At 50.6% G+C, this 68415-nt stretch overlaps 4 protein-coding genes and 1 non-coding gene across 11 annotated transcripts; 3 read left to right on the top strand and 2 right to left on the bottom strand.

Moving 5' to 3' along the window:
• The first annotated feature begins 2844 nt into the window (after nt 1-2844).
• GSDMA (gasdermin A) lies at nt 2845-14393 on the top strand. The gene is made up of 12 exons (XM_040245463.1): nt 2845-2979; nt 4854-5072; nt 5255-5435; nt 7668-7833; nt 8996-9092; nt 9710-9757; nt 10149-10175; nt 10703-10723; nt 11628-11782; nt 12228-12342; nt 13211-13284; nt 13804-14393. Exons 2-12 carry the CDS (start codon nt 4859-4861, stop codon nt 14044-14046), a joined length of 1341 nt encoding a protein of 446 aa, XP_040101397.1. The 5' UTR covers nt 2845-2979; nt 4854-4858; the 3' UTR covers nt 14047-14393.
• Nucleotides 14394-20487: 6094 nt separating this feature from the next.
• PSMD3 (proteasome 26S subunit, non-ATPase 3) lies at nt 20488-33597 on the top strand. Its single transcript, XM_040245462.1, has 12 exons — nt 20488-20886; nt 22772-22962; nt 24551-24688; nt 25949-26085; nt 26947-27137; nt 27299-27402; nt 30814-30928; nt 31032-31151; nt 31488-31591; nt 31821-31976; nt 32904-32954; nt 33135-33597. Exons 1-12 carry the CDS (start codon nt 20667-20669, stop codon nt 33210-33212), a joined length of 1605 nt encoding a protein of 534 aa, XP_040101396.1. The 5' UTR covers nt 20488-20666; the 3' UTR covers nt 33213-33597.
• A 6517-nt stretch (nt 33598-40114) lies between these two features.
• Nucleotides 40115-42984, top strand: CSF3 (colony stimulating factor 3). Of its 2 annotated transcripts, XM_040245461.1 has the most exons (5): nt 40115-40734; nt 40837-40991; nt 41383-41490; nt 41635-41781; nt 42010-42984. In XM_040245461.1, the coding sequence occupies exons 1-5, from the start codon at nt 40722-40724 to the stop codon at nt 42172-42174; spliced, it is 588 nt and encodes a 195-aa protein (XP_040101395.1). In that variant the 5' UTR covers nt 40115-40721; the 3' UTR covers nt 42175-42984. The 2 variants fall into 2 exon arrangements, with proteins under 2 accessions (XP_040101395.1, XP_040101394.1); XM_040245460.1 differs by having other exon boundaries at nt 40115-40991.
• Nucleotides 42985-44226: 1242 nt separating this feature from the next.
• MED24 (mediator complex subunit 24) lies at nt 44227-68182 on the bottom strand. 6 transcript variants are annotated; one of them, XM_040245453.1, is made up of 27 exons: nt 68132-68182; nt 67513-67701; nt 67343-67425; nt 58555-58593; nt 58129-58202; nt 57531-57763; nt 57331-57387; nt 55771-55882; nt 55492-55642; nt 55074-55187; nt 54561-54608; nt 53872-53954; nt 53479-53565; nt 53079-53190; nt 52460-52602; nt 51909-51946; nt 51383-51465; nt 50875-51053; nt 50652-50751; nt 50177-50352; nt 47438-47702; nt 47006-47187; nt 46749-46839; nt 46350-46449; nt 45359-45439; nt 44941-45089; nt 44227-44787 (listed from the first exon to the last, which is right to left on the bottom strand). In XM_040245453.1, the coding sequence occupies exons 2-27, from the start codon at nt 67640-67642 to the stop codon at nt 44671-44673; spliced, it is 3027 nt and encodes a 1008-aa protein (XP_040101387.1). In that variant the 5' UTR covers nt 67643-67701; nt 68132-68182; the 3' UTR covers nt 44227-44670. The 6 variants fall into 6 exon arrangements, 5 of the variants coding, with proteins under 5 accessions (XP_040101387.1, XP_040101391.1, XP_040101390.1 ...); XM_040245457.1 differs by having other exon boundaries at nt 67513-67651; nt 68132-68169; XM_040245456.1 differs by lacking the exon at nt 68132-68182 and adding an exon at nt 67886-68123.
• Nucleotides 51549-51652, bottom strand: LOC120867489. Its single transcript, XR_005721917.1, has one exon. It is a non-coding gene; the product is annotated as a small nucleolar RNA SNORD124 (small nucleolar RNA).
• Nucleotides 68183-68415: the final 233 nt, after the last annotated feature.

Genomic DNA, 68415 nt, shown 5'->3' with positions numbered 1-68415 from the left:
AGACGGGATATCTTGGGTGGATGGGAGGAGTAGTATAGGGACGAGCTAACAGAAATGTTTTTACGCCAAAAGCACAAGACATTCAACCGGCTAGCCTCACAAACCCTTATTTCTTCTCTGTGCCTTGAACCCTCAAAGGCTCCTGCTTGCAAAACCATCAGGCAGTGTGGGGAATGGAGCAATAGGATGGAGGTCGGTGGGAGCAAGCCTGGCAGAGTTCAGAATGAGAGAAGGATGGCATGAGAAATAAAGGAGCAATATTGCTAGGCCGGAGGAGAGAAAGCGGGCTAAATGGATTTGGGGGGTCCTCGGGAAGAGCAGATACAGGCGTGACTGTTTTTTTGGCCACGCTGCACAGCATATGGATCTTAGTTCCCCAACCAGGAATCGAACCTGTGCCCCCTGCAGTAGAAGTGTGAGATTCTTGACCATTGGACCTCCACGGAAGTCCCCAGGCATGACTTCTTGAAACCACTATTCTCCAAATCTCTGGAGAACGAGCTGAACTGGAAACCTTGACTTACAGTCAGTGGGAGGAAGATAGACACCAGGAAGAAACTCCCCAAAGTCTGGCCAAGGCAATGGTGGGCTGGGAAGAAGGTGGGGAGTGGGGCCACCTACTCTGGGACTTATTAAGGGATGGGAGACTGCACAGCCCAGGACCACATGCTGGTTGCTATGGAATCACATCCATGTGCTGAATAAGAGCTATAGAGAGGAAAAGATGAAAATCCAGGAAGAACCAGGAAATGAAACATGGAGAGGATATTACAGACACACATTTCTGCATACACATGCACTCATGATGGGAACTGTATGACTAATGACAGCCATCCCACACACTCCAGCTCCTAGCTTTTCTTCTCCTAAGGAAAGGATGTTTGCTTAAGGTGATGGTTAGAGCTGTTGAAGGAGGATGTATTAGATAGCTACACAAGATGAGAGTGGGTAGGTAGAAAAGGAGGTGAACCAAAAGACAGAGGCAGGGGACATCCCTGATGGTCCAGTGGTTAAGACATCACCCTCCAACACAGGGGGTCTGGGTTGGATCCCTGGTCAGGGAACTAAGATTCCCACATGCTGCAGGTTGCAGCCAAAAAGTTTTTTAAAAACAAGGTTAGGAGCTTCCTTTGTGGTCCAGTGGTTAAGAATCCACCTGCAAAAACAGGGGACACAGGTTAGATCCCTGGGCCAGAAAGACCCCTCATGTTGGGAGGCAACTAAGCCTGTGCACAGCAACTCCTGAGCCCCACACCCCTGAGAGCCGGTGCACTGCAACAAGAGAAACCACCGCCATGAGAAGCCCATGCATCACAACTTGAGAAAGCCTGCATGCAGCAGCAAAGACCCAGTACAGCCGAAAAATTTTTAAATAATTAAAAAAAAAAATGAAATTGTATTCATACAAAGTCAATACATAAAAATCAATTTTAAAAAGAAAGATAGGAGGCAGGAACCAGAGGCCCAGCAAGGGCAAGGTCTTGTCTTGTTTCAGGACCCAGAGGAGAGAGATTTGGGAGCAGCTGACATACTAACTGAGACTCTCGGGATAAAGGTAGGTAGTTAAGTTTTTAAAACCTTGGCTGAGGGTGATGTGATCTAATCTCTCCCATTCACCACCAACCCCTCAAGAAAACCTCCAGTAAAGACCTAACTTACTCTTCATGGCCTTCAAGGTCACATTTCGGTGTTGGTGGGTGATATTGAGGAGAGCCAACAGGTGAGGGCATGAAGATTTATGTGTGGATGGACAGTCACAGATCCCAACAGCATAGGAGCTTTGCTTGCAAGTGTCTTGATTTGTCATCTAGGGACCTGTTACGTGTGTGAAGTCTCCTTCACAATTCCTTCCAGGCAGAGATTTAAGATGAGAGCAAGACTTTGATGGGGAGGGATAAATTAGGAGTTTGGGGTTAGCAGATACAAACTACTACATATAAAACAGACAAACAAGGTCCTACTGTATAGCACAGGGAACTATATTGAGGATCCTATAGTACACTATAATGGGAAAGACTATGAAAAAGAATAGGCACATATATGTATGACTGAATCACTTTGCTGTAACCTGAAGCTAGCTCAACATTGTCAATCAACTATACAATGAAATTTTCAAAAACGATACTTCAATTAAAAGAAGATAAGAGCAAGATCTGAGTAACCAATGGTGAGGAGTCTGAATTCCCACAGCAAATACACACTGTGGGCTCTTCCATTAACGCCACCGGGCCTCTGCCTACGCATATGTGTACATACAATACTACGTGAGGTACAGAGATGCTGAACAGGAAGCAACGCAGAGAAATGTTTGGTGTATCTCTGTCTCCCCCTGCACAGACATAAGCTGCTAGCAGTGCCGTAGTTAGGTCCCTGTTTGACAAACAGGGCAGAGGACAGTTTTTCAGCTGCTCTGCTTGTTGTTGGAATCTGAAGACACACCGGGTTTCTTATCCCCTCATCACACCCACAAGGCCTCATCATGAACCCTAGATGCTTCCTGATGACCATGATGATAAAACAGACATGCCTGTCCCACATCACACCCATGCACGTGAACACACACACACACACACACACACCTGCCTGTCCCCACTGCCTCTCTCTGCAGCCCCCTCCAAGGCACCTTCCTTCCTTTCTTCTCAGCTCATCAAGCCAAACTTCAGTCGCCACCTCTCCCCCACCCACGCTGGCACCTGCCTGGCAGCACCTCACCCCTCCCCTCAGCCCTCAGGAGGCCAGGGCCCGGGGCAGGGAGCACGTGGAACAGGTTGATGCTGTTCTCCCGGAAGTGGAGCAGCTGAGGGGTGGGGTCACTGAGGCAGGCGGGGTCCCTGGAAGCCTGCATCCTTGTCTCCACAGAGGCATAAAGCCACAGCCTGACCTGGTAAGGGACAGTCATTCTCTCAGCCCACAGACCCAGAGGGCTCCTGACCTTCACCCAAGACCCAGCTGCCAGACAGGACCCAGCACTGCTCCCTGGTAAGAACTTGATGACACCAGGGGGTAGGGGGCAGGGGGGTCCTAGGGGTGAACAAGAACATGGGTGGGACGGGAAGGGCCCAGGAGTCCCATAGGGAGGGTGGGGTAGAAATATTTTTTTTAGTATTTATGTATTTATTTGGCTGCACTGGGTCTGGCTACATCTTTTAGTTGCAGCATGTGGGATCTAGTTCCCTGACCAAGGGTCGAACCTGGGGTCCCCTGCATTGGGAGCAGGGAGTCTTAGCCACTGGACCACCAGGGAAGTCCGTGGGGTAGGACTCTTGACTGGCCTTGGGGAGGGAAGGGAGAGGTGGCCCCATGAGCACTTCTCTGGTGAGGAGGAGACAGCAGTCACCCAAGACTTTCCTGGCTGGCCAGGTTGCCTGTCCCACCTGAGCCCTCCAAGGAATGAGGGATTAAAAAAGCACGTTGGAGCATGGTTGTATGGTTGGCAGAATGGCCCTGTGTACCTGTGAGTGTGTGCCCCCGGCCTCCCTGACTCTGTGAGGTGCCCACAGGGGGTGTGAGGTGGTTTCCAGCCAGCCGGTATGTCCTCTTCCACCCCTGGGGATAATTCAGCTGGGCCAGCTGCCTGACCAGCTAAAACACCTGGACTTGAACCTCAAAGGCAGAGACCAGAGGCCATGAACCTCTGGAGGCCATGAACCTAATGCAGGCCCCGCACTCTCCAGGGCCCTCTGATCCTAGCTTATGTCTCCCAGTGTTAGTTGCTTCAGTGGTGTCTGACTCTGCAATGCTATGGACTGTAGCCCACCAGGCTCCTCTGTCCATGGGATTTTCCCAGCAAGAATCCTGCAGTGGGTTGCCAGGCCCTCCTCCAGAGGATCTTCCCGAGCCAGGGATCAAACCCACGTCTCCTGCATTGCAGGCAAATTCTTTACCATCTGAGCCACAGGGCTGCATTTCTTCATTCACCTCTTCATTCATTCTTTGCATACACATTTGTCAAGCTCCGCGTCTGTACTGGGCGCTGTGCTTGGAGCTGAGGCCACAGAGATGACTAAGACCCACTTCCTGGCCTCAGGGAGGTCACGGTCAAATAGGTGAGGGTCAAGTAAACAGATCACAGCCACATGAGGTGCCAGGTGTTTCAGAAGGGCATGTACACAGTGCCTTGGGGACATGGGGTAGAGTCACCGGCTGCTGGAAGTGGGGAAGGAAGGGGTCACAGAGGAGTGACCTAAAGTAACCCAAAGTGAGTCTTAAAGGACGAACTGGGATTCCAGAGGGGAGAGGAGGTATTACAAGCAGATGAGGCAAAAGCAAAGAGCAGCAAGATGTCTGGATTTGTTGAGTGGTACCCGGAGGGAAGTGGGTCTACCCACAGCTGTGAGCCAGGAGCAGGGCACGAGCGACATTAAGATACAGGGAAGTGACTCCCACCCCAAGAAAGAGCAACTAGGTGAGCAGCACCGTCCCCTGGGTCCTCCCGGGCACAAGCGGTGGCTGCCTCCCTCCCCCAGATTCCCCAGGTGGTGGTTTTCACGGTTCACTGGTGGGGAGACAAGGTGGGCGTAGCTGAGTGAAAGGAGCTTTCCTTCCACGTTAATGAGATGTGCCAGTCAGGCTCCAAGTCCATGAAGAAAGTGAGCAGGGAGTGAGCAAAGAGCCCTTCATAAAGAGAGGGGAGGGCTGCCCCCTCTAGCCAGCCTTGCAGCCGGGCAAGTTGTTTCAGCTCTCAGGGCCTCATTTCCTCACCATAAAACGAAGACTCCTCTGGTCCCTTTCAGCTCTGACATCCTGAGGATTCAGGCGTCTTTAAGGGCATACGCTACCCCAGAGCCCATGGACCTGTCTCGGTGGAAGATGTCACCCTTCCTCCCAACTTGTCACTTTCCCTCCCCGTGCAGAGACAATGACCATGTTTGAAAATGTCACCCGGGCCCTGACCAGACAACTAAACCCTCGAGGGGACCTGACACCCGTGGACAGCCTCATAGACTTCCAGCGCTTCCATCCCTTCTGCCTGGTCCTGAGGAAGCGGAAGAGCACCCTCTTCTGGGGTGCCCGGTACGTCCGCACCGACTACACCTTCCTGGACATTCTCGAACCTGGCAGCTCTCCTTCAGGTCAGCCTTGGCCACGGACTTGGGGACTGAGGGAGGGGCTGCAGCCGGCCAACCAGGAGGACCTGAAGCTGTCTCTGCCCAGGGGACAGGGGTGGGAATCCTCGAGCCAGAAAGTTCTCGAAGGAGGCAGGGAGGAGGGAGCGCCTCTCAGCCCAGCCCCCTTCATCTTCTCCCTCCTGCAGACCCAACAGATTCGGGGAACTTTGGCTTTAAGAATATGCTGGACGCCCGAGTGGAGGGAGAGGTGGACGTGCCAAAGACGGTCAAGGTGAAGGGGACGGCCGGCCTGTCCCAGAACAGCACCCTGGAGGTCCAGACCCTCAGTGTGGCACCCAAGGCTCTGGAGACCCTGCACCAGGAGCGGTGAGACTCGGGGCAAAGCTGTGCGGTGAAAGGGTGCTCTGGGCCTGAGTCAAAGGGCAGGGCCCTCACACTGAACTTTCACCTACAGTCACCCCAGGGGAGCTCTTGAAGATGACCCTTCAGCCTGTGGGTGCTTCCAGGCCATTTCCTAACCACTCCCCTCAACCCCACCCCCATCCTTCCACCACCTCCCCACTATCACGAACACCCGAGGATGAGTGTTTTCACACTAATGAGTTGTGTGGCCTTGGAAAAGTCACTTCGCTTCAGCTTTCTCTCCTGAAAAGTGATGTGTTCGATGAAATCCTCTAGGGTTTTTTTCCCTGCCATAAGACTATGAAAATACACTAAAAAGGGAAGAAACCTTAAAAGCTCCCTACTGCGACTTGAGCACAGCATTCTCCTTGTGTAAACAAAGCCCCCCACCCAGCCCCAGCCCGCAGGGAGCAGCCCTCAGGAACGCTGCCCCAGCAGCACAAGGGGTGTGGCAGTTGCCAAGTCTGCGGGTTTCCTCAGATGTTTGACTTGACAAGGGAACTGACTTTTTAAGTAGTTAAGTGGTGGTTGAAAGGAGGTGAGGGCTGGGGAGGCAAGAAGAAAGGGCTGAGGTGCTTGGGGAATCATGAGTAAACTCAGCCCGCCTAAGTACAAAGCACTCTGTTAGGTGCTGGACTGCACTAGAATACCTTTGCCTTGCGATTTCAGAGTGGCGGGAAGTGTACAACAGTAACTCTAATCCAAGGCTAGAAATGTAAGTGCCAGAGGAAGTCTTTGCCTGAGTTTTGTGGCAGGTCAGAGGGACTTCTTGCTGGGGAAATGAGAACAGACTTCACAGAGGAGGCAGCCCACAACCTAGGCCTTGAAAGTGTGAAAGTGTTAGTCACTCAATCATGTCCACCAGGCTCCTCTTCCATGGAATTTTCCAGGCAAAAATACTGGAGTGGGTAGCCATTCCCTTCTCCATTCCCTTCTCCAGGGGGTTTTCCCAACTCAGGGATGGAACCCGGGTCTCCTGCATTGCAGGTGGATTCTTTACCATCTGAGCCAGCAGGGAAGCCCTAGGGAAGGCCTTGAAAGATGAGCAGAAATTGGACCTGCAGGGCTTGGGAGAATGGCATTACAAAGGCACACAGGTGAGAAATCTCAAAACCTATAGCGACAGGACTTCCCTGATGATCCAGTGGTTAAGACTCCAAGCTTCCAGTGCAGGGGGTGTGGATTCCATCCATAGTCAGGGAACTAAGATCCCACATGCTACACAGCGTGGCCAAAATAAATAAATAAATGCAATCCACCCATTAAAAAAAATTGTTTTAACCTATAGGGGCCATGAATAGCCAGTTTGGCAGAAGCAGGTAAGAGTAAAACACGGGAGAAATGCAGGGAGAGCCAAGACCATGGAGGACCCAGGTCAAGGACACATCTATGCTGTACCATGTACAGGAAGACTTGACGATGCTCTGATGTGCCCTGATTAATCTGGCCAGACGGAGGAAGTGTGTCAGAGGATAAAGAACAGGGAAGGCAGGCAGATCAGGCAAGACTGTGTTCCACTGCCCATCAGAGAGAGAAACTCAGTAGGGAGGAGCAGACAGAAAGAAAAGGGCTGAATGGACGCAAAGTCTCGAGGACAAACAGAGTGGATGGACTTGGCAGGGTGAGGGAGAGGATTTTGTCAAAGTGCACCTGGGAGAGATCTAATGTGCTGCCTGGCCGTGTTAATACTTCTATATTGCAGGAAATTCCCTGGTGGTCCAGTAGGTAGGACTCCAAATCTTCATTGGCGGGAACCCGAGTTCAAGCCCTGGTCAGGGAGCTAAGATTCCACAAGCCAAAAAAAAAAAGTGGAGAGAAAGAAAGGACACCCCCCAGGAGAGATGTACAGAACTAAGAACAGAGAGGAAAAGGAGGGGAATCCAAGGGAGAAAGAAACAACCACGAGACCCCATTCTAGGCCAGGTGCTGTGCCCGAGGGTTCCCCAGTCTCTCTCTCTCTCTTTCTCCCCGGAGGTAGGTGTCATTATCCTCGTTTTATAGATGAGGCAACCCAGACTCAGAGAAGCTGCCCTGCCAGGAGCTGGGAGAGCTGGGTTCCAGCCTGTCTTGCTCCAGAGTCCTCACGCTTCTTGACACCCTTGTGCCTCACTCCTGGGAATGACAGAAGAAAAGAGAAGGGCAGGGCCCAGATGGGGAAAATCTCTGCACAGGTCCCTTCTGTTTCTCCTGTCACAGGAAGCTGCTGGCAGAGCACCCATTCCTGGAGGAGATGCGAAGTCGAGGAGAGAACCTGTACGTGGTGATGGAAGTAGTGGAGGCCGTGCAGGAGGTGACCCTGGAGAGAGCTGGCAGGGCCGAAGGCTGCTTCTCCCTCCCATTCTTTGCCCCGTTGGGGTTACAGGTTTGCTTCACACACACTTACATTGACTTTACCCTCAGAGGCTGCATTGCTTTGCCCAATCAGCACCGCCCCCCGCCCTGGGATACTGAAAAGGACCCACTCCCTCCCCTTGCTCTTCAACATCCAGACACCAGTTGGCCAGGAAACAATCATCTCTATGGTCAAGGTGCCCAATTGGGTAGATTCCTGTGCCAGCTGCCACAGGGAGCTACTAGGGAAGGGAAAACTCACAGCCACCAGTTTTCCCTTAGAGTGCTCCCAATCTTAGGAAAGACGTCCTTGCTGCCAGAAAGGTCTCAGTCTTATGAAGGAGACACAGAGGTGAAAGGCCAGAGAACGCAGGCTTGGAAAATTCAATGTAAATAAGTAGTCTTTACTTACCTATATCTATACTATGTAAGTACAGATCCAAAAAAAAGCAAGGAGATTAAACCAGTCAATCCTAAAGTAAATCCCTGAGTATTCATTGGAAGGACTGATGCTAAAGCTGAAGCTCCAATACTTTGGCTACCTGATACAAAGAGCTGACTCATTGGAAAAGACTCTGATGCTGGGAAAGACTGAAGGCTTTTGAAGGAGGTGGTAGAGGATGAGATGGTTAGATAGCATCACCAACTCAATGGACGTGAATTTGAACGAATTCTGGGAGATAGTAGAGGAGAGAGGAGCCTGGCATGTTTCAGTCCATGGGGTCACAAAGAGACAGTCATGATTTAGCAACTGAACAACATACTGTGTAAATATTCAAGGGCTGAGTTGGAACCAGGAGTAAGGATTAATCATGGAAGGCTTCCTGAAGAAGGTGATCATGGGACACATGGCAAAGAGGAAGAAGGAACCAGGGCCTGGATGGACGCTCTAAAGTGGGACAGGGATGCACAGGCAGGTGATGAACAGGTCTGCCCAGTTCCTTCATGTGTCTGAACCCGGAAGACAGAAAGAGGTCATTAAAGGGGTGATCAGCAGAAATGAGCAGAAGAGCTCGGAAGCTCATTCCACACTGGATAGAAAGGTGATCAGGGACACCACTGAAGGGTTCCTAACTTCTTATCTCCCCAAAGGCTTTTGGGCCTGGCCTTCCACTTGCCCTTTACCCCCTCACTCCCAACATCTCACATGTAGGATTTCTGCAGACTCACAAATCCTCATTGTCTACTCCTAGGGATCCGTAAACCACAAGGAGGCTGTCACCATCCCCAAGGGCTGCGTCCTGGCATTTCGAGTGAGACAGCTGATCGTCAAAGGCAAAGATGAGTGGGGTGAGCATGTTTTCCCCTGCAGACAAGAGTTACCCACACACTCCTAAGGCATCCTGCTCCCCTCTTGTGGCAACACTGGGGAAGGAGTAAAGGAGTATAATTGTATTGTGGTCCAACCTCCACTGTAGGGGCTGCCCTGGGAGTGAGGAACCCTGGATTCTGAGCAACTCCTGAGTGCTAGCTAGGCAGGGAGAAGGGAGTACAGAGATGAACAAGCACAGCCTCTGCTCTCAAGAATTCTGGGGCCAGGAGTTTCCTGGTGGTCTAGCAGTTAACTCTCTGTACTTCCACTGAAGGGGCCTTGGGTTTGATCCCTACACAGGGAACTAGGATCTGGCATGCCACGTGGCCAAAAAAATAGAAGTCTGGTTCTGATGGAGGAAACAGACACAGATACCAGTACTAGAATGCAAAGTAGAAAATAGTGATATCATACGGAAAGATTTACAGAGGAAGAAAAGATTACTTCCAGCCATAGAGACAGATCGAGGATAATGTTGAGGTATTCAAAGATAGGTTCTTAGCCTTTAGCAGAGTCCATAGGCTTGAGGCCAGAGAAAGAAAGTTGGGGCAGCTGTTAAAAGTCCTTCTGCTCTCCCCACTCTTGGTCCTTACAGATATCCCACACATCTACAATGATAACATGTACACCTTCCCTCCCGGAGGTAAGTAAAAATTGCTTCCTGGCTCCCCATGTGTTCCTCCCTACCCCTGACATTATCTGCTGACATCCTGCACCCTCTAATAGGGTATACCAGAAGCCCCCAAAGAGCCCCCTGGTTTTATTTCCCAAGGCTCTAAAAATATCCATCTTCAGCTTTAAGAAAGGCAGATAGAGGCATAGAAATGTGCCCAAGAGAGACAGAGAAACAGAAAGAGACCGGAAGGCACCATCAGAAGCAGCAATACTGGAGACAGTGTGTGTTCCCAAAATTGCAGAGGCGGATGAGCTCTGTTTTTATAATGATCATTGATAAAGCTGCCTTGACAACTGCTCTAGATAAAAAGGCACAAAGAGGTTTTATGCTGACATAAGTGTGTTGTTTCTGTCTTCAGAAAAGCCAGAAGACGAGAAGTTCACCCGTAAGTGTTTCCTGTCATTTCACTGCTACTTTCTTGATAGGATTTTTAAACTCTAATGTTTTTCTTCCCTTCTGTCTGGGACTGAAAACGAATGTGGCAGAGCAGATCTCAGAAAAACTATTGTCTCTGAAACATGGCAGGAATTCCAATAGCCTGGGAAAAAGCAGTGGAAGGGGAAAAGTCTTTGGACAAGACTCCCAGGTGGTCAGATGCCTCCGACCTCTGTCCTCAAGGCCTTAGTAATAACGACCTGTCACGTGCATCTGCGTCTCTGCTGCCCAGCACCTGGGGCAGCAGCCACTGAGTCACAGTGATGCCAACTCAATCCAAGTGCCCCGTTTCACAATGCCTTAGCTTCTCTGCTGCCTCATTTCTGCCTCCCACAAATGGAACAAGAGTATCCTTAAGACAGCTGGGACATCCCAGGAGACAGGATGTATTTCCTAACCTCCATTCATGTCCTACTCCCTGGGTATGGCTACTGTTTGGGAGGATTGCCTTCTAATTGGATTTTTTTTTTCCTGCAGTTATCCAGGCATCTGATATTGGTAAGGAAATTTGTGTTTCTCCCTAGACGTTGGCAGGAAGACAGTGGAAGTAACCTTGGGGTGAAGGGAGAGGAAGACAAGTGCTGAGTCCCTGGTGGTGGGGCTTGGAGCCACTTCCAGGAAGCCCACTCTTTCCAAAGCAGGCTGGATGTGTTCCTAGGATGCCAGGCCCCTAAAGGGGCAGGCCAAGGTTTGAGCTATCCCTAGCCGGCCCATGTCCCTGGATTTAGACCCACTACTCTTGGGGCTTTCCAGGTGCTGCTAGTGCTAAAGAATCTGCTTGCCAGTGTAGGACACATAAGACACGCAAGTCCAGTCCCTGGGTTGGGAAGATTCCCTGGAGGAGGGCATGGTAATCCACTCCAGTATTCTTGCCTGGAGAATCCATGGACAGAGGAGCCTGGCAAGCTACAGTCCATAGGGCTGCAAAGAGTTGGACGTGACTGAAGCGACTTGGTATGCAGCACGCACACTTCTGAGCAGTCCCCTCCTGGTCTTCACCCAGTCACCAAAATCACTTTGTCAACTGACTCTTAAGAAGGGAAAATAGACCTTCCTTCTCAACTCTTAGGTGGTGGCCCTAGAGAAAGGGAAGTCCGTTGTCTACTGATCTGGGATGGAGCCTAGAATCTCAGGGGGAATGAACGCCTGGTTTAGATGGTACTGTGGGTCCTGGCCCACCCCTCGATTCCCCATCTCCCCATTCAACACCTTAAGTCAAGTCTGAGGAATAACTTTATAACTGTAAACCTTGGTCAAGCAAAAAAAGAAGCCAGGCTCTTGCCGAGAGCAGAGCTCAGGGGCAGCCGAGCCTGGGGGCCTAAGCAGGGCTGAGTGAAGGAGACCCGCCAGGAGAACATATACTGAGCTGAAGAAGAGGATGCCGTATCTGCTGTTGCCACAGGGGCGGTACACGAGGACTTCAGGACCCTAAAAGAAGAGGTTCAGAGGGAGACCCGGGAAGTGGAGGAACTGAGCCCGGAAGGGAAGAGCTCCCTGCTCAGCTGCCTCAGCAAACTCCTAGGGAAGAAAAAGGAGCTACAAGACCTAGAGCTGACGGTGAGGACCCAAGGGAAAGACAGGAGACGCAGGGGAGCATGGAGGTGGGGGAGCTGGTGGGGAATCCCACGGACCTGGCAGATGGCCAGCGGCCAGAGGAGTCGCCAGTGGATGCCTTCTCCAAGGCTGGTCAAGTGCCCCCCCTCAGGCTGCCAGGGTTGCCACCGCGCCCTGCGTCTCTTTGGAGATGGGCAAATAGTGCAGGTTCCCAGGCTGGGCAGCAGGCCAGCAGAACCTTCTTTTGGAAGGGGGCTCGACCTTTCTTTTCCAGAGTCCAAGACTCAGGGACCAAGGAACCCAAGAGTCTAATACTTTTCAGGATTTGATATCTTGAAAAAGAAACAAGGAAATGGAGAGAATTAACACACCTCAAGGGACCGTCATGCGCCAGGCACTGGGAGCTCTACCCATGTTCTCCTAAATAGTTACCCAGCTTTCCCCACAGCTTGAAGGAGCTCTAGGCAAAGGACATGAAGAGACCCTGGAGGCACTCCCAAAGAATGTCCTGCAATCAAAGGGGGCTATGGACGCCATCCTCTATTTCCTTGGAGCCCTAGCAGGTAAGTGGGGAGGGAGGTCTTTATTTATACACCTATTCAGTAGTAGAAATGAGTCACTAAACGAATTCTTAAATGAATGAATGAGAAAATAAATGCCAGGCAAATTATACTGCAGTTAAGTAGTTTATATCTACATTCTAAAAAATTGGTTTCATTCCTTACGATTCACATGGTCACCATACTCTAGTCTTGCTAACAGAGGTTGGAAAATAATCCTAGTTTTATCAGCCATATATTTAAAACTTCTGCATATCGCTAAGCTCATCATTTTCATTTCAATATCTGATAGCTTTAATCTGAGGATAACATCTTCTGATCTTACCCATGAATTCTTTTTCCCTCTGCAAGAAATATTGTCCCACTTTGAAAAACACTCTGATCCTTCACATGTAAGCTGAGATGTTTGTTCCTTCAAGAAGGCTGCCCCTAGGAGCTTCCCTGGTGGTGGCTAAGACTCCATGCTCCCAATTCAGGGGGTCCAGGTTTGATCCCTGGTCAGGGAACTAGATTCCACATGCCTCGACTAAGACCCAGCACAGACAGATTAATTAATTAATTTAAAAAAAAAAAGAAGAAGCAGCCTGCCCTCAAACACCAAGACCAAGGTAGATCCTCACTATGGCTCCTGTCACAGCCTACATTGTAATTACACGTTATTTTGTCTTCTCAGCTACAATGCGGAGAAGTTCCCTGAGTGAGCATGATTTTTACCTAACACACCCAGCAAAGGTGCTTGGCCTAGAACAGGCATTCCACCGTGGGTGAACATATAAATCAGTGAATGCTGCAGTTCTGGAAATACACCCATTTGGAACTTGTAGTTCCCTTTGCACCAACACACATCTCTTCCTCTGCTTTTTTTCTCCAGAGCTAAGTGAAGCCCAACAGAAGCTGCTGGTAAAATCCGTGGAGAAAAAGATCCTACCAGTGCAGCTAAAGCTGGTAAGAAAAAAATGGCAGATGTTAGGGAGACTTTGGAAGGGAGTCAGCTATAAGTGGTGGAAAGATACGATCTAACCTAATGACAGAACCATCCTACAGGGCCTCTGTCTTATCCTAAGAGATCATGCCTACTTCTCATTTCTCTCCATGTTTCTTCCTGTTTGCTATTTCACAGCTAGAGGTAGAGGAGTGCATTTCTGGGCAACTATCTGCGTTTTTCAGTCTGATCCTGGGAAAAGAGATAGAAAACTCTAGCTTGGTTTATTCCTATCCAAGTGATGTGAGTCAATCTTAATGTCTCTGAGTCTGCCTCAATTCACTCCTCCGTAAAATGGGTCTAAAAATAAATGTGCTGCCCATCCTACAAGGCTGTTAAAAAGCCCAGGCAGAGTTGTCATGTAGTGTAATGTAAGGGATTATAGTGAGAGAAAGTTAGCCCTCTTTGTGGATTTTGTGAGTTGGGAGAAAGGAATAGAGGTTTCCAGTTCTTTCTTTTCACGCTACTTTGCTTCCTTCCAGGTGGAGAGCACAATGGAACAGAATTTCCTCCAGGATAAAGAGGGTGTATTCCCCCTGCCACCTGAGCTGCTTTCCTCCCTTGGGGAAGAGGAACTGACCATCACAGAGGCCCTAGTGGGGCTGAGTGGCCTGGAAGTGCAGAGATCTAGCCCCCAGTACGCGTGGGACCCAGACACCCTCCCCCGCCTCTGCGCCCTATACGCTGGCCTCTCCCTCCTGCAGCTACTGACCAAGGCCTCCTAACTTGCCTCTTCGATTCAACTCCTGCTTCCTTAATGCCTTCCCTACCTCACTGTACCCTGTGTGAACACCCAAGGGCATTTCAGAACCACCAGGCTAAGGATAATGGAAACTGTAGCTGATCTCTCAATTCTCACTTGTCCAACTCTGTACATCCCCCATCCCTACTGCTCCACAGATGCTTATATTCTCTAATAATAGTGTAAACACTCAAGTTGAAAAACTATGAACCATTTCAGCAAATCCCAAATTAATTAATTAACTTCCTATCCCAACCCCTCCCACTTATGATTCCAAAAATCAAACTTTACTGGAATTGATGAAAAAAACATTATTTCACTTTGAGTGAAACGTCTTTTGGTGTTTTTCCTTAAAGAATCTATCCTAAGGAAATTCTTAATTTGTGCCAGAAAAAGACAAAGACATTATCATACTCTATACAGATTATATGTACATGAACACTGTTATGATGTCCTCAGACTGGCTAGAAAATGCTGAGAAGAACTATGAAGGTGTAGAATGTGGACTCTAGACTCTAGAATCAGAAGATCATCAAAGCAATTTGTCTTCCAAGAGGAGCCTTTGAGGTTCTCTGGACTTGGGTTGAGGGACTGGGAAAGGTGAAGACCTAGAGATATGTGGTACAAGCACAAGAGTAAGACAACTTCCAAGTTTATTGAACAGAAAACGCAGGGGAATTCCCTGGCTCTCCAGTTGTCAGGACTCTTAAGTTTCCAATGCCAGGTGGCCAGGTTTTATCCTCAGTCTGGGAACTAAGATACCACAAGCCATGCAGCCATATATATATATATATAAAAAATATATATTATATATATATATATAAATATATATATTTAATGCAGATAAGTAAAAAATAAATGGTACCCCAAGAATACTGGGTGGCTTCCTAGGTGGTACTAGTGGTAAAGAATCCACCTGCTAATGCAGGAGATGCAAGAGACTTGGGTTTGATCCAAGTCAGGAAGATCAGGAAGATCCCTTGGAGTAGGAAATGGCACTCCACCCCAATAGTCTTGCCTGGAAAATACCACAGGCAGAGGAGCCTGGTGGGATACAGTCCATGGGGCCGCAAAGAGTCAGACAGGACGGAGCATACAAAAGAATAAGACTGATTCAAAAATTTTAAAAAGAAAATATAATATTATCTTCTCATTCCACCTTTCCTTCTTCTGCCCTCAATTAGGGTGGTTGCAGGAGGAAGTGAGGTGGATAGAATTGGCATGTGGACGGGTTAACATACACATTCAGTCTCGTAAAACTGCTAGGTTTATACCAGCCTCCTCTGCCTAAAGCTGGGTTTTAACATCTTTCACTGATCTCTTTTAACATAGTTTTATGGATGGAATAATTTCTCCAAGGTTTTTGGCCCCAGGAGTCAGACTCTTCCCCGTCTTAGCCACCCCTCTCCAGGCTGGTTCCCTCACTCACAAAGAATTCAAGACCAACTGCCAAAAACTTTGTGTTAAGCCATCCTCCCCCATGCTGGGGCGTTTTCCAAGGCCTGGATATATTGCTCAAGGACATACTAGGTAGTTTTCTGCTGACTTGATTGTTTTTCCCTTGTGATGTAAACTTAATAATGAAGTGAGCTAACACTCTAACTATCCAGAAGGGTAAGCTCATAAAGATGAACAACAAAGCCCATCTGTTTTCTTCCTTTGCCATTCTCATCTACCTACAGTTACAGATATGGTGTTATAAAGAACACGGTTTAGGGACTTCCCTGGTGGTCCAATGGCTAGCACTCCAAGCTCCCAATGCTGGGGGGCCGGGTTTCATCCCTGGTCAGGGAACTAGATCCAGCATGCTTCAACTAAGACCCAGCATGGCCAAATAAATAGATTAAAAAAAAAAAAAGAAGAACACATTTTAATGAGTTTACTCTAGTGATGATTCAAAAGTCCTATTATCCAATCTCCCAGCCCTAGAGCGCAGGGGTACACTTCAGGAAGAATTGATCATTTTCACTAAAACTGGAGAACACAATTTTCCATTTAGGAAGTCACTACTTAGTACAAGGAGCTAGCTATTCATTGCAATAGTATAAAAGGAGGGATACAAAGAATATCCTCTCTCTGTAAAAATATAAAGGAGAATATGGTCAAAACATTCTCTGCCCTCTAGGACCTTACAGCAGGGCTAGGTTGCCTTGCAGGGTCTGACCTGGTCTAAACGCAAAGCTTCCATTTACGGGAGAGATAAAAGTTCCAAGATAGGAAAGGAGTTTTTTGCTTTTTGTGTCTTAGGAAACTGGAATCTGTATACTCCTGCAGAATCACCGGAGGAGCCTCTTGAAGGAGTAGATGAGGTTTCAGGTTCAGTTTCCCAAGGGGACTCTTGCTGCTAAGTTGCTTCAGTCGTTTCTGACTCTGTGCGACCCCATAGACAGCAGCCCACCAGGCTCCCCCGTCCCTGGGATTCTCCAGGCAAGAACACTTAGGTGCACCTTAAGTGCACTAGTACTCTGTTCCCCATTTCACTACAGTGTCTGTCTGGATGCATATTATCTCCCCAAAGGACCCCTGAAGCCTCTCTGTTTCCTCCAGCCTCACAATACACCACAGCCCAGAGCAGAGCTTCCAGCATACCACATTCTGAAGCTGATTTTTTACCACCCCATCCCCTAAATATGCTATCCCTGGGTCTCATAGAGACCAGACTCCTAAATTTTATTACACTGAAGTAATTACACCCAAATACACTCTCCCCGAAGAAAAGTCCGAGATGAAATGCAGTACTTGGATGCAATCTCAAAAATGACAGAATGATCTCTGTTCATTTCCAAGGCAAACCATTCAATATCACAGTAATCCAAGTCTATGCCCTGACCAGTAATGCTGAAGAAGCTGAAGTTGAACGGTTCTATGAAGACCTACAAGACCTTCTAGAACTAACACCCAAAAAGATGTCCTTTCCATTATAGGGGATTGGAATGCAAAAGTAGGAAGTCAAGAAATACCTGGAGTAACAGGCAAATTTGGCCTTGGAGTACAGAATGAAGCAGAACAAAGGCTAATAGAGTTTTGCCAAGAGAACACACTGGTCATAGCAAACACCCTCTTCCAACAACACAAGAGAAGACTCTACACATGGACATCACAAGATGGTCAGTACCAAAATCAGATTGGTTATATTCTTTGCAGCCAAAGATGGAGAAGCTCTATACAGTCAGCAAAAACAAGACTGGGAGCTGACTGTGGCTCAGATCATGAACTCCTTATTGCCAAATTCAGACTTAAATTTTAAAAAGTAGAGAAAAACACTAGACCACTCAGGTATGACCTAAATCAAATCCCTTAAAATCATACAGTGGAAGTGAGAAATGGATTCAAGGGATTAGATCTGATAGGCAGAGTGCCTAAAGAAGTATGGATGGATGTTCATGACATTGTACAGGAGGAAAACAAATGCAAAAAGGCAAAATGGTTGTCTGAGGAGGCCTTACAAATAGCTGTGAAAAGAAGAGGAGCGAAAGGCAAAGGAGAAAAGGAAAGATATACCCATTTGAATGCAGAGTTCCAAAAAAATAACAAGGAGAGATAAGAAAGCCTTCCTCAGTGATCAATGCAAAGAAATAAAGGAAAAAAATAGAATGGGAAAGACTAGAGTTCTCTTCAAGAAAATTAGAGATACCAAGGGAACACTTCATGCAAAGATGGGCACAACGAAGGACAGAAATGGTATGGACCTCACAGAATCAGAAGATATTAAGAAGAGGTGGCAAGAATACACAGAAGAACTATACAAAAGAGATCTTCACGACCCAGATAATCACGATGGTGTGATCACTCATCTAGAGCCAGACATCCTGGAATGTGAAGTCAAGTGGGGCTTAGGAAGCATCACTACAAACAAAGCTAGTGGAGGTGATGGAATTCCAGCTGAGCTATTTCAAATCCTAAAAGATGATGCTGTGAAAGTGCTGCATTCAATATGCTGGAAAATTTGGTAAACTCACCAGTGGCCACAGGGCTGGAAAAGGTTAGTTTTTATTCTAATCCCAAAGAAAGGCAATGCCAAAGAATACTCAAACTACCACACAATTGCATTCCTCTCACACACTAGCAAAGTAATGCTCAAAATTCTCCAAGCCAGGCTTCAACAGCACATGAACCATGAACTTCCAGGTGGTCAAGCTGGATTTAGAAAAGGTAGAGGAACCAGAGATCAAATTGCCAACATCTGTTGGATCATCAAAAAATCAAGAGAGGTCCAGAAAAACACCTACTTCTGCTTTATTGACTATGCCAAAGCCTTTGACTGTGTGGATCACAACAAACTGTGGAAAATTCTTAAAGAGATGGGAATACCAGACCACCTGATCTACCTCCTGAGAAATCTGTATGTGCAGGTCAAGAAGCAATAGTTAGAACTGGACATGGAACAACAGACTGGTTCCAAATCGGGAAAGGAGTATGTCAAGGCTGTATATTGTCACCCTGCTTATTTAATTTATACGCAGAGTACACCATGAAAAACGCTGGGCTGGATGAAGCAAAAGCTGGAATCAAGATTGCAGGGAGAAATATCAATAACCTCAGATATGCAGATGACACCACCCTTATGGCAGAAAATGAAGAAGAACTAAAGAGCCTCTTGATGAAAGTGAAAGAGGAGAGTGAAAAAGTTGGCTTAAAACTAAACATTCAGAAAACTAAGATCATGGCATCTGGTCCCATCACTTTATGGCAAATAGATGGGGAAGCAATGGAAACAGTGACAGACTTTATTTTGAGGGGCTCCAAAATCACTGCAGATGGTGACTGCAGCCATGAAATTAAAAGACACTTGCTCCTTGGAAGAAAAGTTATGACCAACCTAAATAGCATATTAAAAAGCAGAGACATTACTTTGCCAGCAAAGGTCCGTCTAGTCAAAGCTATGGTTTTTCCAGTGGTCATGTATGAATGTGAGAGTTGGACTATAAAGAAAGCTGAGAGTGGAAGAATTGATGCTTTTGAACTGTGGTGTTGGAGAAGTCTCTTGAGAGTCCCCTGGACTGCAAGGAGATCCAACCAGTCCATCCTAAAGGAAATCAGTCCTGAATATTCATTGGAAACTCCAATACTTTGGTCCCTGATGTGAAAAAGCGACTCATTTGAAAAGACCCTAATGTTGGGAAAGATTGAAGGTGGGAGGAGAAGGGGACACGACAGAGGATGAGATGGCTGGATGACATCACTGACTCAATGGACATGAGTTTGAGTAAATTCCGGGAGTTAGTGATGGACAGGGAGGCCTGGTGTGCTGCAGTCCATGTGGTCAAAAGGAGTCGGACACGACTGAGCAACTGAACTGATCGACACTCCCCTATCCGCATTCCTCCGCTGCGGATTTTATGCTTTATTTTCAGCACTAGCTAAACACAGATGGGTTTGCCTTTGGCTCAGCTGATAAAGAATCCACCTGCAATGCAGCAGGAAACCTGGATTCGACCCCTGGGTTGGGAAGATCCCCTGGAGAAGGGAAAGGCTACCCAATCCAGTGACTTTCACTTTTACTTTTCAAACTTTGAATCCCATAGGGTTCTCTGTCGTCTCCAGTTCGGTTTTATTTCAAATCCAACAGAACTGATACTTTCCCATTGTGGCCCTGGAGGAGACTCTTGAGAGTCCCTTGGACAGCAAGGAAATCAAACCAGTCAATCCTAAAGGAAATCAACCCTGACTATTCATTGGAAGGGCTGATGCTGAAGCTGAAGCTCCGATACTTTGGCCACCTGATGCCCGGAGCCGAATAACACGAAAAGACCCTGATGCTGCGAAAGATTGAGGGCATGATAAGGAGGCGACAGAGGATAAGATGTTTGGGTGTCATCACCGACTCAGTAGACATTTGTTGTTGCTCAGTTGCTCAGTCGTGTCCGAGTCTTTTTTTCGACCCCATGGATAGCAGCACGCCAGGCAAACTCCAGGAGACGGCGATGAACAGGGAAGCCTGGCGTGCTGCAGTTCATGGAGTCGCAAAGAATCGGACAGACCGAGTGACTGAACAACATCCTAGCTCCACAACCCTCCGCAGATTCTTTTCTTCTCTCGTGCCCGATGCACCGGGCTACGGTTGAGGACCAGCCTCGTGGCTCCCGAAAGTGAACCCTGCCAGGAGCAAACTGAGAGTTTAAGCATGAAACCCGCCCAGCAATTCAGGGCGTCAAAACGCCCTGCGTTCCGGTAGGTCCTACCCACTCTTTCCTGGGTGGGGTGCTCCGCTGTAACCCAGCTGGAGCTTGTGGACCTCTTGTGGACATTCACGGAAGTACACTCGAGAGAAGCAAGCAAGAAAATCAACACAGTGGAGCACTCTAAAACAAGCCTTACAGACTCAAAGAAGCTCCTCCCCGCTCCTTCCGTGGAGATCCGCCTCCATCATGCGTCTCGGTGGTTGACTTTTTCCTCCTTTGATGACTCGGCCATCGACCAGCCCGGCCTGTCGCTTCCCAGAAGGCCCAGCGCCGGGAAGGGGTTTGCAGCTGCTCCGTCATCGTGCGGCCCGACGCGAGCCCGCGCTCGTGTGCAGGCCCGGCTCGGTTCCTGGTCTCCGGTGCGAGGGTTTACGCGAGGCCCCGGCCTCGGTCCCCGGACTAGGCCGCGACCCCGGGCGCCATGAAGCAGGAGGGCTCGGCGCGGCGCCGCGGCGCGGACAAGGCGAAGCCGCCGCCCGGCGGAGGGGAACAAGAACCACCGCCGCCCCCGGCCCCCCAGGATGTGGAGATGAAAGAGGAGGCAGCGGCGGGTGGCGGATCAACCGGGGAGACCGCTGGCAAGACGGCGGCTGCGGCGGCTGAGCACTCCCAGCGAGAGCTGGACACCGTCACCTTGGAGGGTACGAGAGCTTGGGCCGGGGACGTGCCCTGATCACGGGTGACAGCACCCGATGATGTAGCCTCTCCTTGGGACCCCAGCGTAGCCTCCACCACCGTGACTTGGGGGTTCCTTGGGATCACCCCCAAGTGCCTGCTCCCGCTACCCTGACACTCCCGACCGCGGCCCGGATAACTGAACAGTCTCTCTAGACTCTGGACTCCTCCCGTCTCACACACCTTCCCTCCACGGGGAATGGCATCTAGAATTAGGTCTCACTGGGCCCATAGACTCCCTCTTCTAAGTTCTCTCCTCTTACCTTATTATTCCACTTGTATCTCATCAGACTGATTCTAGTGACCCCAGTGCATGACCGATCTCTATAAAAACCATTGTCTGTATTTATCTTTGAAGGGAGATAAGAATAACACAGAATACTGACTCCTGTGTTTTAAGAATGATTTCTGGTGTCTTAACTACCTTTAGCAAACTCCGCTAAGAGAGCCCTTTCTGCTTAGTATCTTGCTTCCTCGTTGCTCTAATTGAACTGCCCAAACGATCCTATCTCGTTTTTCTCTCCCTTCAAACCCTTACTCCTGCTCTGTTTCTAAAGAGTTTAAACACATGATACACTTTCAACTTTTTAGTTGTCATTTGTTTGAGTTCCTGATACTCAACCTCCCACCTAAACTATATGCCAGTTCCCCCATTTCTCTTTTCCTTGGTGCCTGTTCTGTTTCCATCCTCCTCTTGTTCCTCCAAGTTTATATTTCACTTTTCCAACTTAGAGCATCCTGTCCATATTTGGAGTGGGTAGAGTGAAGACTCCCCACTGTGACCCTGGTGCCATTTCCCACTTCTGGATCAAGTAGGATAGGACTATTCATTGGATTTTCTCTCTGCTTAACTACATGAGAAACTAGCTCAAAAACACTGAAATAAGCAAAGTTATGCTCCTGGGTGGTGGTTTGAGGATGTGATAGTGTTGACTGCATCAGCTCCTATTCTAATACAAAGGAATACGAATACAAGGGAAACTGAGAAGCTACCAATTGATGGTGCTCCCTTATTTCTGGACATTTGTTTCCATTTTCCTCCGTTATAAATAGCTTTGCAGCCATCATCTCTGCCCATGTATTTGATCTGTTTCTATAATTACGCATTCAGTATAGATCCCTGAGTTGAAAGGATAAATATTTTTAAGGTCCTTGGTAGGTATGTCCAGGAAGACTGTACTGATTTACATTATGCAAACAGAAATGTCCTGGTCACCCCTGTACTCTGTATGTTATCATTTTTCAAATACTGTTAGAATGGTTATTGAAAAATGTTTTCATTTGTGGTTATTTGAATACTAATGAAACATCTTTCATATCTATTTGTCATTCCTCTTTTCATATTAACCATTCATACTCATTTGTATTTATTTTAATCCTTTGTACAAGCTCTTTATTGAATATGCATCTCTGGCCACATTTGTTGCAGATATTTTTCTTTTGCTACAGTTATCAGAAGGATTTCGTTTGCTTTTTCTTTGAAGTTCTTTAAGTCTTGTGTGTGTGTATGTGCGTGATTTCTCCCATTGTTCCCATTTGGAAAGTGTTTTCCTATTTGAAGATCTGCTAAATCCCCACGTGTTTTTGTTTTTCATTGTTTTGTTTTGTTTTGTTTTTCCTTTTTATGTCACTCTCTACTTCTTCCCCAACCCAGCTTTATTTTTCTGTGTCTCTTGGTTATGTCTTAAAATCAGCATATGGCATCCATAAGTATTGCTCAATCCTGTGAGAGCAAAAGAGGGGACTGGCCACATCCTGACACTTGTAAGAGGCTTCCTAAGACTGTTTGGCTGGAGTGGCGGAGGGGTAGGTGGAGTTGGAATTCATGTTTCCTCCCCTGCTCCTCCACAGACATCAAGGAGCACGTGAAACAGCTGGAGAAGGCAGTGTCGGGCAAGGAGCCTCGGTTTGTGCTGCGGGCCCTACGGATGCTGCCTTCCACATCCCGCCGCCTCAACCACTACGTTCTGTACAAGGCCGTGCACGGCTTCTTCACTTCCAACAATGCCACTCGAGACTTCTTGCTACCCTTTCTGGAAGAGGTGAGTGGAGTCAGGCCAGCGCAGGACTGTGGGCTTGGCTTGAGACACACAGGGACACACATTCCACCCTGGGTAGCTGTGTCCCATCCTGGAGACCTGTCTCATTACCTGCCACAACAGAGACACGAAGCAAAGCAGCCCCTCTTAATACTCATCTGCCCTCTAACAGGGGGACCATCCTTCTGCCCTGGAGGGTCATTATTCTGAGTCAGAAAAAGGATCTCAGAATCAGGACCCTTCCAACTGTATTCATTTCCTACCACTCCCAACATAGGGCCTAGGAGAAGGTTCTACCATCTCTTTGCCTCTGAAGCTTCGCCATGGAGGATGTAGAGAGCAGTGATTAAGGGACTTCCCAGGTGGTCCAGTGGTTAAGACTCCTTGCTTCCACTGCAGGGGTTGTAGTTGGATCCTTGGAGGGGGGACTAAGATTCCACACGCCCTGCAGTGTGGCCTCACCCAAAAGAGATCAGTGGTTAAGAGCACAGGTTTTGGGGGAAGGTTGAGTTTTTAATCCCAGCTCTGCCATTTGGTGTCTGACCTAACTTCCCTGGGCCTCATTTGATATATGTGATGAACAACTCTGGGGGCACGTTGTGGGGCAGTTGCTGAGGAAGACGGGGAAGGCTCTTAGAACAGTGTGCGGCACAGAGTGCATGTTGATGATGTTAGTTTGCTGGTGGTGGTTGTCTCCATGCCAGGAGAAACCTCTCCGTTTCCTTTCTGAGTGCAAAACTTCTCTTATCATCCATGGTACAGTTCAAGTTCTGCCCCTTCTTAAACTTCATTGGCCCTTTAGCTACCTTCATCTCCCTAAAATTCTGTATGCTTACAATCTGTTTCATAGATGTAAAACTCAGGAAATCCCCTGAGGTGGACAGTAAAACTTTACTGTCTGGGAAAGGGGAAAAGCACCTTCCCCCAGCCCTGCCTGGAATATTTTTTAACCTGTACATCTCTGAAGTCCCCCACCACGATCATTTTTTGATCTGTTACACATTATTCCAGTTTTAGTGACTAGATCTGAAAATAAATACTATATATATGTCAATTTCCCCCTAAATTTCTTTATTACCACCAAAATTTTTTTTTTGTCTCATTATTCGTTTTTGGCCAAGCCACACAGCTTGGGTAACTCAATTCCCTGACCAGGCGTGAACCCAGCCCACAGCAGTGAAACCTAGAATCCCAGCCACTAGTCCACCAGGGAACTCCCTGTCTCATTATCCTTGATCTCATCTCTAGAATTATATCGCTTTATTAAACCCTGCCTGACAGAATTTGCAGTGGTTCCAGGTATGGTGGTTTAATCTCTAGTTAGAGTGTAGGCTCTCTGAGGGGTCCTTACATCATCCTTTCTGTCCCCGTTCCATTCTATAAGGATGTTATACCTCTGTAACCCTTTTCTGTATTGATTTTATCGCCAGCCTTTTTGACTCCCTTCAATATTTTTGTATCCCCAGCACCCAGAAAAATCTTGGCACACAGTGGGCACTTAGTAAATCTCTGTTGAAATAATAGTGCTTAAGAAATTCCTGGTTGATTGATCTGACTGAGCTCTTCCACGGTAACTCACGTCCTCTCCTAGCCCATGGACACAGAAGCCGATTTACAGTTCCGTCCCCGAACAGGAAAAGCTGCGTCGGCTCCCCTCCTGCCTGAAGTGGAAGCCTACCTCCAGCTTCTCATGGTCATCTTCCTGATGAACAGCAAGCGCTACAAAGAGGTATCCAAGACCAGAGCGTTTGACTAACGCGCCCCAGGCAGTGCGTGGGGTTAGTGGGGGAGATCGCCTCTTGTGAAGAAATAGATCATCACTGGGTCATTCACTGCCCCCCGCAGACTCTTCCCCAATGTGAGGATGCGCCCAGCCCCACATCCGAGGAAGACCCCTCAACTCCTGCTCCGGCTCTGGGAAAGGCCTGCCCGTGGTCACTCTGTACCTCTCTGTGGCACAGTCCCCGGATGGTGGATGCTTTGGAAAGAGTAGATTTGGAGGCAGAAAGACCTGGCTTCAAATCCCATTTGTACCTTAGGCAAATTGATTTCTTCCAGCTGTGTGTAAAATAAGACGAGCTGCCATTCTTACAAGTTTATCATTAGTATTAAATAAAAATAATACATTTTAAAAATAACTTGGCACAATGACCTGCACAAAGTCAGCATTCCCTACATGTTAATAAATGGCAGCTCTTACTGTGGATCTGAAAGACTCCATTGTGGATACGACTCTTCCAGCACCGCCTCCAGCTGGGGCAGCTGCCCTGGCAGGCTCAGCTTCTTTCCCAGGGGCACACCCAGGAGGTGACAGGTCTTATGCCTCAGTCTTCTGTTTTATTTTTTCCTTGTTTTGCCACTGGTTGGTTTTTGTTTGATTGGTTGCTCTTTAGCTATAATTCACCCACCTGAAAGTCTAGGTTTCAATGGCCTTTTTGTATATTCACAAGGTTGTACAACTGCCCTCCTGTCTAATTCCAGACATGCTTAATCACTACCCCACCAACCCCCACTGCCCCCCACAAAGAAAAATACCATACCTGTTAGTAATCACACCTTGTTCTCCCCTCCCCACAGCCCAGTAATCTATTAATACTTTGTGTCCCATGGATACTATGTGCCTTTTGTGTCTGACTTCTTTCTGTAGCTTAGGGTTTTCTAGGTTTATCCATGTTGTAGCGTGTATCTGTACTCTGTTCCTTTTTATGGAGGAGTACTATTTCATCACATGGATATACCACATTTTGTTTAACCATTGATTGGATGATAAGTACTTGGGCTGGTTCCACTTACTGGTTATTGTGAAAAATGCTGATATAAACATTCGTGTGCAAGCTTTTATGTGAACATACGTTTCCAGTTCTCTTGGACATATGCCTAGGAGGGGACTTGCTGGCTCATGTGATAGCTCCGTGTTTGTTTGTTTGTTTTTTTCCGTGTTTAAATTTTGAAGCACTGCCGCTTGACTCTCTTTTGGCTGCCTCCCCAGGCACAGAAGATTTCTGATGATCTGATGCAGAAGATTAGCACTCAGAACCGCCGGGCCTTGGACCTTGTGGCTGCCAAGTGTTACTATTATCACGCCCGGGTCTATGAGTTCCTGGATAAGCTGGATGTGGTGCGCAGGTACCGGTGGCCAGGGGTCTCGCTCGCGGCCCTCGGGGTCAGCAACATGGTCAGGCACTGCACAGAGCTGTGGACTTGCAGGGGCCCGAGGCCTGGGAGGCGCTAAGGGCCCAGCAGGAAGTGGGGGTGACGGTTAACACGCCCTGAGCTGCGGGAGGGCTTGAGAGGCTGAGGCAGAGATGACCACTGGCCTGCTAAGTCCTGTCCCCCAGGCTCCTCCTCTCACCACACGTCAAGGGAGGACTCTTCAGTGGGTCAGAGGTACGAGGGCAGTATGGCTGAGTCCCTTTGTTTTGCACCTGAAACTACCACAGCGTTGTTAATCGGCTGTGCTCCAATATAAAATAAATAAAAGTTTTTTTAAAAAAAGGTACAAAGACAGGCTGGAAAGCCTTTCACTCCTCTGCTTGGAACCTGCGGTGGCTCCCCATTTCCCTCAGGGAAAAGCCAGAGCCCTCCTGATAAAAGCTTTTGAGGCCTCATAGGGTCTGGGCCCCCCCTCTCCCCGACGCTTCCCTCTTCCACGGGCGCACACTTCCGTTGGCCGAGAGTGCCCTCCTCCCTGCGTCCTTCAAGCCTGTGCTTAACTGTAACCTTCTCAGTGAGTCCTACCCTGACCGGGCTGTTTAAAGCCACAGCTCCCTCCTGTCCTCCCGCGCCCCTGTCACACTTACCCTGATTTCTGCATCACCCCCCACCCCCATCTTTTGTCAGGCCTCACGGTACGCTTATTCATCATGAGAGTTGTCTGTCTCCCCCATCTGAGTGCAAGTTCTCTGTGCACCCACACTGATGCATTACTAGTTGACTATTCAGAGTTGTTACTTGAGGCCTTTGACTTCCTTTCTTTCCTCCTTGGAGCTTCTTGCACGCTCGGCTCCGGACCGCCACGCTGCGGCACGACACGGACGGGCAGGCCACACTGCTGAACCTCCTGCTGCGGAACTACCTGCACTACAGCCTGTACGACCAGGCCGAGAAGCTGGTGTCCAAGTCCGTGTTCCCCGAGCAGGCCAACAACAATGAGTGGGCAAGGTACCTCTACTACACAGGTGAGCAGGGCCCACCCCAGCCAGGAGGCGTCTCAGGCTCACTCGGCACAAATTGGCTAAGAATGTGGTGCCCGTGGTGCCTAAGAGGCGCTCTGGTTTGTGGAGGACCAGGGTTTGGATAACGCTCTCGTCTTGATCAGCTCTCCTCTTCTCACACCCAGGGCGCATCAAAGCCATCCAGCTGGAGTACTCAGAGGCCCGAAGAACAATGACCAACGCCCTTCGGAAGGCCCCTCAGCACACAGCTGTCGGCTTCAAACAGACGGTGAGCGGCAGCTCTCTCTCCCCTTTGACCCCCTTACTCATCTGATACCACGTTAGTGCCGTTTCCCCATCTGAGGAGCCAGGAAGGCATCCTTACTTTGTCTTCGTACCCTAAAGGTGGCATCACATGTCTGTTTCCACATAACGTTGTTCAGGGCACCTTAGGCAGACATTGCCTGCACCTCTGGCAGTATATATCCCCAGTCTTCTCCCTGGTAGGTAGGTTTTAAATATTCCTGACTCCCCAGAAGATCCTATAGTCTTTTCATGCAAGGGTCTTGTTTGTGTTGATAAGCTCTGGACTCTTTACCTGGTCCCTCAGGTGCCCCTTCGGGAGCAGTGGTGTCTGTGGCCAGGGAACCCAGGGCCCTCCTTAAGGTGGCCAACTCAGGTGGAGGCAAACCTTGGCCATGTCAGAGCTGTCAGTCCCCAGGTGTATTTCTTGAGTGCTGACCTTGATACTGGGCACTGTGAGGGATAGAAAAGAAGGATTAGAAATGGTATTTGCACTCAGAGATGGAATCAGAACACCTGAAGCAGAATGGCTTGAGGACTGTGTAAAATCACAGAGCCTAGCAGCCAGAATTAGGACCCAGCTTTCCCAGCCACAGATGACTGCTCCCACACTAACACGCAGACACCTCCTAGCCCTTGAAAGAGAGCAGGATGAGCATGTACACCAACCTCAGTGTGGTAGGAGCTTTGGTTTTAGTTCAGCAGTTCAGAGAAAGGCAAATTTAGTTGTGGTAAAATAAAGAAATCTTTAAACAGTTACATTTGATCTGGTTTTTGAAAGATGGGTTGAGTTTTCATAGAAAGGGGTGGTTTTTCAGACACATAAGGTACATTGCAGTATGTAAGATTGCTTATAATGTAGGACACACACTAAACGTTCTTCTAAAAATCAGTAAAAATGCACGTAATTGACATACAGGCTGTGGTGCACACCAAGGAGAGGTGTCATGGGGTAAGGTAGTGTTTTCAAACCAGATGTTGCTGTGGATGGATAAGGTTTCAGAGTTTCCTGTAGTAGACCCAGGTTGCAAGAAGGAGCAGAGGGAGCTGGAGTGAGGTCTTGCCCTTGGACTTTTGGTGAAGGAGCCAGGAAAGAGGTGGAAGGTCTGCTCGAGGGGTGAGGAAGCAGAGGTGGGGGAACTTCCCACCCAGAGAGGCTGAAGCAGATAGGTGATGAGCCAAGGCCTGGGAAGAGGTAGGAGGAATGGGCTAGAGAGCCCAAGTGGAGAGCTAGCTTTAAGTAAAAACAGGGCGGGTGAGAATGGGTAGAGACAGATGTGGAATTTAACACGGCATCTGAAGCAGAGCACGCTGAAAGTGTACTATCCGTAATTGTTCCACGTTCTTGCCTTGGGGGATCTCATTTGTTTTCGCGGCTTCGCTCTCTCCGCCACAGTGCATCACCAAAGTCCATTAATCTGTCTTAATCTGCCCGGGTTGCTGTAAAAAGACTGGCTGGCTTAAACAGCAGAAATTTATTTCGTTCTATTTCTGGAGGTGAGAAGTCCGAATTCAGGATGTCAGTGTGGCCAGGTTGTTCTGGGAGTTTCTCTTTTGCTTGGAGTTGTCCATCTTCTGCCGTCTCCAAATGGTCTTCCTTCCGTGCATATCTGTATCTCTAGTTCTTCTTGTAAGGACCCCAGTCATACTTGGATTAGGGCCCACTCACATGACTTCATATTCCCTTCATAAACCTCTTTAAAGGTTCTAGCTCCAAATCCAGTCACATTCTGGGGTACTCAGGTTAGGACTTCACCATAAAAATCTGGGGGTTCCCGTTCAGCCCATAATACAAGTTTTGAGCCCTCTCACAAACCCAGACCTGCAAATTCCACTTCTCAGCACACATCTCCATTAAGATACTTGCTGGCTTCTCACATTCACCTTGTCCAGACCCGCCTGTGTGCCGTTTACAGTCCTTCTTGCTCTCCTGATGTGCATAGAAGCCTTGGGTCATCTTGGACTTGTCCCCACCTTCCCCATCACTGAGTCGTCTGTTGATTTGCCTGATGCCTTTGGTAGTCGTCTCCTCTCTGATGTTGCCCGTGCCCTTGTTTGAGCCACTGACACTGCTGGTCACCATCCTCCCCTCTGCCAGCCCAGCTTCCCCTGCCTGACTCAGTGGAGGTCCTGGCTGGTCTGCCAGGTCCAGGAAGCTTGCATTTTCCCCATTTCCTACCCAGTAAGGTATTGTGAGTCTTGTGGATCTGGTAGTTCAGATAGTATTTTTGTTATTACACCCATTCTAGGGAGGAGGAATCCAGAGACTCGACATTTCTAGCTAGCAAGTAAAGACTGGCATTCTGTCTCCGAGCTCAGAACTCAGCCTGGCACTCAGAACTGGGCGTCCTGAGACGTGCCCCAGGCATCTATCCTGACAGACCCCCTCACCTCCTTGAGTACACTGGCCTCTTCTCCAACCTGTCCCCTTGGCTGAATCATTCTCCCTCCTTTTTCTGCTTCATCAGATTTCTCAAGCTTGGGACTTCCCTCATGATCCAGTGGTTAAGACTTTGCGCTCCCAGTGCAGGGGGCGCAGGTTCTGTCCCTGGTCAGGGAATTAAGATCCTGCATGCTGTAAGGTGTGGCCAAAAAAGTACCACTCTGCCATTGCTTAAAAGAATCCTCAGAGCTCATGCTAATTTCTGCCGTCACCATGGCTTTCCCCTCACTCATGGAGTACGCAGAGAGACAGGGTAGTGGTGAGCGAGGGGACCACCCCGGAAGGCGGGGCCCTCCTTGCCCAGCTGTGGGCACCATCACCCACCCCCATTTTTAACCCCTCACCTCCTTTGTGACACTTGCTTACCCATGGTTTAGCTGTCTGGGCTCCTGTCCCTCCTGCTTGTGGGGGAAGTTGTCCCCTCCTCCCACAGTCTCCCTTGCAGGGTGCTGCATCAGGAGGAGGGACCCGGTTTCCCAGGCAACCCTGTCCATCATACCCAGCTCATTCACCGAAGCTCTGCAGGCCCTTTCCTGTGCTTCTTCCTCTACCCAGATGACTAGTTTACATATGGTTCACCTCCGTAACCAGCATCTTTAGGCTGACTTGCATCCCATCCCCGAGGCCTCTGGGCCCTGCTTCCTCACTGGTTCTGAGCCATAGAACCTGCCCATCCAGCCTGTAATTTGGAGCTTTGCCATTTTGGAGCATTGTGCACTGATTGGCCAAGTGAAATGAAGCTGAGGGCCCGGTGTAGTCAAAGGGTCAGCGGCTCCCAGGGCCTGGTCCCAAGGCAGAGCCTCGGTCCCACATGCGGCACAGGTTGAGGGTGTGTTCTTCTCTCGTGGGCCCAGTCCAGTGCCGCCGTCCTGCTTTTCCGATGTGTCTGGCTGAGTTGAAGCCCCCTTGGTTCTCTCCTCCCACCCTGTGGGCTCCCTGCCCACTGCCTTCCAGGTGCACAAGCTTCTGATTGTGGTGGAGTTGTTGCTGGGGGAGATCCCTGACCGGCTGCAGTTCCGTCAACCATCCCTCAAGCGCTCACTCATGCCCTACTTCCTTCTGACCCAGGGTAAGGCCGGTCCCCTGCCAGGGCGTGCTGCCCCCCCAGCACTGTGTCCCCTCTGGTGTATGCACCACGGGCAGCATCTGACCCACTCCTCTCCCCACCACAGCTGTCAGGACAGGAAACCTAGCCAAGTTCAACCAGGTCCTGGATCAGTTTGGGGAGAAGTTCCAAGCAGATGGGACCTATACCCTCATCATCCGACTGCGGCACAACGTCATCAAGACAGGTGTGGGTCGGGCTTGAGAATATGCCTTCCAGGGTGGGGGGTGCGGGTTCAGTTCCTGGTCAGGGAACAAAGGTCCCACGTGCTGCGGGGCCACTAAGCCGACATGCCGCAGTGAGAAGCCCTTGCGCTGTAACAAAGACCCAGTGCAGCCAAACTAGAAAAAAGGAAAGGTAACCTGATCACTTAAAAAAAAAAAGACAAGTGTGGGTCAGGGTCTGAGGGAGCCCTGGAAGCAGGACTGGGACTCGGCCTCTCTGGGGCTGGGACAGCGCTCTGGCTGCCCGGGCAGGTGACGGGTCTGTGCCCAGCCTGTCCTCCCCGCGCCCCTCCTCCCAGGTGTGCGCATGATCAGCCTCTCCTATTCCCGCATCTCCTTGGCGGACATCGCCCAGAAGCTGCAGCTTGATAGCCCAGAGGATGCAGAGTTCATTGTCGCCAAGGTGGGCCTGGTTCGGGGGCCACAGACGCCGTGTTTCAGGCGCAGGGCGGGAGGGGGTTGACGGCTAAAGCGGCGGCATGCCCAGCTTACAGTGAAGCCAGAAAGTTGCCAGAGAGTGTGTGTGTGTGCACGAATGAATGTCGGAGAGATCAGCGAGGACAAAAAGATGAGACGGGATGTTCTCAGAGGATGGACTTTCTGGTGACTTCTCCTCCCTTTGGGGCCTGCAGGCCATTCGAGATGGCGTCATTGAGGCCAGCATCAACCACGAGAAGGGCTACGTCCAGTCCAAGGAGATGATTGACATCTACTCCACCCGCGAGCCCCAGTTAGCCTTCCACCAGCGCATCTCCTTCTGCCTGGATATTCACAACATGTCTGTCAAGGTGAGGGGCCCTGAGCTGCACAGCCAGCTGGGCAGCAGTACGCTGCCACACCCACAGGCTCCTAGAGAAGACCAGCTTGGTTTGGGGCCCGGCTCCCAGTCTCTAAAGCACTGGGGGTCCAGAAGGGGCAAAGGACTTGGCTTGTGGGACTACAACGCCTCTGTGCACTTAAAGGGTCTGGTTGCCAGGGAGGATCAGACTGGGGTTTAGAGTGCGCCGTTCTGGATTTGGTTCCAAACTTGAGTCGTTTACCTTCTCTGAAGTCTCCATGTCTCCATCTGTGAGACTGATAGTGAGGTATTACCTGCCCTGCCTGTTTCACTGTCGAGACTGAATGAAATCACTGTCTTAGGGCACTTAGCAAAGTTTGAATTGTGTAAAGGGTAGGACCACCATCTTGGACCACAAAAGGCCTCCTAAGCCCTTGTGGGTCGGGGGCTGGTACTGTCGGACACTGTTTTTCCTGGTCTCTCCCCCCAGGAAACCAGGGATATCACTTTGTCTGAAATCAGGCAAACGCTGTGCATGAAAGACCCTTTGTGACTGGTCCCCTGTGTCTCTAGCCTCACTCCCCAAGACCGCTCCCGTCAGCCCCTCCCCATCTTCTCCCCTCCTCCCAGCTGGCCCCTCTGAGCTCCAGCCTAACCTCTCACACCTTGAATGTCTCTGCCTAGAATGCCCTTCCTTCCACTCCCATAGGCCATCCATTCTTCCTCCTTCTCAGTGCCAGTCCACCTCCCTGCCTGCCTGAGAGGGTCGGTCGTTTATCCCTCTGGATTTTCTTTTTAGTGTTTATCATGTGGTGTCACGGGTCATTAGTCACCATGCCTAGCTCCCCCAGCAGACTAAACTGGGGAGTGTCACCTGTCCAGTACATTTCCTGGTGCCCAGGTGCCTGCCCTCACTCCTCTCTCCATTGTGCTTCAGGCCATGAGGTTTCCTCCCAAATCCTACAACAAGGACTTGGAGTCTGCAGAGGTAAGCTGCTTTCTGCTTTGGGTGGAAGGGGAAGTTTCTGAAAAGCCTGGGTGGGTCGGGCTGGGTGCAGACCAAGTGAGTGGCTGGCTCGTCCTCAGCAGCCTGGGTGGGTCGGGCTGGGTGCAGACCACGAGCCCCAGGCTGGTCCTCAGCCCCTTGCCCCCCGGCCCTCTTCCCCAGGAGCGGCGAGAGCGGGAGCAGCAGGACTTGGAGTTTGCCAAGGAGATGGCAGAAGATGACGACGACAGCTTCCCTTGAGCTGGGGGGCTGGGGAGGGGTGGGGTGAGTGGGGACTGGCTCTGTCTTTCCCCCATGGGGGTCCCTTGCCCAGGGAACTGGCTCCTCTTCCCACATGGGGCACACAGACTGCTATGTGCAGGGGGTGAGGGGTGCAGGGAGCCGGTCACCCTACCTCATCCCAGGGCCCCTCCTCAGCCGGTGACTTAGCACACGGGGGCAGGCGGGCGGGCGGGCAGCCTCCCCAGGGCAGGGTCCTGGCTAGTGGTGTGGGCAGCACGATGGGAGGGACTAGCCCTGTGCCCTCCTCCAGGGAGTAGGGCACTGGAACTGGGACATGTATTAGGCTGTATGTTTTTTGAAGCTTCAATTATGATTTTTAAACAATAAAAAGTTCTCCAAAGCTTGTGTATCAGTTACTCTATTTTGCCCTCACAGGTACAGTGTTACGGGCCCAGATTTTTCTCCTGGCCTGGGAGTGCCAGCCCCAGGCATGATCTGAGGACCTGATGCAGCTGTAGATGAGGAGGCGGCCAGGGGCTGGGTGAAGAGATTCTGATCTGGGGTCAGAAGGGCCTGGGTTTACTCTTTCACATCTAACTGGCTCTCAAATGATTGGGCAACTCTCTAAACCTCTCAGGCTCCTTTGCCAGATCTGTCAAATAAATGGTTATACTCAGTGACCTCCTGGCTCTAAAATTAGGAATCTAGGCTTCCAATGGATCAAACAAAATGTGAGAGTCTGGCCCTCAGGTGAGAGTCAATGAGAGAAGGGTCTCCAGCAAGGCTGCACCATGTTGGGAGCAGGGTGCTGCCCAGCTGGCCCTTGAGGGGGGAGGATGGGCTCCTCCCTGAGGGCAGGGAGGAGTGGTTGGGCACGAGGGGGCTCCCTGTGGCCCCCAGCCCACCTGCTCCGGCAGCATATGGTGAGACAGTGGGCCTGCCCACCTCTCCAAGGCTTTAGCCACTGCCAGTGGCATGCCCCTCGTTGGGTCATTTGCGATATTCGTGTTCTCCGGCTGGCACCTGGGCGTACATGTGCCATACCTTCCTGCCAGCTCTGTCATCTGAGCGGTGCCTCATGGGTTTCTCCCTCTCAGCTGCATTCCCTCTCTTATTGGTCTCTTCCTTTCCACCTTGCTGATTTCTTTAATTTTCTTTTTTTATATATATTTCTTTGGCTATACTGGGCTTCCCAGGTGACACTAGTGGTAAAGAATCCATCTGCTAATGCAGGTTAGACATAAGACATACCAGTTCAGTCCCTGGGTCTGGAAGATCTGGAGGAGGGAATGGCAATCTGCTCCAGTATTCCTGCCTGGAGAACCCCATGGACAGAGGAACCTGGCAGGCTACATACAGTTCACGGGGTCGCACAGAGACACGACGGAAGCAACTTAGCACGGCTCGGATCTCGATTGCTGCACACAGGATCTTTGATCTTCACGGCACCTGTAGGATCTGTCTTTTTAGTTGCAACATGCGGGATCTTTAGTCTCAGCACGCCAACTCTTAGTTGCGGTATGTGGGATCTAGGTCCCTGACCAGAGATCGAACCCAGACCCCCTGTATTGGGAGTGGGAAGTCTTAGCCACTGGACCACCAAGGAAGTCCCTCCGCCTTGCTGATTTCTACACGTCTTCCAGACATCCTGCCTCTTAGTGATTCAACTTCCCAGCTTCTGAACCACTCACGTATTGATAATGGAATTCTCTTAGGAGGTCGTTTGTATGAAAGCCTTATCTTTCCAACTAGATTGCAGATTCTTAGAGAACTTGAGGCATATCTGTCCCTCCAGGACTGCCCAGTGCCTAGCACACTGAGTTGAACAAAGTCTTGTTCGGCAAGGTCCGCTGTTTATTCCCAGGTGGTAGTAGTGGTAAAGAACCTGTCGGCCAATGCAAGAGACAAACAGGTTCAAGCCCTGGGTCAGAAAGACCCCTGGAGAAGGGAATGGCAACCCACTCCAGTACTCTTGCCTGGACAGAGGAACCTGGAGGGCCACAGTCCATACAATAGGGTTGCAGAGAGTCGGACATGACTGAAGCAACTCAGGAGGCATGCACTGCATTTTCATCTGTGGATAGCCCTAATTCCATTAAAGGAATGTTTTAGACTGGCCTTGTTTTAGTTCCTTGCATCCAAACTTTATTTTCTTTTTTAAGGATTCAATCTTTGCACCATTTTATAGGCCAATTCAAAAATCTAATAGATCTTGAATTCCCTTCCAGGAAGGATGAGGACTGATGGTGAGCACTGCCCCCAACGCCCTTCCAGGGTATGAGGACATATCTAGGTGGGCCGTGAACCCTGGCCTGTGTGATGCCAAGTGAGGGTCCCGTTCTGTGGGGTGTGTGCGGCCTTCCAGTCTCAGCCTGTGGCTCTGTTTTCTTGCTGGTTGGTTGGGTTTTGTCCTCACGTTGCTGTCCTTCTGGCCCTTGACCACTTTGCCTGACCTTTAGAATGACTTTCTGGGGCTTCCCTGGTGGCTCAGTGGTGAAGAATCCACCTACCTGTGCAGGAGACACGGGTTCTATCCCTTACTTGGAAAGATCCTACAGGCTGCAGAGCAGCTAAGCCCACGTGCCACAGCTGTTGAGGCTTTGCCCAGGGCTCAGAGCCCAACTACTGAAGCCCACACGCCCTGGAGCCCGCACTTCACAGGAGAGGCCAGCACAGCAGGAAGCGCTTGCGCCGCAGCTAGAGAGTAGCCGCAGCTCACCACAACAGAGAAAGCCATACAGCAACAGAGATCCAGCACAGCCAAAAATAAACAAATGAAATGACTCTTTCTGGGTGTGTGATAATTAGTTGCAATTATTATTATTCAAAATGACAGATCTTGAAGTCACCACCAGCCCAAAGTGCCCCAGACCCTTTCCTGGTTGGTAATGGATCAGAGTGTATCAGTGCTGTTCACAGAGGTGGGGTTATTTGTCATGATTTCCTGGTTCTCACCCGCCTTGAGTCTGTGGACCATTTTTCTGTCTGCTCAGTATCTGGAAGTTTCTTATAATCCATCCTCATTGGCTTGCCTTCCTTTTCCTGGAGAAATTCAGTGTTATTTTTATGCTTGGAGAGTTCACTGTGTTCTCTAGCTTCCAGTCTTTTTTTTTTTAGTTAGAAAACTACAGAGAAGTACAAAGAATAACATAAGTTTAAAGCCCATCTTTAAAGACAAGTTTAAAGCCCATCTTTCCCTCAAGACAGCCACTCTGCTAAATTCAATGGCTAGCCTTCCAGTTTACACTTTTCTACTTTTACTACAAGATACAGTATTATCTTGAGTTTTTAAATCTCTGCAAATGATGTATCACCTGAAAGTAAGTTCCTTTCACTCAATATGGGTTTTGAGGTCTAATCATGTTTAAACCCACACCCAGCACTGTTCCAAGGACTAAGAATACAACTGAATAAAACAAACTCCTTTCCTCGTGGGTTTTTATTCTGGAAGAGTGGGGAGGCACACGTGGTATGAATGGGCCATGATTTATTAATTTATTGGTGGCCATTGGCTTACTGTTACAAACAACATTCCAGAGGACATTTCTGTGTGTCCCTTTGTATATGTGTCCTGTGGACATAGTTTGCAAACTTTTCTTAAAGGGTCTGACAGTACGTTTTTTAGACTTGTGAGCCATATCCACAGTCACAACTATTCACTTCTGTCCTTCTTGAAAGGGGACTTGCATAAACAATATGTAAACAAATTATTTATTTTTGGCTGTGCTGGGTCTTCACTGCTGGCTTTCTCTAGTTGCAGCGAGCAGAGGCTGCTCTCCAAGTGCAGTGCAGAGGCTTCTTGCTGTGGTGGCGGCTTTGGTCTTGAGTACAAGCTCTAGGTGTATAGGCTTCAGTAGTTGCCATGTGGGCTCAGCAGTCGTTGCCTGTGGGCTCTAGAGCCCAGACTCAGTAGTCGTGGCACCCGGGCTTAGTCGCCCTGCGACCTGTGGGATCTTCCCAGGCCAGTGATTGAATCCATGTTCCCTGCATTGGCAAGCAGATTCTTAATCACTGGACCACCAGGGAAGTCCTAAACAAAAATTATTTATGGCTTTTTGTGATTTTTACATGTGATAAAATATTCTTTTTTTTTCCAGCCATTTAAAAAAATGTAACACTCATTCTCAACTTGGGGTGTATATATCTCAGCCCACAGGCCAAGTCTGCAGCAAAGGCATTACTCCAGAGCCTGTATAAAGACACTCTGGGGCTTCCCTGGCAGTCCAGTGGTTAGGACTCAGGGCATCCACTGCTGGGGCACAGGTTTGATCCCTAGCTGTGGAACTAAGAGCCCCATGTGGTGTGTGTCATGGCCAAAAATAAAGGGGGTGGGGGTGGGAAGTGCTCCAAGCCCAGTTCCAGATGAAAACAGGAAGTGTGAGTGGAAGCTACCCACCCGCTCTGGCTATTGAGAAATAATTAGGAAAGCCCTGAGGAAGCTGGAAGGATGAATAACATCTAGGGGTCTCTGGGGCCAGGCCCTTTGAGAGATCGTTTCAGTCTGGCTCAGCCCACATGTATCAGAACCAGTAACTTTCTCTCTGCCTGGTCTTTATTCTCTCACGGGTGGGGCTGAAACCTGGGCTGAGCTGTCATCCAAGAAGTGCATCTCTCTGAATAGGAAGACAGTGTAATGAGAATGACAGGGGCTCAGGAAGGGCGGCCACAAATCCTGCCCCCAGTTTGTTCTGTGATCTTGGGCCTTTCCCCGCTCTGAAGCCAACCCTTGTCTATAATGGAGATTCTGCACACTCGGTTGATAGGATGAAAGACGAAAGTGTAATGGGAGGTGCCTGGCATATAAGAGGTGCCCTCTAATTGTCAGCCAGCATTCACCCAGATTCTCTCCGTATGGGATGGAGGCCAGAACACCTCCCTGGCCAGACAGTCCCACTTCCTCTGGAAGCAGCCCACCCCATCCTTCAACACCTCCGGTAGTTAGAACACTCTCTTCTTGAGCTGAAAATTGACTGGCCGTGGCTTCCACTCCCTATCCCACTTCTGGTCCCTGAAACCACGAAACAACCCTCTCCTCTTTGCCAGACAAAACTGCCAGTTTGTGGACATTCCTGGTGGTCCAGGGGTTAAGACTCTATGTTTCCACTGCAGGGGACACAGGTTCGATCCCTGGTCTGGGAACTAAGGTGCCACAAGGAGCAGCCCCTTCACCAAAAAAAGTTGTTTTTTTTTTTTTTAAAGTCTGCTTTTTTCAAATCAACATCTTGAGTCCTTTCACCATTCTGGCCACCCTTGTTAGAATCAGCATTTTCTGAGCCAAACATCTGACACACCTGCGCTGTAAGTGAAAATTAAAGTTTGGGTCCAGAGCTGGCCTGGTCACAGGTGAGGAAGGCGGAACGCAGAGATTCAGTAGTTAAGAGCTGAAGACTCTGGCACAGGGTAGACCTTGGCTCTGCTAATTTGGGGCAAGTCATTTAACCTCCTCAAGATCAGATTCATCTTCTGTAAAGGGAGAGATCTTTCTGGTAATTTTGTCATACTGCTGCTACTGCTGCTAAGTCGCTTCAGTCGTGTCCGACTCTGAGCGATCCCATAGACGGCAGCCGACCAGGCTCCCCGGTCCCTGGGATTCTCCATAAGGCTTATTAAAAGAGTGCATTTGCCAATGTGCAGGAAGTGCCCCTTGGACTGCAAGGAAATCAAATCAGTCAATCCTAAAGGAAATCAACCCTGAATATTCATTGGAGGGACTGATGCTGATGCTCCAATACTTTGGCTCCCTGATGCGAAGAGCCACCTTACTGGAAAAGACCCTGATGCTGAAAACACTGGAGGCAGGAGAAGAGGGTGCCAGAGGATGAGATGGTTGGATGGCATCACGGACTCAATGCACAAGAATTTAAGCTTCAGGAGACTGCAGAGGACAGGGAAGTGTGGTGTGCTGCAGTCCGTGGGGTTGCAAAGAGTCGGACATGATTTAGCGACTGAACAACAACGGGGAGTGCCCAACACATTATCTGGGGTGGGCTGTGCACTCTGGAGGTTAAGGCGAGGGAGAGGAGGCATGATTGTGAGAACTCTTGCCCTGCCTCCCAACAGTTCTGTTAAATTCACCCCTCTCTTCCCATGAAGGTGGGCATAGAACTGGGCTTAATCAGTGTCCTGGCCTAAGGTAGAGTCAGGGCCAGGGTGGTCCAGCGTGGCCAGGACCAGAGGCAGGACATGAATTGATTCACAGTTGTCGGCCCTGCCAGCTGTGACCACCAGAGGGCACCCCCACCCCAGAGATGGCCTGGACCAGTCAGACACACCCACTCCTCTTCCCAAGACTGTTCTGGCCCCTGGTGGGGTTAACTGGGAGAGAAAGTGACAGTTTCCGATGCAGTAGGCCACACTACCCCAGGCAGGCCCCATGGCCTATGGAAAATGCTCAGACCCGAGGCAGAGGTCTGGGTTATAACTCTGACTCCGCTATCCATGACCTTGGGCGAGCCTCTTCATTCACTGACCCAGTTCACAGTGCTGGAACAGACGCCTAAAGTTCTCCCAGCCTGGACAGCGCGTGGTTCTTGGGTTTGAGGCCAGGCGGTTTCTTCTTTCTCACCCCAGCCCTTCTCCCCTCAGGGCAGCACACACTCGCCCGCTGGCAGTGAACCCCGCCAGGAAAGCCACCTGTCCCAGACCCTCAACTCCAAAGCGCTGAGGCACTGGCAGGGGGTGGGGGTGGGGGGTGGTCAGTGCAAGAGGAGGAGGAGGGACAAGGTCAGGTGACCCAAGAGCCTCGAAGGGTCTTGCTTCATCCGGGACAGACATCCGGTTTCCTCTGGCCTCTGCCAGGATTCGGGGGCAAAGGGATGAGTCATGGGGGGATTGGGGAGTTCCCAGCTAATCGGTTCAGGATGGAAACCGGGAGGATGGGGTGGGGACAGGCGGCCAGACCCCAGCGTCCCTACCTCAGGCCTCTGGCCCCTCAAGAGGGCAATCAGAGAGGCGATCTCTATTGCCTGGGACCTGGGGGGATAGAAATGAGGCAACTAGCTTCTTCCTTCTCCAAACTGGGGGCCTAGGGAGCAGGTGGCTTAAGGATCCCGAGAGAGAGTGGCTAATGGGGCTGACCCAGGAGATATGCCAGGGGAGGGAGGGACGGAGGAGGGCCCCAGGCCTGCCTCTTCCTTGAGGGTCAACCAGACTCCAGCCTCCCGGCCTTTTATCATTAGCTCAGTTTGGTTCAGAGGTTTAGTGCAAACACTCTGGGACAATTCAGACCTGGGTGGGGCTGAGGGGAGGAAGGGAGTTTGAGGGGGGCAAGACGTCAAAGAAGAATCAGAGATTCCACAATTTCACAAAACTTTCGCAAACACTTTTTTTTGGTCCCAACCCCCATGCATCGTCCTGGACAACAAATTTGCATAAAACTTGGGAAGCTATTACTAAGCGTTAGTCCAGGTAATTTCCTCCCAGGCCTCCATGGGCTTGAGTATAAAGGCCCTCGGAGCTGGTCCCTGACAGAACCCAGAACCTACAGCCCCACCCAGACCCTTGGCTGAGCCTTCTGCCCAGAGCCCCATGAAGCTGATGGGTGAGTGTCTGGGTCCTGGGAGGGGAGAGCTGTGGCAGCGGGCCGGGGTGCCTGGGCTTCCAGAAAGGTCTGCACTTCTCCTGAGCCCCTGTCTGCTCCCAGCCCTGCAGCTGCTCCTCTGGCACAGCGCACTCTGGACGGTGCACGAAGCCACCCCCCTTGGCCCTGCCCGCTCCCTGCCCCAGAGCTTCCTGCTCAAGTGCTTAGAGCAAGTGAGGAAAATCCAGGCTGACAGCACCGAGCTGCAGGAGAGGCTGGTGAGTGAGGGAGGCCTGCGTAGGGACGGGGAGGGGACAGATGCTGCAGTGGGCCAGGGAGGGAAGGAGGCATGGGCGGGGGAGCTGAGGGAGAGAGTGGGGCTTAAGGGCAGCGTGGGAAAGGGCAGCAGGAAGGGACGCGCGGTGAGAGAAGACACTGGGGGAAAAGGAGAATCAGGAGAGGCCCAGCCTGGAGGGCGGCTGGCGGCTGGCGAGGAACTGGGGGAAGAACCTCTAGTGCTGGGAAGGGTTGGCTGGGAGCTTGGATGGAAGAAGGGGGCTGAGAAGCCTGGCAGGATGGGTGGGGAGGCGGAGATGTGGAGGTGGAGAGGTGGGGGCGCTCGGGGAGGAGGAGGAGCTGGCCCCTCACCCAGCATCCTTCCCACCACAGTGTGCCACCCACAAGCTGTGCCACCCGGAGGAGCTGGTACTGCTCGGGCACTCTCTGGGCATCCCCCAGGCTCCCATAAGCAGCTGCTCCAGCCAGTCCCTGCAGCTGGTGAGTGTCCGGAGGGGAGAAGAGAGATGAGGGGGCGGAAGGGTAGGCTGACCTGGAAGGCTCCCCAGTTCTCTAGGCTCCACGCGGGGCCCTGAGGGGAGCATCCCAGGCGGCATCCCCTGACTCTCCCACCCGACCCCCCAGACGAGCTGCCTAGACCAACTGCACGGCGGCCTCTTTCTCTACCAGGGCCTCCTGCAGGCCCTGGTGGGCATCTCCCCAGAGCTGGCTCCCACCTTGGACACACTGCAGCTGGACGTCGCCGACTTTGCCACCAACATCTGGCTGCAGGTGAGTCTCGTTGGGAGCAGCAAGCTTTAAGGGCCAGAACCGAGCTGGTCCCCAAAGGCGGTGCTGCAAGCCTGGGGCCCTGGAGTTCTCTAGGGCGGAGCCAAGTCCCTGGACCTGGTTCTTGTCCTGGCTCCACCGTGAACCCTGGATCTTCCACAGCCCATCAGCCCCCGGCCTTCCCTCCCTGTGCCAACTCGCCCTGACTGCTGACCTCATCTTCCCCCACAGATGGAGGACCTGGGGGTGGCCCCCGCCGTGCAGCCCACCCAGGGCACCATGCCGACCTTCACGTCGGCCTTCCAGCGCCGAGCAGGAGGAGTCCTGGTTGCTTCCCAGCTGCAGCGTTTCCTGGGGCTGGCATACCGTGGCCTGCGCTACCTTGCCGAGCCCTGAACACAGCTCTTCCCCTCTTGTGTATTTATCTCTGTATTTAATATTTATGCTTATTTAAACCTAATATTTAAAGACAGGGAAGCACAGAAAGGAGCCCCAGGCTCCTGGGTCCTTCCTTCCACCTCCATGTGGGGAAAACTCCCCGTCTTGTGAACTGGGACTGGGAGGGAGTTGGTAAATACCAAGTATTACTTCTTGTAGCTGCTCCAGGCCTGGCTCCGCGGTGGGTTCTGGGGAAAGCTGCAGTGAACCCCTACCCTGAGGGTGCCCTCCTTGAGGCCCTGGGAAGCATCGGGAAGTCTCCCAGGTGGGAGACGAGACAGCCCTGTTTAATATTTAAACAGCAGTGTTCCCCGACTGGGTCCTTGCCCCCTGGCTCCAGCCCTGCATTCGGGCATGAAGCCCAGCAGAGGCAGCTGGAGTGGGATGCTTGACCCTGGGGGCCCATGAATTTGCTGGGGAAACTTCTTCTTTTTAAGACTTTTTTCAGGCACATTTTGACGCCTCGTGTGGGGAGCCCAGGCATCAGTGACGCCTCTTGTTTTTCTGGATGCGCTACAGACGCCATGAGGCTCACGACTTTGCTCCACCCCACCAGGGTTGGGGTCAGGATTCTGACTCTCTTTCGGGCTGGGCAGATGGTCGTGTGTCTCTGCCTTGCTGGGTGAGACTGGGAACATGGAAAGGAAAGATGAGAGGGCTTGTGTGACGGGGTGTGAGAGAAACACTCAACTGTTCACTTTCCACCCTGGCCCCCACTTTCTCCCTGTAGCCAAACTTCACGATAATAAAGTGTTTGTCTCCAGTAAATGGCCTTCCTCCTTCTTGAGTCCAGCTGGTGCCTGGCCAGGGGTTGCGGGTGGGGAGTTGAATGGCGGGCGAGGCCCGAGGGAGGGAAGAGGAGGTACGGTCATTCCTTGGCACCCACTTGGTATAGACGCCAGGCCGGGTGCTGGGGCGCAGCGGTAATGAGGCAGGCGTGGTCCTTGCCCTCGAGGAGCTACGGCCTAGCGGCTGGACAGGAAGCAGATGGGTCAGCAGTACCGGGAGAGGAGAGAGTGGTCTGGGGGTGCTCAACAGTCCAGACGCAGATGGACGTGGGCCTGATGTGAGGGAGGATTTAGTATTCGCTTCGGTCTACCACCTTCCATAAACCTTCACCCTCCTGTGCTCACAGCTGCCCGTAAAGATAGGATTATGAAGGGCCTTTTACAGACCAGGGAGCTGAAGTCAGGGCGACAGCTTGGATCAGACCCCAAATTCCAGGCTCTGTGCTTCTCTCCCTCATTGAGCTCTGCTTCTGACCTGGCGGGGAGCCCACAGCCTGAACTCACATCTGGGGAGACCGGAGGGGCCGCTTCACAGCACAGGTCCAAGGCAAACCTCTCGGCCAAGGATGCACATGTGCTTCTCGGCGGCTACCACCAGACCCAGGACACCCAGACAGCCAACCAGTCCCCGGGTCCCCTCCCAAGATTCCCATCCTCGGCTCAAGTCACCTCCCACTCCCCTTCCCCACTGGCTTCTTAGAAGCAGGGTCAGGCTGAGGGGGCTAGAATCCCCAGCTGTGCAGCTCAGGGTGCCCTCCCCCCGCGGTTAGGGCTTGGAGATGTGGGACACAGGCAAGGAAGGGTTAAACAGAGCTCCTGCCCTCATCCCCCGTGGTCCCTCACCCCCCTCACCCCTCATCCCCCAAGTCAGTCCTCCTCCGGAGAGGAAACTCAGGGCCAGTGAGACTCTGGGTGGGGCTTGGAAGGGCTGGGAAACATCGGAACGAACAGGACACCCTAACCCAGCACCAGCAGGGCCCTTAGCCAAAACCTCTCCCTTTGCAGAGTAAATCAAGACTTTGCGAGCAGGGGGAGGCAGCTGGCAGGTATGAGGAAGGGAAGCTGCTCCCGTGCCCTGCCCTGCCCCTACCGAGTGGACAAACACGGGAAGCTGGGCCCAGCCCTCCCCTGAACTCCTCGCCTGCCTCCTCTACCACCAGACTGCAGGGGGCCAAGGAGAAGACAGTGCTCTCCGCCCACGCCAGACACGGGCACTGATGGCTATAAAGGGGTCCACGAAGTCTTTATTTACAACTGAGAGGAGGCAAACACACCTCATGTAAAAATATATACATACATACATATATATATACACACACACACCCTCCCCACACCCATAAAGTTCCTTGGAGGTAAATCCACTCTTGGAAGGGGGACAAGCAGGCGGGTGGGGGTGAGGTGGGGGTGTTGAAGAGCCTGCTCTGAGTTAAGGAAGCAGGCTGCTCATGCACATGAGGTACTGACAGTGGGGAGAGGAAATTATGAAAGGAACTGGGAGCCGTCTTAGAGGTCACAAATCAGGAGCAGGGGGAAAGATCTGGAAACTGACCAGGGGAGGTTACGTCATGTGGATGTGAGCAACGATGGCTCATCGTTCTGCATGTTCCCTTCTGAGGTGCACAGGGCTGGCACGCTCCCGCCAGCCCCCGTGGCCACGCCAAGCCCCTCAGAGGGCAGCGATGGCTTTGGCGGCCACCTGGCGGCCCAGGGGCAGGCTGAGGTCCGTGATGGCCAGAACCACCTTGGGGCTGGACATGGCCGACACCTTCACCAGTTCCGATACCTGTCAGACAGAGAGCTGCTAAGTGGGGGGGTGGTGGGCGTGATGTCTGGGGGAACAAGCCCCCTCCCACTGGCCCCTGAGCTCTCCTGAGACTGGCTGACCCGCGCTGAGCTACGGGGGGCCGGCTGGGGCCCGGAGGCGGGGGAGACTCACGGTGGTGAAGGGCATGAACTGCAGGATACTGCCTCGGCCGCCCTGCTCCAGGCAGGCCACGCACTCCTCCATAAACCACTGCACGAACTGCGTGTGGGGGCCGGCGGTCCGAGAGCCCAGCACGGAGGAAATGAGCAGGAACAGGTTGGCTAGGGCAAAGGGGAGAAGGAGAAGAATTCCATGAGAAGGGCTTGGGAAGCGGTCAGATTCCGGGAGAAGAAAGAAGTGCCAAGGGGGTCCCCAAAATGGGGACATCAGAAAGAAACAGTACTTAAGAAAGCGGAGGGCGAGCCAGAGAAGGACTCGATGGGGGCCTGGGGGAGACAGGAGAGCTGGCGGCCAGGGGCGATGGGCTAAAGGTGAGGAAGGGAATGAGGCAGAGGAGACGAGGTTCGGGAACCGGGGTGGGAGGCCTCACCCAGGACTCGGTTCAGTGGATCTCTCATGTTGACTGTGTGGAGCTGGGAGGCCGACAGGGAGCTGCTCATGGACCGGTCGGCTGTGGGGACAGATGAGGGAGCACAGAGGAAATGGCCTCTTGTAATCGAAACCACTGTCCCAGGGGAAGCTCTCACCCCCTCAGGAGTGGAGGGCCCACCCAGAGAGGTCCTTGGGTCCAGTCACATGGGCCCCAAACACAGACACCACCACAAGCAGATAAGAGAGAAGAACTAATGTTAGGTCAGCACCACCAGGCACCAAGCTGCAGGCTGTACACGGGTGAAACCGATAAATCCGCACATCTCCGTTTTACAGACAAAGAAGCAGAGGCTAAGATTTGCTAAGTAACTAGCCAAGAGTCACTAACCAAGTAACCAGCCAAGGGGTCTGTGGGTGGCAGAACCTTCATCTTTCCTCTTCTTAAGCACACTGGTCCCCTAATCCCTCAAGGCCCCAGAAAACCCCCAGCCTCAGGAGAAACCTCTGGAAACAGGAAAAACTAAACGCCACTGCAGACCCCTTGGCAGGGAGGTGTGAGGACATCTAGGGAAGCAGGTGGGGGAGGGTTGTTCTCCTGACAGGAAGAGTGGGGAGCAGTCCAGCCCCAGCCCAGGCTGCTCCAGGCCTCAGGGCCCATTTCAGGGGAAGGAAGGTCAGGGCTGAGTCAAGGGCACAGTCTGTGCCTGAGGCAGTGAACTCACTGGGGCGAGGGGTGGGGAGCGGTCAGCTGTGCACCCTGGGCTGGGCTGGGATCTGGGTAGGAAAGCGCCAACCCTGAAGGAGAAAGCACGGCAACCTCCAGGGTCTCCAGGGCAGGAAACCGAGCAGCCGGAGGGGCAGACTGGGGCAAATGCCCACCACACCCCCTTGGGCCAGCCAGAGGGATGCTGGGGCTAGAGCAGAGCGCCTCTCTGCAGGCATGAGCACCCAGAAAGGAAGCGGCCGCCTGGCCCTGCCTGCACACTCACTGGGACTCGAAAGGATATTTGCATCTTCCTCACTGGAACTCAGCAGGCGCATCAGCTTTGAGGGCTGCATGCCGTCCAGGGGGAAGAGGCTGATGTAATCCTGGGGGCAGAAGAGTCACGTCACCACCCCTGCACCCTGACACCTCCCAGGATGAGGGAGGCGGCTGGAACTCAGCTGGGAGTCCAGTCCCCACAGGCCCAGGCAGCATCTCCTGGGGGGCACCCTCCCTCTCGCCACCCTCCCACCACCCTAGGGAGAGACCCTCCCACACAGTCACCCAACACAGGGGCCCAGGGGCAAGAGCCATGCTTGGCTGCCTGTGCCCAGGAAGGCGCCTCTTAAAAGAAAGGCTCAGCACACGTCTGTGGGCAAGGGAACAGGACGGGGTGCCCTCCTACCTCAATGTCTTCCCGATGTCTCTTCTTTTGGCGGGAGGATGCCTGTCCCTTGTGGGAGGAGTAGGAACTCAGGGCACACCAGACGGCCAGCCTGGCAAAGGGGTCCAGGAGATGGGGGGAAAATCAAAGGGGGCTTCTGTGCCCGTTGACCAGGCCCCACCCGACAGGGCTTCCCCGCAGTCCAGCTTCCGGGGTGGGGCCCAGGCGGGGCACCCAACACCGGGCTGGGGGACTGGAGGCTCCGCACGGAACCCTACTTGGCGAGAGCGGTGCCAGGGGGGTCCATGAGGCTGTGCCACTTGGAGGAGTCAGTGAGCAGGCCTGGCAGGATGTGGCCCAGCAGGACCAGGGTCACCTGCTGCATGTCCAGACAGAAGATGGAGTACAGCAGCTCCACTGCCCGCAGTGTGTACTCCTTCCGTGTCTCCTTCAACAGCTCCTGGGGGGGGCAGGGGAGGGGGACCCGGGAGCTGAGGACCCTCAACACAGGGCAATGACACCCCACAGCTCCTCCCAGGAGCGCCCCAGGCGAGGACTGGCCTCTGGAGCCCAGGGAACCTTCTCGAGCTGGGCTTCCCCAGGCTGGGGGTTGGGGAGCCAGACAACCAGACCTAGCTCAGTCCCATCAGGCCCGTCGCTGGCAGTCTGAGGATGCCTGCTCCCAGAGCCCACCCCCAGCACTCCCGTACCTTAATCAGGTTGTTGCAGAACCAGTAGACACCGCCCATGTGCAGCAGGGTGTCGAAGATGTGGATGGAGCGGCTGTCCACCCATCCCTTCTCCAGCACCTTAGCAAATATGTCTGTCAGCACCTCCTTGATGGGCCGCTTGGGAGGCAGCAGGTTCCAGTAGGGCATGGTGTCCATGCCCGTGGAGGGGAACTTAATCTGCGTGGCGGTCTGCTGCAGCACGTCCGCACACATGTGCTCCAGAATGGAGCTCATGATCACCACCCTGAGGGGGAGGGAGAGAGGGCCAGCGGTGCAGGTTCAACAGCGGGGGTGGGAGTCGGGGCGGAAACACCCAGGCCCCACTCCTCCCAGGATTAGGGTTACGGAACCAGGAACTGGGAAATCAGCCCCATTCTGTGCTGAGGGAGGGAGGGGACAAGAGGACGTTGCAAACCCCGAGCAGACGTGACCCCACCAGCCCTGTGCCAGCACTGAGCCTACAGGGGGTTGGTGGGCACTTGCCTCTCGGGTCATTTCAGCAATATATTCATACTTTTTTTTTCCTCTCTCAGTCTCTCCCTCCAACTTCCCCCACCCTCCAGGCCTGGGCCTGCGAATCCTCTGGCGTCAATATTGATAAATACAATCACTTCCCTCTAGGCTGAGTGCTCGAGGGGGGTTCCCCACCCGGCATTGGCTTCCTCCCAAAGTAAACTGTTACTTCCAGGACAGGGGCCCAAGGGCTGCCCCACAAGACTCTTCCCGGCCCTTGGTAGCTGGGCAAATATAAGTACATCCAGGAATTCCCTCATGACAGGAGTCTCTAATGGTGAATGCAGGCCTGGGCCTGAGAGCTAACCGTTCAGGGAACACTGCGTGGCTCTGGGAAAGTCACCACGACTTTCATAGCCACTTTTCCCACCTGCAGGATGGAGCCACAGACTTCCCAGACAGCAGTTAGGGTGCTCAGAATCAATCATATCAAAGAAAACAGTCCCTGATTTGTGGGAGGAGGATGAGGAAGGAGGGGAGGAACAGAGAAGGAGGCAGGGGAAAAAGATCCTCCCGATCTCCTGTCAGCTGTGTTTCCATTTTTTCCCTTAAAAGACATTCTGATGGCTACCTTGTGGGTCATCACTCATAACTTAAGGTTTGGTGCAAGCCCACGTTCATAGCAACACTAATCACAACAGCCAGGAAGTGCAAGAAACCCACGTGTCCATCAGCTGAGGAACAGATAAGCAAAATACAATATATACATACAATGTAATATCATCCAGCCTTAAAAAAGCAAGAAGTCCTGACACATGCGACGGTATGGTTGAACTTCGAGGAACATTACACAAAGTGAGATATGCCCGCCACCAACAGATGAACGTGATATGATTTCACTTATATCGTCAAATTCACAGAAACAGAAGCTAGGATGGTGGTTGCCAGGTGCTTAGGGAAGGACAGGAAGGGGTGGTGTTTAATGGGTCCAGGGGCTGGGGTAAAGACAGGAAGGGGTGCTGTTGGTCCAGGTTCAGAGCTACAAGATGGAAACATTCTAGAGATGTTTCACAACAATGTGAATATACGTACCACACTACTGAACCCTACTGCTGGACCTGGTGGTACAGTGGAGAATCCACACACCAGCACAGGGGACACAGGTTCGATCCCTGGGCTGGGGAGATTCCACATGTCTCAGAGTAAGAAAGCCTGTGCGCCACAGCTACTGAAGCCTCCAGACTCTAGGGCCTGAGAGTCACAACTGCTGAGCCCAAGCGCCCTATATAGCCCGCACTCCGCAACGAGCGGCCACCAGGATGTACCGTGTACCGCAATGAAGAGTCGTCCCAGCTCACCAGCAACAAAGGCTCAGCAGAGTCAGCAAAAAATAAAAATGAGCTGTTATCTTAAAAATGGTTGAGGTGGTAAATTTTAGATCATGTATTTTTTTACCACAAGGTTTTAAGAAGGCTTACTGGATAGGTAAACAAACCCACACCCCCTGACTCAACACAGCGGAAGTTGCTAAGGAGGTCTTCCAAGTCTCTGAAAAGTCCAGGGAAGAAAAAGTCACAGAAGAGAGGGTAGGGGCAGGGTAGGGAGGGGGTGGACAGGCCCACAGCCTGTGAACACTATAGACGGGCTCTACAGCTCCTAGAGAGGGACAGAGCTGAGATAAGCACTGTTCCCACCAGCCAGCACCCGGGACTCAAGCTCTCTAGGAGGGCAGGAATCCTGGCCGTTTGGGGTCTGGAGTTTGGCACACACACAGCAGATGCTGGACTATAGACACACCCGGCACGAAGACACACACAAGCACTGCTGAGTCAGTGAGTGAAGATGTGATTGAGAATGTGAGTGAGCAGGCAAGTGGCATGTTTGGGGAGGTATGAGAAGAGGGGGAACTTCCCTGGTGGTGCAGTGGTTAAGAACCCACCTGCCAGTGCAAGGGACACGGGTTTGACCCCTAGTGTGCGAAGATTCCACGTGTCGTGAATGACCAAGCCTGCGTGTGCTGTAACCCGAGAAGCCGCCGCAGTGAGAAACCCGCACACCACAACCAGAGAGTGGCGCCTGCCCGCCGCCGCTAGACAGCCCGCGCACTGCGGTGAAGACCCGACTTATTCAGTGTACGCTACATAAATAAATGAATGATTTTTCAAAAGAGGGAGAGAGAAGAGGAGGAAGAGTGGTTACTGGAGGGGCTGACTTCTCACAACAGACCTGTGGAGTTTTCAAGAAGGGAGGGGACGGGTCACTGACCTCTCATTGTAGAACTGCAGGGTGTTCTCGCTGTACAGCGGCCCTGCCAGCTGGCGGATCATCTGCAGCGACTTCTCACGCTCGTCCAGTCCCAGCATCCGCACGTGGGCCACGAGCCAAGCCACAGCGCACACTGCCAGGCTGCATACCTTCCCCTTGATATTATCTGTGATTTTCTGGGTGAGGGAAAAAGAGTGACTGGGGCCTCTCACCCTCTCCCTGGCCATCACTTGCCCCGGCCTCTGTGAGCAACTCAGCAGAGCAGTGGGGTCTGGAGCCATGTCCACGCCTCTTTTCACCCCAAGTTTGATTTCCCTAAAGTCACCTGGTAAGAGAGGGTAGCTAAGACTATGACTACAGGGGAGGCCAACGCCCACACACGGGCTCCTGGAGGAAGGGTAGTTTTGTTTTTATGAAATGTAGCAAACTGGCTGTGCCTTAGGGAAGAGGGAAGGCTGCTGAAAAGAGGAGCTACCTGGATGGACTCGAAGGCTAGCACCCCATTCTCCCAGGCGTTGAGGATTTCCAGGATGGCTGCTGAAATGTTGAGACAGGCTTCGTGCCACTTCATCTGCCTACACGGGGATGGGGGCGGAAGAAAACATCACCACAGGGGTGGGCGGGCGTGGGCTGGGCTGAGGGAGAGGGTCCAAGCCTGCCCCCACCACCACCCCGGGAGCAGGCGCCCAGCCACTGACACGAGCTTTATCTCTGAGGAGTTGTTGAGCAGAGCCACCAGGGACTCCACTTTGGTGGAGTCGGGCCGGAAGCAAGGGTGATCGGGGTTCAGGATTTTGCCCTCCTCGGGCATGCATGTCTGCATCCAGGTCTCGAAGAAGAACACCTCCCCTCCTGTGTTCGACTCGGACAGGATCACCTGAGAAAGGAGGGGTGGGGGGCGCAGCAGCCTGGACCTCGTGTCCTGCCCACTGGTTTCCCCCTTCCCAGCCTCAAGAACTGGGGACTAACTGGTCTAAGGGAGAAAGACAGGGGCTCTGCTGCCACCTGGTGGTGTGTGTGGCACTCAGGAAACAACAAGGGAGCACCTACTGACTGGGGCGCTGGCACCTGATTTTCTGCAGCCAGGAGAACTAACTGGCCTGGGACCCAGACCGGGGGCAGGGGTGAGGTGGGAAGTTACTGGTTGCTTATATCTCCTTTGTATCCACTTGGTGCCCCAATCCTGACGGCTCCCCCTTTACTCACCTCTGAGCCATAGGTCTGGGCCACGTGGCACAGCATGAGGAAGGAGATGTCAAAGAGCAAGGCTCGAACCGAGGCCGCCTTGGCTGTGAAGGATGAGAAGGCTGACCCCACCGCCTCAGGCACGGGCCCGAAGGCCTTGGCTGGGTCGCCAGGGGCTCAGGAACTAACTACCTCAAGGAAGGTCAGGGAACGAGTGGCTCCTTCAAAGCTCTGAGGCTCAGAATCCTTTTCTTGAGTTTCAGTTGGAACATCATCCCTTCCTTGGAACCAAAGACTCCTAAACCCTCCTTCCCCCACAACACCTGACCAAATCATTATGCTGATGGAGAGACGCAGACGGTGGTCTGGGAAGAATGCTTTTCCCAGCATGACTCTCTTTTGAGGCTCCCCAAAAGCTCCAATCAGTCGTCCCCAGGGGAGCACACAGCCTCCCCAGGATGAGCAAAGGCATCCTCTTCCTCCCGTTCTCTCCCCCCACACCCCTCCTTCAGCACCCCCGGGTCTGCAGTGTGCAGAGCTGACTTACTGCTCTCTTCGCTGCGGTGTGTCGTGAATTCGTTCAAACTGTGGAAGGAATGGAGACAGGTGGCATCAACCAGGGTGAGGGCTGAGCAGCGGCTGGGGTCGGGGGCTCTGCCCACTCAGAGGCGATCACTGGAGTCTGAATTGTGGGTTCAACTTAAAAGGAACACCACTGCTACAGAGACAAGAACTCTTTCTATTTTTAAAAGATTCCAAGCCCTAGAGAACTGCTTGCTGAATGGAGCCATGTTCTATACATCAAATTCCAGGTCAATCCAAAAGGTCAGCAGAATGTGAGAGCCCCTTATTAATAAGTGGGTATGAAAGCAATCTCTCCCCATCACTGCTCAACACCTCGACGCCTCACCAAACACCTCCTCCGCACCAGCCTTGGCTGAAAAGCAAAACACTCTTCACTTCAAAAAACCAGCCCTTCCCCAGTCTCTGGCTAGGATGCTCTGCTCTGGCATCTCTGGGGAGACCTTGCCCTTCTTCTGCCCTCTCCTCCTTCGGACATGCCTCCCAGACCCTGGTCAGGGGCTCAACCTTCCTTACTTGATGAATTTCCGGGCGAAAGACTTCAGCTTCCCAGTGGCAGCGGCAGCAGCCAGCAGCAAGTCCAGGCTCTTCCCAGACAACATGTGGCCCAGGACGCCCAGCAGCCCCTCCGGGGACTTGGAATGGTCTGCATCCATCGTCTGCGGACGAGACAGGACACCAGTCCTGGAGAACACTGAACTTCCCAGATACAGCCTAGCCGCAGTTTCTTTCTCTGCCTGTCTCCATTCTATGGGAGACCACGACCTACAATTTACCCTACAACTGACTCCAAGTTGGAAATCTGTTCCTTGAATCCTCTGCTCTCGGATCCACCCTTCTCAATTAGACTGGGATGAGGGCAGTGGGGTCAGTGTGAGCCAGACTGGGGTCTCTCTGCTGGGAGACTCGGCACTGTTTCCACATAAGCAAACAAAGCACCCACCACAGCGCCAGGCTGACTGGCGATGCTCAACACACACTCGTTTGCAGGACACTTCCCTCACCTTCCCCCTTTCTCAGCTTCCAAAGAAAATAAAAGAGAGAGAGGTCTGGGGCCTGTTTACTCAACTGGCAGTAGAGGGAACCTGGAAAGAGGGAAGGGCTGACCCTGGTGGCCAGGGATGGGCAAGCTCACTTTCAGGATGTTGGTGACTGTGGGCTCCGCACGGAGAATCAGCCCGGGGTTGGGCTGGATGTTGGCATTTTCATCTGACTTCAGCTGAGGGGCGTGCTCCCGATCTGCTTTGCTGTAGCCAGGACCAGTTGGTCCAGAGAAGGTAAAAGGAACAGAGATGAATTCCTGACACATACCCTAGTCCAGTCCAGAAGCAAAGGAGGATAAGATTTAAAACCCTAACAGTGCAAAACCCTGGTCTGCAGAAATCAGTGTCTCTTGTCCCTGGCAACCCTTGGCACGGTTCCTGTCACCCACACCCAAACTCTAGACAGGAGAGAAAAGTCACCCAGTGGCCCAGGCTGGACACGAGGAGGATGGTCAAGGGGCCCTTGGGCCAGCCCAGGGAGTTCCCACTTACCGCTTGGCCATGAGGTTGTTCATACTGGCCTCAGACAGAAGCCCCTGCTTGCTACATTCTTGCAGTAGGAAATTTGTACAGTCACAGCTGTGAGGGACAAAGACGATGGGGGGTGGGATACAACAACCCCAGGGCATGTTGCAGGGATTACTGGGTGGTGGGGGTGGGAAATGAGGCCCTGCCCGATATCCTCCTTTGTTTAGGAGGAAGAACACTGTGAGCGCCTGAGGGAAGGCAGAGGGGCTCCGGCATTCAGCAACCATGGAGTGGCTGTCTCCTGCCCCTGCCAAGGGGAGCGAGCAAGCAGACGGTCCCCTGGCACTGACGGGCAAAAAGGGCGGGGGAGAGCCAGAACTCTTTCCAGTAAAGCCAGGTGACCAGGGGGCCTCATACTTGCAGCGCTGGTCGGCTTTGTCCAGCAATGGTGTGAGCTTCAGCAGGAACTCGAAAGCTGTATTGACATTCTCAGTGAAGTCCTGCCAGAGTAAAGTAAAGCCAGAAATTGCCATCTGGCTTCCAGGCCCTCCACTCCACCCACGGCCTGCACTGTAGGCTCACAAGGACACACTGCTGGGTCAGTAGCCAACAAGTCGGCTGTGCCCACCGCTGGCTTCCAGCGACCGAACGGGAATAGTATGGGGCGTCAGTGTCCTGTACCCTGGCCCTGGGACTCCGGCCCTGGGCATCTCAGGCACCCTTGCCTCCAGAGCGGCCTGGCTGCCTTCTGTGCGTGGATGCACAGAAGCTCAGGGACGGCCCCACCTCCGGCCCACCTCCTCACAAGAACGCACTGCTGCTCAGCTCGGGCCATACGACCCTTCCCTGGCCCTTTTCTCCAGAGCAGAACCAAGGATTCACCTGTTCCCATGCCCATTCCCCATTTCTTTTTTTTTCTTATTTGACTGTGCCAGGTCTTACATGCAGCACATGCGATCTTTAGTCGTGCATGCAAACTCTTAGGCACGGCATATGGGATCTAGTTCCCTGACCGCGGACTGAACCCGGGCCCCCTGCATTGGAAGTGTGGAATCTTAGCTGCTGGACAACCAGGGAAGTTCCACCATCTCATTTCTTTAACTCACCTTGTCCCCATGGGAGTATTTCTTCAATTTCACCAAAACCTGTGGAATCTGGAGGGTGAGGAGGGAGAAAAACAGGAAGCTCAATCTCCTCTCTCTCTCACCCAGAACGAAAGGCACACTCCCTCAGTCCCCCTGCTCTGGGTGGAGACAGGGCCGCTCTTGCCCTGGGAGTGACAGCATTCTAAGAGCCAGATCAGACATGCCGGTGCTCAGCCTCAGCCTGGGAGCCTCGCTTCCACGGCTCAATGAGGAAGTGCCCTTTGTGAGAGTGGGCTCCCAGAACTGCCCCACGCCAACCTGGCTGAGGACTGCTCTCATGGCACCTGTGTGCCAAGACACAGAAGAGGCCTGCCAAGTGGGCAGAAGAGCCTTGGGGCTTTTGGATAACGGGGGACCTGGCAAGCGAGGCATGAAGCTGGAGGGGGGAAACCTGGGGCAAAGGTCCAGGGGGTTGCCGCCCCTCCTGAGAACCATCCCAACAGTGGCTCTCTGTGGCTCCCACAGCCCAGGTACCTTGAGGAAGGTGAAAGCTGTCCATTTGAGCTCCCCTGTGCCCTCAGGAGACTCGATGAGTCCCACGAAGCAGGCTTTCCAGATCTCCAGAACAAAGAGCGGGGTAGGGATATGCTGTGGGAAGACCCAAGGGTGAGGAAGAAGGGGGTGCCCATCCCAGCCCAGTCTCCTGACCCTTGGGGATCCGGCAGGTCAGAGCCAGGCAGCATAGACACCTCCCTGACTCCTGAGCGAGAACCCGGGATGGCAGGTGAGACGGCAGAGCCATTCCACCAGACAGAACCACCACGACGGGGATCTATGATCCACCACAAAGCAGGAGAAACCCCGCATCTCCCAGGAAAGACCAGAAGACTCCTCCCTCCTGCCGCCATGGCCGGCCCACTGTGGGGACAGAGAACCCACCCCGGCCTCCCACCTGCATGCGCTTCACCATCATCAGCTGCTCCACCAGGGGCTGCGTCTCGCCGGTCAAGTTCATGGTGCCCTCAAGCAGGACCACCGCGTGGACTGTGGGGAAGCCAGTCTTGTGCAGCTGCTCAGAGTGCACGGACAGCATGGTGGGGATGCTGAGGGGACAGAGTGCAGGGGGCGAAGCGATGAGGGCAGAGGCGTGGGGGCCAGGGGCCACGTCTGCCCTCCCACCCCCGCGGCCCTCCATCCCTCCCTTCCCTGGGGTCACTCCCAGCTCGCGTACCTCCTAATGAGCGTGCCACACTGCTCAGCCTGGCTCCGGAGCTGGGGGTTGCTGAGATTGGCCAGGATCTCTCCAAGCTTCAAGAGACAATGCTCAATGGCCGTCCAGGAGGCTGGCAGAGAGAAGGAAATGCGGAGGAGGATGGGAACCTGAGGAGAGGGAGAGACTGGCCCCAAACCCCAGGGCCCACAGAACCACGTGGGGAGGCTTCCCCTAAGGATGGCATGGAGGCTGGGGACCTGAGGGCAGCATGCACTGTTTCCAGAAGGGGGGTGAGCACTAATGATGAGACCACTAGAAATGATTCCCAGAGGCCCGACTTCTAGGGGGTGCCCGCAGCTGACTTCAGAGACTAGGCACAACAGAACACAGGCAGTGAGAGAGAGAGGCCCAGTGGCCTTGCAGTCCAGCGGCTGGCACAAGGAGCTGGCCCCGAGTCACTGCAAGAGTGAGCCAGCCTTGCAAGTGGCTACTGCTCTCCACCCCAGTCAAGCTGGATGCCTAAACAGCCTCTGTGTTCAGCCGCTCCCCGTCTGGGCCTTTGCTCTCGCTGGGCCCCTCCGAAAAGCCCCTCCACTCACCTCTGCCTCTCACACTCTCACTGTCCTTTAAGTCTCTGTTCAAGCCCCAGCTCCTTTAACAACTTACCCAACAGTCCAACCCACTGATCTCCTACTCCTAAATGCCTGAACTCATGGTCTACACTGTAGAGTTTAGCACTTAATTGTAAGTCATTTATCCTAGTTAACACTTCCAGAGAGTCAAATGATGAATAATGGCACCAACTAGCCCATTAACCTCCATGTAGCATAGCGGGGGGAAAAAAGAAGAAAAAGGTAAGACCTGAGAGCCAGTAAAATTAAGTCAAAAACTCATTCATTTTTCAGCCAATAAACATTCAGCAAGTGCTCAAGATAGATAAGAAACCGTCCACAGAGCCCATTTTTTCATAGTGATCATCTTTCTAGACTTCTCACAGGCAATAAACCATATTTTCAGAAGTGATAAATACACGAATCCTAGAACTAGTTCTTCAACCAAGTCCTAAAGATCTATCTGGGTGTAACCCATTCCAGCACTCTCATTACAAAGAACAAGAGTTCCTTCTGTGATCCCAAGCCTCGTCAGCAAGACTGTGGTCTCTGGGCCCCGTGTCCAGCAATACCTGTCTTCCCTCCCACCAAGTCATCTGTCTGATCCCCGGGCTCTGGAGGGTTCCAGGATTTAATATCTGCACTTGAGTTGAGAAGCAAATGGCACAACAGGCCCAACAGCAGACCAGTACTGCATTTAAAGGGATCTTTTAGGCAACACTCAAACACAAACGTCATTTGCTTTCAGAGGATGAGTACAAACACATGGAGACAAACACAAGGATGGATGGTGTGCTTGTCTTGTCCGCTCATTTTTTCCATGTATACTAGATACTAGCCTTGCTCCCCACTAGCAGGTATGCTTGTTAAGGGCAGGGACCCTGCCACATGCTCCTTTGGTAGCCCCCCACCCCCCACCCCCAGCACCTGCCACAGTGCTGGGCATACAATAATGCTCAGTAAATACCTGTTGGTTGATTGGCTCGGGTGCCACCCTGCCCAAGTCCCTGGGATGTATGCAATGCTTATGGGGAGAAAAAAAAGGAAGTGGGATGATTTCAGATCCTCCTGGAAAAAAGTGGGATGGCATCCTGCCTCTCCCCTCTCAATTAAAGACCCAGCTATGGGAGTGATGGCAGGTGGGGCTCAAGGAACCAGGGGACATACAGGCCTCCTCCAGTTTGGCGATATGGAGCAGGGCCCGGTTCTTGGTGCTGCTGAGAGTCTTCTCCAGGCGTTGCAGGCACATAGCAAGCTGCTTCTCTCCGGCCGCTGGGGTGCCGGCCTCTAGCCCCTCCCGGAGCCGCTCTGCAGAGGCTGCAGTACAGCGCAGCAGCCAGTGGAGGGCGCTGAGCAGGGCCCGGCACAGCCCGATGCACTCCTCCGCTTTGCCGTGACAGCTACCAGGAAAGGATGCAAACTCTGTCTCCGCTCCAAAGGCTGAAATCCGACCCACACCCATGTTCCCCAGAGTGCCTGGCCCTCCCTTACTAGGGAAGAGACTTGGGAAGCTAGCAAAGTCCTGGGGAAGACTGCCCTGTCGGCTTCCACTGGAAAAGATTTCAAATGAGCTACTCCAAACAGAGCAGAGGCATTTTAGCCCTAAGAGAGTAAGTAGAAAAAGATGGGGATGGGTGGGTGCAGAAGGGCAAGGGGGGGACAAGCGTGGGAACCCACAGAGATGGTTTGAGCCTGCGTGCCAGGAGCTTCTCCTTTACACTCAGTTAATGCTGGAAGGTTGCAAGCCCCTCACTCCTGCTGTTACCTCAGTCGGTCACAAAACATGTCCATGATATCCAGCAAAGCCTGGACACACAGGTCCCGGGAAAAGTCATCGAACTGTGGAGAGAACAGAGGCGATGCGATGGAGCGTCCGGGTCACCCCACCTCCCCGTCTGCCACATGAGGCAGCTGGCACCTTCAGGAGCCCTGCTCATCTTTCCTCCAACCCCAAGATTCACACACGGTATCCTTCCAGTGGTGGAAATTGGCTCCTAGTTGCCAGCCCCCACTTGCCATGATCCTCCACTCTCTAATGGAAGGTGGCCATGCCAGCCAGAGGTACACTGTGCTCATGGTCCAGGCCCAGAGGTCACATGATCAGAGCAGTCAAGGAGGTGGGCCCCCATATGTCACCACCATATCTCTGTCCCCTGCCCCCCTCCCAGGCTGTGAGTGGCTGTAGTCGTACCTTGCTGATAGCTGTGAGAACGGAGGAGTAGGACACCATCTGGAGGGAAAGAAGAAAGATAAAGCTCAGGCAACTGGTGTGTGCAATCGAGAGAAACAAACACTGACACTTAAAGTTGCTGCAGCTATCTGAAAATCTCAACCCCTTCAAGAGGCCTTCCACAAGCCCCAAAGTCAGGCAGTAACACCAGGCATTGTGCCCATCCCTGCTTCTGTCAAATTCACTGTGACTGACAGCACCAGCATAAATGGGGGGATCATCTGGGGATTCAAAGGGGCCGTGTTTCATGCCCGCCTGCCACTCACTGTTTACCACATAGTACAAGGTCTGATTGCTGGTGGGCAGAAGAATGGAAACACGTGAGGTCATGATACTGCTATAACTCCTACCAAGAGTGATTTTATCTGGACAAGAACTGGAGACATACAAACTGTTCCCTCAATGAACAGGTAGCATTTACACTTTAAAATTGGTAGTGAATTTCATTATGCACACCCATTCTCAAGGGTGCCTCTGGGACATCACCCAAAGCTGAAATCCTCCCTTCAGAGCTCTAAGCAATCCCCTTAGACCCGTCATGACACCGTGGACACCTGCTGCCCACCGAACTAGAAGCTCCTTGAAGACAGTCTATGTGTCTTCATTCTACAGTGTCTGCAGAATGAATAAGTAAAAACACACCCTCAGAGCAATATTTCCCAAAGTAGCTTCCAAAGCTGCACTGTCCAATAGGGAAGCCACCAGCCAGCCACACTTGGCTGTTTAAATTAGTTAAATAACATTACAGATGCAATTTCTTAGTCATACTGGCCTCATTTCAGGTGTTCATCAGCCACATGGGGCTAGTGGCTACTGTACTGGACAGTGCAGATAGAGAACTTTTTTTTTTTTTTAGTATTTTTATTTATTTATTTGGCTGCACTCAGTAGAATATTTTTATCATTGTAGAAAGTTCTATTGGGAGATGTTGCTCCAAAGGGTCCTCAAGATGTTAAGAAATTTTATACATGCACACACATACACAGAGCTTCTGTGTGATATGAGTTTGAGAAACTCTGAAATAAACATATACAAAGAGCTAGCTTTAAAGAAAAGGGTTCTTTCAGTAAAGAGCTTTCTTTATTGTAGGACTCCTCTTACCCATTAGTGTAACTTGTACACAATGAAAATCTCTAAGATCACTGGAGGTGAGGCAAGCAATACTTTTCCAACTTATTTGACCAAGGAATCTCATTTAACATAACTGCAAGGCATAGTTTGCAAAATGCCACCTGAACAGTGAGCTCCCTGAGAATAGAAAGTGTTAAATTTATGTTTCCCCAGAACTTAGCCCAAGGACTGTCACATAGTAGGTCCTCAGGAAGTTGTTATTGCTTTCGATTGACGAATTCTAGTAACTAGCATTCTAAAAAAACTTTTACCTTAACACAATTTTCTATTAGTAAAACCTACTTATCACCATTATAAGATAGGAGATGCAGTTCAAAAGAAATAATCTGGCCTGAATTAAACCAAACTTTACCGATAGTTTTTTTTTTTTTTTTGTATTCAAATGTTTATAGTAGATTTATTTATTTACCGATAGCTTTTAAGGTATCGTATTTTTAAAAAAATAATTATAGCATGCTGATCAAATATGAATAAGACTACAGAAAATAGTTCCAACTCTACACTCAAAATCAGTGGCAAAATATATCAAAATAAAAAGCAGAATACAATGATAGAAACTGTCAGGCTAATCACCTGCCTCACAGAAGAAGAGAAATTTCCAAAGATTTAAAAGAAAGCTAAGTCACTCTCAGTGACTCAGTATGGTGAATTTTACATGCTTGGCAATGCCTCCCATGTATAATTTCTCCATCACGTGAACAGGCTGCTCTCCGTTCAGACATTTTTTAACCAGTATTCTTGGATAAAGAGAAGCGACACACACACAGAAGACTTAAACACACAAATTACTGTTTAGTGCCACTCTCAGCGGGTCATACTGTGAAGCCATAGTTGGTGTCTGACAGCGGCCAGAAAGTTGGGAGCCTGCCTGGGCAGGATGACTGTAACGTTCCAGGCGAGTGTTTGTTTATTTATAACTGATGTCCCCATAGCAAGAGCTTGGCAGTGAACTGAACCTTGCTGTATACCAACCTGAAGGGGGAGCTGGACATTCCCACTGGAAACTGACCCCACACTACAAGGGGAAACCCCCAAATCGGTACATTTAAGGGATGCCATCAGTTACTATGAATTTATGGTCTCCAAATTGAGAATTCTGTTCGGCAAATTTCTGCTAACAGTATCAAGAGAGCCCTGCTACTTCAGAGACCTAAAAATACTTTCCACATGGTGAACTGTTTTTCACGGCAGGACTTATAACCTATCCCAGTCCTAATATATCTATCAACACAGAAGCTCTAACCTACCACCAGCCCCCAAGGCTGGAGCCCATCTACAAGGCCCAGAGCACACCTGGCCAGCCCAGAGGGACCCTGCAGCTGCTCTCTAATCCCCTCTCTCTTCTTCATAGTCAACGCCCTCAACTGCTCCTAAGTGCCCTCTACATGCATAGATAGCACTGGACCAAAGAGCCTCTTGACTCTGAGGGGAGAATAAATTACTAATTTTGCACTGCACTTTGTAAGTCAGGGAGGTCTTTCAAATATATTTATTTCTCACTCACTGGTACTTCAGCCTCCACCCTCTCTTGCCTTTCCCATCAGTTTACATATCTCAAGATTCTTCTATTTTTACAAGAACCTCCCGCAGACCATATACTTCCAATTAACCACCACACTCTCTTCAGTCACAAGGGTTCTCTACCCTTTACCTCCCCAGCTTCCGTTCTCAATGTGACCCACTCCAATCACTTCTGTCCTTACCACCACTGCGTGAATCTCTCATTAAGCTCATCAACAAACTTGTTGTCAAACCCCATAGATACTTCTCAGTTCTGATCTCACTGACCTCTCAGCAGCATCTCACACCAGGAAACACCTCCTCATCCTTCGGCCCTCCCCTCCCTGGGTTTTTCTTTTTTTATATATATTTTCTTGGCCACACTGCACAGCATGTGGGATCTCAGTTCCCCGACTAGGGATTGAACCTGCGCCCCCTGGAATGGAAGCTCAGAATCTTAACCACTGGACCACCAGGGAAGTCCCCCTGGGCTTTTCTTAATATCACATCTTCTTGCTTTCCTTCTTTCCTCACTGGTCGCTTCTTTGCAGATTCCTATGAGGAATTATTTTCCTCTGTATGTTCCTGAAATGTGACTAGTTCCTTAGAAATATGGCTTGGGTCACTTCTTTGTTCCCTCTGCATGCTTTCTGGGTAAATCTCATCCATGCCCATAGCTTCCATTATCACCTGTGGCTGACAACTCCTAAACTGCCACTCCAGCATCCACCTCTCCTTCTGCGTCTCCAACATTGATGTTCAACTGCGTACTGAGTATCTACTCTTGGAAAACCCACACAGGCACCTTCCATGAAATGAGGCCAGAATCAAACAAGGCATCTCCACCCTTACCTGCAACCAAACCCTGACAGTGGTCCTGCTCTTCTCCCACTGTCTCCCTGAGATCCCATCAGCCATCTGATATCCAAATCAGAAACTAAGACGCTAGCCTTGACTTCTTCCTCTCCTGCACACCCTTCATCCAATTAATCACCAAACCCTGTCAGTACCACTTCCTAAATTGTTCCTGAATTCATCTTTTTTTTTTTTTCCTGCTGCCACTTCTCAAGTTTAAGCCAGTATCATCTTTTACCTAAATCACTGCAACAGCAGAAATCAGGGGCTGGCAAATGACAGCTTGCAAGCTAAATCTGGTTCATCACCTTTTTTTGGTAAATAATGTTATGTCAGGGCACAGCCTCATCCATTTATTTATATGTCACCAGTATGTGCTTCTGAGCAATAATGATAGAACAGTGGTAACAGAGACCGTACGGCCAGCTAAGCTGAAAGTATTTACTATCTGGTCCTTTACAGAAAAAAAAAGCCACACTAAACTGTCTCGCTGCCTTCTGTCTTACCTCCCTCCAACTCATTCTTCAAACTACAACTGGAGTGATCTCTCCAAAATTAACCTACGAATTCCCCAAATCCACAAAGTCGAGGAAACTCCAATCAAAATGCAATAGGCTTTTTTAAGAATTTAACTTGATTCTAAAATCTGACTGGAAAAGAAAAATGCCTGAAAACAGCCAAGACATTTTTGAAAAATAAAACAACTAAGGGAACACTTGCCTAACAAGCATCAAAAATGCTTCAAAGGTACAGTAATTAACATAGTAAAGCAACAGTCCAAGAAAAAACAAATATGTTAATGAAATATATTAGAATGTCAAGAGATAGACTCTCATCTATCAAATAATTTAAGATATAAAAAAGAATGGCTTATTCAATTAAGGCAGTTAAGCTAATTGTCTATCTATTCAGAAAAATAAATAAATTTGGATCTCTTCCTTATATCAGAATAAATTCTAAATGGGTTAAACAAAGTGAAGTGTTGGCAGAAATTAAAGATTATATTTTGATCCTTGGAGTAGGGAAGCCCTTATGAAAGACAAAAGTCATATAGAGGAAAAAAGGCAATTAAATCTCAAAACAAATACATTTTCAAAATTCTAGGGAACTCCCTGGTGGTCCAGTGGTTAGGACTCTCCACTTTCACTGCCAAGGGCCTGGGTTTAACTCCTGTTTGGGGAACTAAGATCCTGCAAGCCACGTGGCACTGCACTCCCCGCAAAAAACAGAAATAAAATTCTGCATGCTAAGAAAAGAAAATAAGTTTGAAAACTGATAGAAAGAAAATTTAAAACATAAATAACAGACAACAATTACAAGATACAACATATTAAAAGACACAAAAATCAGTAAGTAAGAATTCTTCTTGGGGTGATGAAAATGGTCTGAGTTGATTGTAGTAATGGTTGCACAATTCTAAATATACTAAAAATCAGTGAACTGTACATTTTAAATGCATAAAATGTATGGTATGTGATTTACGGGCTTCCCGAATTTCTCAGTGGTAAAGAATATGCCTGCCAAGCAGGAGATGCAGGTTTGAACTCTGGGTCAGGAAGGTTCCCTGGAGAAGGAAATGGCAACCCACTCTAATATTCTTGCCAGTGAAATCACATGGACTGAGGAGCCTGGTGGGCTACAGTTCATGGGGTTGTAAAGAATCAAATATAACTAAAGCAACTTACCACTTACATACACACACAAAATTGTTACTTAAAAAAATAAAGGAAACAAACTAATGATAGAAAACTGGGCAAATGAAATTCATAATTCACAGAATATATACAAAGAGCCAATAAGCATTTCAAAAAATACACTCATCATCACAATCGTGGAAATACATCTTATAATATGTTGTAATTTTTTGCCTCTCTGGGGAAAAAAATGTTAAAAGATTCAACACTGGAAAAGGTGTGGAGAAATACTCTCAAGCACTGGGGAGCAGGTATAAACTGAGAGAATCATCTTTTGAGGGCAATTTGCAGGATCTATTATAATTTAACACATGTGCACTCTTCAAACCAGCAACTCCATCTCTGTGTATCTATTCTAGGGAAACACTGCCAGATATGCAGAGAGGTTAAGTATAAGAACATTCAATGAAACACTGATTATAATGATAAAAAATTTAAAACCACCACCACCTGACCTGCCTTTTGAGAAACCTATATGCAAGTCAAGAAGCAACAGTTAGAACTGGACATGGAACAACAGACTGGTTCCAAATAGGAAAAGGAGTACGTCAAGGCTGTATATTGTCACCCTGCTTATTTAACTTATATGCAGAGTACATCACGAGAAATGCTGGGCTGGAAGAAGCACCAGCTGGAATCAAGACTGCCGGGAGAAATATCAATAACCTCAGATATGCAGATGACACCACCCTTATGGCAGAAAGTGAAGAGGAACTAAAAAGCCTCTTGATGAAAGTGAAAGAGGAGAGTGAAAAAGTTGGCTTAAAGTTCAACATTCAGAAAACTAAGATCATGGCATCTGGTCCCATCACTTCATGGGAAATAGATGGGGAAACAGTGAAAACAGTGTCAGACTTTATTTTGGGGGGCTCCAAAATCACTGCAGATGGTGATTGCAACCATGAGATTAAAAGACGCTTACTCCTTGGAAGGAAAGTTATGACCAACCTCGAAAGCATATTCAAAAGCAGAGATATTACTTTGCCAACAAAGGTCCATCTAGTCAAGGCTATGGTTTTTCCAGTAGTCATGTATGGATGTGAGAGTTGGACTGTAAAGAAAGCTGAGTGCCAAGAATTGATGCTTTTGAACTGTGGTGTTGGAGAAGACTCTTGAGAGTCCCTTGGACTGCAAGGAAATCCAACCAGTCCATCCTAAAGGAGATCAGTCCAGGGTGTTCATCGGAAGGACTGAAGCTGAAACTCCAATACTTTGGCCACCTCATGCGAAGAGCTGACTCATTGGAAAAGACCCTGATGCTGGGAGGGATTGGGGGCAGGAGGAGAAGGGGACGGCAGAGGATGAGATGGCTGGATGGCATCACTGACTCAATGGACATGAGTTTGAGTGAACTCCAGGAGTTGGTAATGGACAGGGAGGCCTGGCATGCTGCGATTCATGGGGTCACAAACAGTCAGACACGACTGAGCAACTGAACTGAAATTAAGTATATATGGAACAGTACACAGCAGTTAAAAAGAACAAGGTAGGGACTTCCCTGGTGGTCCAGTGGTCAAGAGTCTGCCTTCCAGTGAAGGAGACACAGGTCTGATCCCTGGCTGGGGAACTAAGATCCCACATGCCAAGGGGCAACTAAGCCTGTGAACCACAACTAGAGAGCCTGCAACTACTGAGTCACAGTGCTCAAGAGCCTGTGCTCTGCAATTAGAGAAGCCTGAGAGCCAAAACTAGAGAAAGTCAGTATGCCACAGTGAAGACCCAGCGCAGCCAAAAAAAAAAACAAAGTAGATGAATATGTGCTAACATGGAAATGAGACTTGATGCCAAGAGGAAAGAGGAAGCATAAGAACTACGTGCCAACTGAGGAATACTACTCAGCAAGTTTAAAAAAGGATGAACTACTGACATATACAATAACATAAAGCTCAACAACATTTATATTAAAAGAAGACAGGGCATTAAGAGTTAATACTAAACACGAGTTCATTTCTATGAAATCCAAATACAGGCAATACTAATCTATGGGTATAGAAAAAGGTGCTGAAGCTGAAACTCCAATACTTTGGCCACCTGACGCGAAGAACTGACTCATCTGAAAAGACCCTGATGCTGGGAAAGACTGAAGGTGAGAGAAGAAGGGGACGACAGAGGATGAGATGATTGGATGGCATCACCAACTCAATGCACATGAGTTTGAGTAAACTTGGGGAGTTGATGATGGACAGGGAGGCCTGGTGTGCTGCAGTCCATGGGGTCACAAAGAGTCGGACATGACTGAGCAGCTGAACTAAACTGAACTGAATAGAAAACATTTAGTGGTTACAGGAAGATGGACTAGAAAGGGCACAAGGAAACTTTCTGGGGAATGGAAATGGTCTATCTTATTTTGGATGTTAGCGACATAGGTATACACAGTTACTAAAACTCAAGGTTAATTAAAAGGGAAGAATATTTTAATAAACCTTTCAAAATATCCACATTTATCTGAAAGGCTTATTAAAATATTCTTCCTTTTTCAAGCTAAATATCTGATGTGCAAGGCCAGATTTTCTTCGGCTGAAACAGCCTACTGCAACAACTGAATGCAGAAGCAGCTATGAGAATTCAGCTGTAATCTATTAAGCCAGAATTAAAGAGATCTGTAAAACAATACCACTTTCCTCACTCATTTTTGTTTTGGAAAATATGGTTACTTTTTCATTAAAACGTTATGTATGTTAATATACAATGGGTTTACTTTTTGTTACTTTTAAATACATAAGTATTTTTTTAATTTCTAAAGTGATAAATATGAATAGATACAATACATATAAACAAAAGCTCTGCAGGAGTCTCAATTTTTAAGAGTATAAAATGTTCTAAGGCCAAAACTGCTACTCTAGCCATTGTTATTGTTTAGTTGCTAAGTGGTGTTCCAACTCTTTTGGGACCCCATAGACTGTAGCCCGCCAGGCTCCTCTGTCCATGGGATTTCCCAGGCAACAATGTTGGAGTGGGTTGCCATTTCCCTCTCCAGAGGATCTTCCTGACCCAGGGATCGAACCAGTGTCTCTTGCTTTGGCAGACAGATTATTTACCACTGAGCCACCAGGGAAGCCCTACCCTACTCTAGCCATATCACGTTTTCAATTCCTAAATATCATGTGATGTTTGTCTCCCAACCGTTGCATATTCTTTTCTCTCTGCTTTGTACACTCTCATCAATCTCCTTGGCTAATTCCCATTCAACACCCAAGTATTGGTTTAAACATCACTTCCTCCCTGGTTGCTCAACCTGGGATTAGGTATCCCTCCCATGTACTCTGTCCTATATCGTAATCCCATCCTGTGATTGACTACTTATTCACATGCCTATATTACTCACGAAATACCTGTGCACTGGGATTAGACCTTGTTCACAGCTAAATCCCCAGGGCATATGTGAATATTTATTGATAGAGTAAATTAATGTAATATTCATCATAACCAATAGAGTATTATTTTCACAAGAAAACTGAGGCTCAGAGAAATGATGTGTTCAAACAAATTCACCTAGAAAATGTGAGCTGACAACTATATTCCAAGCCTTTCACCTTCAAACCCTGTCTGGAATAGGTAGAAGAGTTTACCTGGGAACTAATGGCATACTTCAGGTAAGACAGGATGAGAGGATTGGGGGAAGGTCCAATCATGGCCTGCTCCAGTAGTGCTTCTGCAAGGAGAATAACAAAGGAAGACTCAGTGTTACAACATTTCTGGGTTTAGCCCTCCCACCCTTCCTTCCTACTTCATTTAAGACCTGCTAGGTTGAGAATGTCCCAGGTGGCTCCTTTGGGAAAGAATTTCTTCATGTTGACTGCCCACTGGTAGTCACTCCATCGCTCCTTCCAAGCTTGCAAAATGGCTTGCTTCAGGTTCACCACCTTCATGATTTCACTCTGAGGAGACTGGGCCGGTAGCAGTCAGCCTTGAGGTTGGAGAAATCAAGCTAGAGAAAGGGAAAGGAATTCTGAGGGAAAGGGATTCTGAGGGAAAGAACCCGGCAGGGAGATGGGGGTGGAGCGCAGACTTAGATGGAATGGAGTCGATATAGGAAGATTCAAGGGAAGTAGAACTAAAAAGGAAAAAAAGGGGAAAGGGGCAAAACAGGGATCCTATTAGGTTATTCCCACCTGAACATTCTTTAAACAAGAGCAGTAAGAAGAGAGTGTCAAAGGGGCTTAATACAAAGAATAAATGGGCAGTAAGGGGTTAAGCCAGTTCCGGTTGCCTAAATATGCCCTTAGCTCTGGCTGCGTCCCTCAGCCACTACTACCCCAAATCCAGATTTCTCCCCCTACTTCCTCCACCCTCCCCAACCCTGAAACTATAATTCCCTATTTCCTTTCCATCCATCACCTCCCCAAATTTAAGCCTACCGGACAATCTAGTTCTAGAGCCTAGGAGTCGCCATTTTGGCACTTATAAAAGAGCTAGCTTTCTATTGGCTGACAATAACAAACATGAACCAATAGGAAGGCAGCGAGACACCGGTCACACCACTATGTCTTCTGGGAATTGCAGTTCCTTGGACTCAGCTAGCGCGGAAGCTACGAGAAGCTAGTCGGTCCGCATTGTTTCTCTCCTTGAGGGAAAGCTGAGTAGGAGCTGAGGATCTCGGAGACTCAGGAAGCTTAGGGGAAAAGGCTCTCAAAAGGCCTAC

This window comes from Oryx dammah, unplaced genomic scaffold (genome assembly GCF_014754425.2).
Source record: "Oryx dammah isolate SB20612 unplaced genomic scaffold, SCBI_Odam_1.1 HiC_scaffold_8, whole genome shotgun sequence".
In the NCBI taxonomy this organism is placed as follows: domain Eukaryota; kingdom Metazoa; phylum Chordata; class Mammalia; order Artiodactyla; family Bovidae; genus Oryx; species Oryx dammah.
Note: the sequence above shows the minus strand (reverse complement) of the source record. Positions and strands in the feature narration are given on the sequence as shown.

Coding starts and splice junctions, on each gene's coding strand:
- CSF3 (XM_040245460.1), top strand. CDS start 40,722: ATGAAGCTGATGGGTGAGTGTCTGGGTCCTGGGAGGGGAGAGCTGTGG. Junction 40,992..41,382: donor CCGAGCTGCAGGAGAGGCTG/GTGAGTGAGGGA, acceptor TTCCCACCACAG/TGTGCCACCCACAAGCTGTG. Junction 41,782..42,009: donor CCACCAACATCTGGCTGCAG/GTGAGTCTCGTT, acceptor CTTCCCCCACAG/ATGGAGGACCTGGGGGTGGC.
- MED24 (XM_040245453.1), bottom strand. CDS start 67,642: ATGAAGGTGGTGAACCTGAAGCAAGCCATTTTGCAAGCTTGGAAGGAG. Junction 53,191..53,478: donor AACAACCTCATGGCCAAGCG/GTAAGTGGGAAC, acceptor TCCTGGCTACAG/CAAAGCAGATCGGGAGCACG. Junction 46,840..47,005: donor CCTGGCACCGCTCTCGCCAA/GTAGGGTTCCGT, acceptor CCCCTTTGCCAG/GCTGGCCGTCTGGTGTGCCC.
- GSDMA (XM_040245463.1), top strand. CDS start 4,859: ATGACCATGTTTGAAAATGTCACCCGGGCCCTGACCAGACAACTAAAC. Junction 7,834..8,995: donor TTGCCCCGTTGGGGTTACAG/GTTTGCTTCACA, acceptor GTCTACTCCTAG/GGATCCGTAAACCACAAGGA. Junction 13,285..13,803: donor TACCAGTGCAGCTAAAGCTG/GTAAGAAAAAAA, acceptor GCTTCCTTCCAG/GTGGAGAGCACAATGGAACA.
- PSMD3 (XM_040245462.1), top strand. CDS start 20,667: ATGAAGCAGGAGGGCTCGGCGCGGCGCCGCGGCGCGGACAAGGCGAAG. Junction 27,403..30,813: donor CTGTCGGCTTCAAACAGACG/GTGAGCGGCAGC, acceptor ACTGCCTTCCAG/GTGCACAAGCTTCTGATTGT. Junction 30,929..31,031: donor CTACTTCCTTCTGACCCAGG/GTAAGGCCGGTC, acceptor TCCCCACCACAG/CTGTCAGGACAGGAAACCTA.